Here is a 65,993-nt window from a genome sequence, read left to right on the forward strand (position 1 = left end):
TCTATTCCTAAATAGCAACATGTAAATTAGGAAATCCTTAATACAAAATATATTCTACAACAATCCCCCTCAAGCTAGAGCATATCTATCTATAATGTCTAGCTTGATACAAAGTTTTGAGAAGCATTCCCAAAATCTCACTCAACGGTTAGTTGTCTTATGAAACACTAGGTTATTTGCAATATAGGTTGCAGCTTGATTATCACAACACATAGGTAAAGGTTCATTAAAAGTGAGCCTTAGTTCCTTAACCATATTCTTTACCCCAATCATCTCAATAGTAGTATGAGGCAAATCTTTATACCTGGCCTTGGGAATAGATCTAGCAATTGTGTTGTTTCTTGCTCCACCAAGTCACTAGTTTCCTCCCAAATAAGGACTATTAGAAATGAGACACCCACTCTCTTAAATATAATATTAGAGTTGTGCAATTACTAGTTTCATTATCCTAGTGAACATATAAGTGTTGATGATTTCATTCTCTATCCTCCGGTAAAAAAATCAACAGCTTGTGAGCTCGTATTAGCCTAGTCTAGATAAGGAACCTCACCACTTCCCCGCATTTTCTTCTTCTACAAGCCTTGTAGATAATACCCAGGACACGCAAGATAGAAGGTCCAGAAGAAAATAAGTTTTGATACAATTGATTTATGATCGTAAATCATTTGGTAAAAGCTATGCGTTCAAGACACATTGAACTTAAAGATAATGTCAACGAAGATTTATGCATGACCAATGATGTCCAACAAGAAGAGGTGCTATGCATTTTCCCAAAGAACCAAATTCCAATGGTGCGAACAATGATGACTATATTGCAAATACTAGTATAACATACACTAATATCTTGTATCACTAGCTATCGGGGTCGATGAACCAAACGTTTTCCAACTCTTTATCCAAACTCGACTCCGTACCCTGATTGGTTTGCAAGTTATTATCATTCTGACCTTCGTCCATTTCACACCAATCAATTTCTTTGTAATTCCACTTTCTTCAACACGGAATTTCGAGAAATTGATTGGTGCAAAATGGACAGAGAGCAAATTGATAATTCACTGCAAACCAATTAGGTAGGGAGTTGAGTTTAGAGAACGAGTTTAAAAAGTGTGGTTAATCGACTCTATAGCTGTTGGTGCAAGATATTGGAGTATGTTATTATACCACTATTTGCAACAGACGTATTTTGTTTCTTTAGGGGATTGCATGATACCCTCTTCTTGTTGGACATTATTGTCCATGCGTTATTCTTTTTCAACACTATCTAGAAGTTCATTGTGCCTTACCCCCTAGCTTTATTAAATGATTTACGATCATAAGATAATTGTGCTATGGCATGACAAATCTTATTTTCTACCCGACCATATATCTTGAGTGCTTTGGGTATTATCTACAAGATTTGTTGAATAAGAAAATAAGGAGAAGTGGTGACCTTCTGGACTAGGCTGATACGGGCTACCAGGCTGGTTGATTTTTCCCGTAGGGCGGAGAATGAAATCAATCATCAATTATATATTCACTAGGTAGTGATACTAGTAATCGCTCAGCTTTGATACCATATTAGAAATGAGACATTTTAAGGGGGTGAGTGACCCATTTCTTCATGGTATTAGAGCGGGCCTAAGTCGCTTTTGATTTCTTTGTCTGCACGTGTGGAAGTCAGATGTGCATTCCGGCCCTACACGTGCGGGGGACTTGTTTAAAACCGTCATTCTTGTCCCACATCAACTTGTTAATGTTCACGTCTTATCTATATATGCTTGGATAATCCTACTGAGTTATAAAGCCTTTTAAGTGGATGAGTGACCCATTTCTACAAGGGCAATATCAAAAAGTAGACTTCCTGCCATTTTTTGATTTAGCAGAATCAACGTCAAATATCCTTCAATCTCTAGATGATCAATTTTTTTCAATGCAACCTTTTTTCCATGTAACTCAACACTTGGAGTTGGGACTGAGACCATATTAGAGGAAGAACCTGGTTACAGTGCCAATCAGGTCCACAACCTCAGGTACGAACTACCACCACCATAAGAATTTTTGTCCTCGAGCAGAGTTTGTGCACTTGGCAATACTATTCTAGCTCATGAAGTTGTATACTTATATTTCCTTTTCTTAAGATTACTTTACATGTATCATAACTTAGCTTCATTCAGCCTTATCTAGGTTTCTTCTGTTAGCACATTGTGAAATATTAAAAAAAAGGTTTTGATTTTTCTCTCGGGTATGCCGATGTTCTGAAAGCATGTCAAAATGCAGACTGTGTTAGCTTGGAATTAGAAATCACCTGAAGGACTACAGTAATCATATTTCTAGCTCAATGATGTACTTGACTGGTTGGCACAAATTTCTAGCTAAAGTTATAAATCGCGTGACTGGCATTCCGTCTGGCCGCTGGTGATCATCCGTTATTCATATTGGAGCTTCAGATGGATGGCATTGAGTGATGATGAGAAGCTCCAATTTGAATATGAATCTGGGAACACAAATAATTTTTTTTGTCAATTCAATTTATAACTTTAGTAGATGGCTGATGGAGGTTGTGATGCCACATTAATAAATACTATTAAAACTAGTTTAGCAAAAAGATTTATAATGGGCTTCCCTAGCAACCGCTTGATGTTCAGAACTTATTGCATATATGTTTTTCTCAACTCGTAAAAGTAGCCCAATATTTCCACATATAGATAGAACTCTCAAGTTGTTGCTCCAATACCAATTCTAACTCTCTAGGTTTATGAGGGTAGGGAGTGCCTGGGAGTTCCACTAGCAAACTACTTTAAACTTATCCTCATTTCTCCAGTATGGTCAATGTATGTTGCTAGATGAATTGATTCTTCGAGTATGTTAGTTCCAAAATTACTGATACAGTTTGCAGTCGTTTCAAACTGAAGCATGGTAGAGCAATTATCAGATTTTATGATTGTTCAAAACAAATGCTGGGTGACCATTATTGTTTTGACACATCTTTAGTTATAGGTCATCCATCTGAAGAGATTTTCATCTTTGCCATTTTATCTTTCATGATTATACGACAAAACTGATCTTTGGACTGAAGTGCTTCCTGAATCGAACGAATCAATTCAAATTTCTTTTGGTCCTGTGACTTTTGTTTGACTCTCCAATGAACAATTTTTCTTAAATGATGTGTTTTATAGGTTGATATATTTAATCGGAAGATGAATTCAGTTTCTGCCTTCACAGCGTATCTGACTGTGGAATCTTTCAATAAGCGTACACTGTCATGAAATGCTTTTCACTTCTCTTCGTCTGTGATTATTTTCTACACGGTCAATATTTGGCTCGTGCTGGGATAAATTACGCTGCGCAATTTTCTTTTACTTCTCTTCAATGGAATGTGGTGTCAAATATTTTGTTCTCTTATGACATTTTCATTTGATCATCCACTTGATATAAGATGAGTTCTAGGTATAGGTTAGAACTCAAACTGAACCTCTCATTCTACTCAATTACGTCTTATATTTTCTCAAAAGAAGGAACTCAAACTGAACATCTTATTCCACTCACTTATTTCCTGTAGCTGAAAATGCTTTATGTTAAAAGTAAGATAAACTCCTTTATTTCAGTTCTTATTAGGTTAGAGTAGGTGTGAATAGCCTGATCCAAATTTTTATAGTGACATAGTAGTGATAGGGGTAGAGTGAAATGGAATAAAGGAAATGCTCAGGTGAAGGTGGAAAGGGTGATAAAAGCAGAAGTGGAATCTGTGTGCTTACAGCTTTAGTTTCAAAGCTTGAGTTGATTCTGAGATAATTGTGTTTTAACTGAAAATGAGAGTATGACTTTGACAATAATTTATTCATAAATTATAGTCCAAATTTATCTTTGAAGTATGAGTTTAGAAACACTACAAACATAGCTTGTGATATATGTTTGTTTTTCTTTAATTGCTATAGTTACAAATTTTTTGGACTTAAAGAGGGATTTTGTTGATCAAGTTTGTAGCTAAAGTTGGTTGAAATTTTGAAATATAAGTATTGACAAAATGTAGATGAAGGCACTAGTATTGAGAGAGATGGTTCAACTCTAAGCATGTTAGCAAATGGGCATGAAATTCAAGCCACAAATTGTAATGGAAGAGAGAGAGGTATGAGCGTTGGTTGAATTTTAGACCCAACTTTGTAAAGCATGAAGCAGTGGAAACATAAAGCCATTAGAGAAGGTCCTATGTTTGCGCGCACTTGGAATAACATTGGGTTCCTTGATAGTATATGATAATCTATCCCATTTCAGTTTGAAATTAAGGCTATTATTAACTTACCAATTGTGGGTTGAATTAGTTTAGGCTCCGTTTGTTATCATGGAAATGGGTTTGCGGAATCGGAATTGGAGTCTTCAATTCCAAATCCGAGGTTCGGTACTAGGTCTGCTTATTCGGCCGGTTCCGGTTCTAACCAGACCGGTTAACCGGTTTTAAATTTTCATAAATCCCAGAATCGGAACCGGAACCTATCGGTTCTGGTTTGGAACCGGCCGGTTAAGAACCGGTCGATTCCGATTCTTTACCGGAACCGATGTGTAATTTTAATCCAATTTATTTATAATTTTAAATAGTTCAATACTAAAAAAATAATAATCCAACATCTAGAAATATAACAAGTAATATCTAAAAATTCTATTAAATACACAAAAAAATACAAACCAACAATACAATAATATTCATATATGGATAAGTGTAATGCCAAGTGTAGTAGGTTGGACTAGTTTATGTTAGCAATTTTTTAATACAAAAATAGGACTTCTAAATTTTAGCAATTTTTTTTAAATGAGTTTTAAAATTGAATTTCATTTTCCCTTTTTTGGCTAAACAAATATTAATTGGAATTTTCAATACTAATTGATTTTGTTGTGACTTTTTGGTTTATAACGGAACAGTAAATAAATTATTCACAATTAGTTAATAAATTATTCACGAATAGGTTAAAATCGTTTGTTAAATTAATTGTTACATAAATTTGTTATAAAGTTAAATTTCTATCATATGAAATGATATTGTATTTGTATAAGTTGTTTTGGAAATTAAAAACAAACTTATAATGTCCTACACATTGTAGTTAGTTCATAAAAAATAGATTAGGGAAATAATTGTAGATTCAAAGTATCATGGTTTAATCATTTAGGGAAATAATTGTAGATTCAAAGTATCATGTTTTAATCATTTAAAATAACTTCAGAAAACAGAGCTCTCAAATATAACATTGTTTAAATCTAAAAATCACTCAATGTTTCAAATTATTTTACTTTAAATCAAAATTAATTCAATTATATTAGATTTATTAGTATATTGAATTATAAAAAAATAAAATTGAATTATAATCCGGTTCCCGATTAGGAACCACTCGGTTCTGGTTCGGAACTAGAATCGTTTTTTTTTTTAAAGATGGACTGGTACCGGAACTGGAATCGGATTTTTCCAGTTCCTCAATTAAACGTTCGGTTCTGGTTCCGGTTAACCGAGAACCGGAGAACCGTTTAAACACCCCTATTCGGTACCACAAAATATTTGGATTTAGAATTGAATTCCAATTCCTCTTAATTCCACAATTTGAATTCCATATCAAAAGTAAATAATTAAAATTCAAAATAGTTACTCCCTAGTCCCTCCGTCTCGCTTAAGATGACACGCTTTCCTTTTTAGTTTGTCCCAACTAAGATGACACATTTCCTTTTCTGGTAACTTTCTCTCTCCAATTAATACAATCAACCACTTTTTCTCACTCCTATTAAAATATTCATATTTCTTTATCTCTCTTCTTTAATACTTACACCCACATTCTCTCTCTCCAATTAAACACTTTAACCAATAACTCCTAAAATCCCGTGCCGACTAAGCAATGTGTCATCTTAGCCGGGACGGAGGGAGTATAAAATTAGGCATCTTAACCCACTACACATATATTGCATGCACAATTTTTACTGAACAAATGATTTGGGAGTTGAATATAGAATTATAATTCCAATTCCGTTGTACCAAACAGACCCTTGTCTTAATTGTGCAATTTGAAATTTAAACATCGCACATGTCAAGGTTTGACTTCTTGGAACAGATCTATCTTTTTTTCATACAAATGAATAGAAACTTTAAGATTTCATCACATTCGATTCGAACCAAAACTTATGACCTCAAGGCATTTATCACTCTATCACTAAGCTAATTCACACATTGAAATGAACCTTATCTTTGAGGAGTATAAGATAAAGATGGTTGGCGACGAAATATTGAGAGAAAGAGAGGAAGAGATTTGGTAGTAATACACATACACTGAACCTAGACGGCAGTGGTATGGCGAAAAACACTCTATTTGTGCTGGATTAAAATGGTCAAAGTATCCCACCTCACTTCTTCTAGTAACCATCTATGTTGATTTCTTATTTGGGTTACAAATAAAAAATCTAGTATACTATGACTTAATATCTTATTCACTTTAATCTAAACTTTTATATTAGTTTTAATTTCAAAGGATAACTTTTTTGTAAAAATACACTAATTTAGGGTCGTTTTTGTTAACATTCAAATCTTGCATAACAAAATGCGAGAATATGATTTAGTGAAATATTTGCAACTATCATTTCATTTTCAACCAATTGAATGGATACTCATTTTGATCAGTGGATGTGAGTGTCGTATCTAGTGTCCATATTAATGTACACGTATATTTAGTCTTGCATCACGTTGAATTACATTATAATTGTAATAAAAAATATTTGAAATGTCGTGTAATTTAAGGTAATTATGTATTTGTCGCCTCCTTTCATAATTGGCCTACTTGGACTATGGAGAAAGTTATACAATGTTCGTAATCTTGATAGTTATTCAAGCCATTAGTTATTTTTTAGTTAGCCTAGATTGAAGTACTATTATTTAATGATTAACTATTAGAATGAGTAATCCAAACTCAAATTTTTTTTTCTTTCTAATTCTTGCTATGGTTGTGAGTTGTTCAAAACCAACTATGAATCAAATTACCTAGCAAAATTAAAGCTATTTATATTTTAGAGAATTGAAGCTATAAAATGAAATTCGCTCAAATTTTGTTGTATGTAAACTATAATTTACCATTATATTATAATGTCCTCTAAATGAAGGGAGGTTAAGAGAACACGTCCTAAAAAAACAATATCCACACGTGAATGATGATTAGATACTTAGATATAATAAGTATGCTTGGACTTAGTGTGTTGGGCGATGCTCACTCACACAAGCACAATTTGTTTACTAGTTTTCATTAGAAAAGAGTAGAGCAAATTGGAGAGCCCTCCTTTTTTCACGGGAATTTCAAAAATGTTATGCGTCACTCCACTTATTTAAACAAGAAGCATTTCGTTTAGTTACACGAATACATTACAAGTAATGTCGCCTCCATAATCAAATTCCACATTTGTTGACAAATTTAACAACTTTGGTTGGTGGAAGAGATTAATAAGGACAAAACGCCAATAAATGATCAAAAGTCATACAATTTGATATTATGTAAAAAGAGAAATTGTTGAAATAACACTATAAATTCCTTAATGCCTTAAATAATACGAGCACTTTAAGGGGATGTTGAGTTATCACTTAATTCTCACACATGGGCTAGTCAAAATGGTGGATGAAAAAGTCATACTATTTGAATGAAGTTATAAGTACTTTTTCTTTCGACTTTGGATATAATATTCTTAATTGATTTCATCATCATGACTGATAATTAGTAACTAAATTAAATGCTGATTTCAATATAATTATATAGAGATCAGAGTTAGAGATTAAATAATATTATTATTATTATTTTTATTGTTGTTGTTTTACATTTATTCGATATTTTCCGTTGCCTAATGAACGCTTTCAAAAAGTTCTATATTATTCCAATAGCTATAACATATATAGTAATGGGAAAAAAGGCTAATACCTTTTGTAGTGCTTACTTACCTACTTATTCCTTTTTTGACAATATTACACATCAAATGTTGATTACATGTAAGAATTTGTGGTGGACCTCCAATACTAGAAGTTCCTTAAGAGAAGCATATCAAATGTTTGAGAGATTTGACCATCAAATCTTTAATGGATCTAAAGTCATTCAATTTCTCAAGCTATTGGCTTTCATCTTTCCAGAAATATGCATACTTGGTGCATGTGAGCGTCATAACGATGCAATATCCGTTATCTCCCCAAGATTATAAATGTATCATAAATTTTAAATGGAGTAATAATTTAAACGTATTAGTTCTATATTCATACTATGTGATGTTTTATATGTAGACATTATAGTATATGTTATTAACAAGTGTTAAGTCTCCCAATGTGTGATAGAAAAAATTAAATACGATATATACAATTTAATTCTTTTGTTTATCAAGTATTACCATTTCTTTTCTACATCCATTCCTTCCAATATTAGTCCATTTTCCATATAACATTTCATCATAGACCTTATTGATTATGTTTACCATTTTTATCCATCAACCAATAGAGTTATTCACAATTAAACTGAATTTGCTAGGAGTTGCCCCGGTATATAATTTGTTGGACCAATGATTTCCTTCTTGGTTTAGACTCTAGACACATTGTAATGAAGGATTTGGAATAAATAATTACACGTGCTATGTTTGAATATATATTACGATTGAAATGTGACTAATAATTCACATCAAATTTTAAAGAAAATAATACTCCCTCCGTCCCAGTGTAGGAGTACCAATTAGTTATGACACATGTTTTAAGAAATTGGTGGAGTGTGTAATAAATGAAGTGAGATGGTGAAATGTGTAATAAATAAAATGAGTTGGTGGAAAGTGAGATGGTTTGACTTTTTGGTTTTTCATTTTTTTTTATTTATTTTTATATAGATAATGACATTTGGGTGTAATTTTGATGAATAATGGGGTAAAATTTTATGTCCAAATATGGAAGATTCTAAATATGACTCCTAAACTGAAACGGACTTTTATGGTAAAATGTGACTCTTAAACTGGGACGGAGGGAGTACTAACTAAGCACTAATTAATCATATTCAAGAAAACCATCTTTTGACTTCAAAGATATCTTTTTCTTTGCGGTGTCTATCCTACTAGATTTTGTCAAGGATTAAATTATTCATAGAGAAGTAGAAATAAGATGATTAATCATGAGATACAATGACATCTTGGCATTGTGGAGACGAACCAAGATGTATTGTCCTGGGCCGAGTTTTTTGAGAAAAAAAGACAACTGAACAAGAGATAATATTGTACTACATGATATTTAGTCACAAGTAAACATGGCAATCGAATGACCGATTTCTGTTTATTTTTTCTAACTAAAAATTATGAATCCTGCGCCAAAATTATCCTAAAAATTGTTGCATCATAATAAAACGAAGGATAAGGAATGATCAAATCTATATACACATTATAGTGATATTTACTTCTTTTTTTTTTATCTCGTCTTACTCTAAGGTGAAAAAGGATGAAGAAATATTATAACGTAATTACATATGATGATATTATCATGATGAGCAAACAATGAGGAAATTTGGATTGCTCGAAAAAAATACATTATGCTAATAACAGATTATCCATCTAATAAACATATGAAAAGAAAAAAAACATAAATATACAGTATTTTTATTACATAAAATAAGATATACTATGCACGTACATATAACACCCCAGAAATAAAGAATGAATTTCATTGACAACAATGAATATCCAAAGGCATGTCTCCACTTTGTCCCCTCCACCAAACCTTCGCTCTAGTAAATGATGTGACACAGATTATGGGTGGTGTTTTTTTCTTCTCTCACTTTCACCCCCCTTTTTTCTTGTCTAAATATTCTAGGTTGTCATCCACTTCATCTTTCTACTTCTCACAAAGGCGACAATTGAGTTCTTTGCTGCCACGTGTCAACTCATTATCTAGGGCCTCGACTTTGGATAATGAAATAAATCTCGTCTCATCCCCCAATATTATTTCAGTTCCGAGGGAGAAGATTTAGTAACGTTATTTGTGGGGACTGGCGCGTTGTTAGTCATATCTCCAACTATTCATACTAAATTTAATTTTAAATATATAATACTATCTCCGTCTCTGATTAAAAGTCACATTTTTCCATTTTAGTCCGTCCCCAATTAAGAGTCATACTTTATTTTTACAATAACGCAATTCACTCACATTCCACTAACGCAATTCACTCACATTTTATTATAAAATCAATATAAAAAATGAGTTCTACGTTCCACTAACTTTTTCAACCAATTTTTCTTTACATTTTTTAAAACTCGTAACCGGTCAAAGTGTGACTCTTAATCGGAAACGGAGGAAGTATATTATTAAAAAATAATTTTATTCTACTGTTAGTTCATCTCAAATCAGGGGTATAGCTAGCTTATGCGGACATGGAGCAAATGCCTCATCCATTCACTTTATTATATATTTATACATGAACTTATGATTATATACTTCAACCACAGTGAATGCTTCTTCTCGAATATAGTAGTATATAAAATTTTCAAATGTATTTTTTTTTTTTTCACTCGTCCAATAAAACCCTGGTTTCGCTTATGTCTCTAACTATTTACACTAAATTCAAACTAATTTTTAAATATATAACATATATAAAATTAATTTTGTTCTAACTATTTTTATTAAATTCAAATTTTACACCACTTTTAGTACTTCATGTGTTATACTTCCTCCGTCCCACAAAGATAGTCCCACTTTGACCCGACACGGGTTTTAAGAAATGTAATGAAAAATGAGTTGAAAAAGTTGGTGGGATTGGGTCCTACTTTTAAAATATTAGTTTTATAATAAAATGTGAGTAGGAATGAGTTGGTGGAATATGGGGTCCACTATCAAAAATGGTAAAAGTGAAATGGGACAAACTTTGTGGGACGGACGGAAATGAAAAAATAAGACAATCTTTGTGGGACGGAGGGAGTATACAGTAGTAAATTTTTGCAGTAGCTACGTTACTTTATATTTGGTCTTTTTACATATAAAAATGTAAAATTAAGTTTAGATTTGCTATATAATTAGAGAAATTTTGTAAAAAGAAATGAGATTTGATATATAATCGTAATCTTGGAGGGAAATTTGCACGCACGTGGCACACGCAGAGAAAAACAATTGATCGAGTGGTTTTAACTTAATTGATACAGAAAATTAGTGGAATAAACTTTTCTGTAAATATATTTATTTATATATTTGTATTGGAATGGGAGAGGGGGAGGTGGGGTTATGGCCGTGGTGGTGGTGGTGTGAAATAGTGTTGTATGTTTTGGATATAAAAGAAGCATGTGATGCAGCACTGGATATGTCAAACAAATACACTCACCAATGACGATGAAACCAATTGCTTTTTATTGAGGTTGACCTTTGAATACAGATAATATTAAACGGCATACAATAATCTGCTTTTCAGATTTCTGAAGAAATATAATTAAATTTTAAAATAAAATGAAAATGGAAGTTGAAAGAAGTGGTCAAAAGGCAGCATCCCGGTCGTTTCCATGTCCATGTCTTGTCCAACTCTTTTAGTAGGGAGTATCATTTTCAGAATATATATTTTTGAGATATACGAAATTTAGTAGTGCCACTATTTATAGATCCTCAAAAAACCAAATGAGATTATACTAGCACAAAGACATTTTTTTTTAATGTAAAGAGAGTTTAAGTTAGAAGAAATAGAAGATGTAAAACTAAATAAACCCCCTCCGTTCTAAAAAGATGGGCAAATTTGTGAATGACGGAGTTTAATATGTACTATTGCTAAAGTAAGAGAAAAGTGGAAAAAGAAAGAAAGAGAGAGAGAAAAAATAGTGAAAATAGTGTTAGTGAATTATGGGTCAACATTATTAGTGGTGTAATTAGTTAAATTTTTTTATATTTAGACTGGGTCTAATTCTGAGGGACTATCTAAAATGATAAACTAGTACTCCCTCGTCCCACACAAGATGTCCATTTTATTGAGTGTCACGGGAGTGGAAAAGGTATAGAGAGAAAAAAAAATAGTTGAATATTTTAATGAGTAGAGACTAGAGAAGGATTTATTTCCAAATAAAGAAAGAGGACATTTTAAGTAGTACAAACTCATAAGGTGAGGTGGAGATCTTGAACAAAATGGTGGGAGTATATTCTTTTAGGGAGGAAGGAGTGATTTGTATAAAAAATGTTAGGGAGATTCAATCTATAGAACAGAAAAACGGATATCTGAAAGTCGTGATAATCACTTTCAGATCAAATCAATTTCGGTGTTCTACCAAACTTGTTTGATCAGATAAAATTCAGAGAATTCAGAAAATTCATATGTGTATTCGAGATCTTTGAACCAGAAGAATTGATCAGATTTTGAAGAAGACGAACCGGTGCAGCTGCTGATGAAACAGTGCATCCGTTGGGAATATTAACCGAAAATAACTAATTTTCAAAAAGTTTCCGAAATTGCAAATTAGTCCTTTGACTTTCAGAAATTATATTTTCAGATGAATTTCTAATACAGCAACTTCGTTGGAAATAAAAAATTTCCAAGCTGACCTGGGCTCGACCCCAGCCAGGGGCTCCGCCCCTTGGACCCCGCTACTCGGGGGCGCTGCCCCCGGACCCTTGTTCATCTATTAAGGAGCTTCGCCCATAACATCATAATGAATTCAAATAAGCGTGCACTCCGCACCTCCATACTTAAATGATGTATCATTATAAGAGCATCTCCAATGCAAATAGGCCACCGCCCCACTCTACTCCTCACACGAGCCACCGCTCCACTCTACTTCTTACTAATTTATTAAAAAAAAACATTAAAAATATTAGTATTCCTTGAATGTGTGTGCCTATTTAAAAATTACATAATTAAAAAAAATCATAAAAAAAAACATTAAAAAAATACATTATATAATTTTTCAAAAATTAAAAAAAAAATTTAAATAGCGTTGGCCGATCGTTGGCCGATCGACACGCCACAATGGCGGTCAGCGCATCGGCCAGTGACACGCAATCGGCTAGCCTACGCCGAAAATTTGGCCGATTTCCCGCTAGCCTAATCCAATGGTTCGGCTAGCCGACCGGCTAGCGACACGAATCGGCTAGCCGGTTGGCTAGCCGACATTGAAGATGCTCTAACAATAACCGATCAATCAAGTTAATCCAATTACATTAAAATATTAAAAAAAATGAACATTTTCAGTTTCGTTATGGGTATACAACAAATATTTAACTGCATGTAACAAGTTTATGAGATGATTCTATATGAATTATACTATCGTTATATTGTTAGGAAAGTCAACAACACGTAGTTTAATGTTGTCTGATTTAATTAAAAAGGTAGTTTTTGTTAGGATAGTCAACTAACACATTTGTTTTACATTGTCTGATACAATTAAAATTTAAAAGATAGTTAATGGAAATTTAATGATTTACTAGGGGCAACCTTTATTTACATGACTTTGTAGGAGTAATTCTTAAAATATTAAAAAAGACTTAGTAATAAATAAAGGGTGCTCTCAAAATAGGCTAATGGGCTATGGGCCTAAAAATTTTACTATTTTGTAACTTTATCTGTTGAGCCCAATTGTCCAGATCTGCATCGTAGAGAGATGGAAATTACAATGGAAAGTACTCCCTTTGTTTTATTTTTTCTAATAAAGACTGCGTGAACTTTAAGAACAATGTATTAAGGAGCGAGAGAATAAAGAAAGAGAGATGAAGAGAAAATAAAATAAGAAAGATGTTATACTTTTAACGAGCACTAAAATAGAAATGATTCAATTATCTTGGAATTTATCGAAATAGAAAAATGACTAAATTATAGATGGAGTATTGTTTTTGAAGATAATACGTGAAGTAATAAATACAGATAAAATGGAATATTTACACATAAATTATAAATTATTTTTAATAAGTGAAAACATATCCTTAGAGCGTGTGAAGTTCACGCGACAAAGAAGTTTGTGTGAAGTGTATTAGAAAGTGGTGGCGGTGACTGTTGGCCATACACAACATATATGCCTTTTCAGGCGAAGCTCTTACTATATATATATTGCACTCCAACCATACTTGAATTCACTAAAAATCTACCGTCAACCAAACTTTTCTCTCTCTCCCTTTCCCTCTCACACACACAAACATATTTGGTGCTAACCAAATCAAGGCTGTACTAAACCTTTTGAAGGTGTAAACAGTATGGAGGCCGATTTAAAGCCAAGAGCATTAAAGGTTGGTGAAGAAAGCAGTCTTGATTGGAGAGGAAGGCCTTCCAACCCCCTCAAGCATGGAGGCATGAGAGCTGCTGCCTTTGTTCTAGGTACTATATTCATATACAAGAAAATTAAAGTATAGTATTTTGTTGTGATTTTGATATATGTTGTGACATGGAGTAAAAAATGTGCAGGGCTTCAAGGATTTGAGATAATGGCTATAGCTGCAGTTGGGAATAATCTTATAACCTATGTCATAAATGAGATGCACTTTTCCCTCTCCAAATCTGCAAACACAGTCACTAACTTTATTGGAACTATCTTCCTCCTCTCTCTCCTCGGTGGCTACCTTTCCGACTCTTTCCTCGGCTGCTTCTGGACCATCCTCATCTCTTCCTTCCTCGAACTTTCGGTATATATTTAGATTATTATTATTATTATGATATTATCCGCTTTGGTCAAAACCCTCGTGGTTTTATCTTTGAAATAATTTCATACAAATAAAGTATATAAATTGATGCAGGGTTTGATCTTGCTGTCGGTGCAAGCCCATCTGCCCCAACTGAAGCCACCGCGGTGCGACATGCTAAACGACAGTGCACAGTGTGAGGAAGCCAAGGGGTTCCAAGCCCTAATATTCTTCGTGGCCCTTTATTTGGTGGCGTTAGGGAGTGGATGCCTTAAGCCGAACATGATAACTCATGGGGCTGACCAGTTCAACCAAAGGGATGAAAAGCAATCCAAGAAACTATCATCCTACTTCAATGCTGCCTACTTTGCCTTCTCAGTGGGCGAACTCGTAGCCTTGACCCTCCTTGTCTATGTCCAAACCCACTCGGGCATGGACGTAGGGTTTGGGGTCTCGGCAGCCGTCATGGCCATGGGGATCATCACTATGATCTCCGGCACGTTTTTCTACCGGAACAAGCCTCCTCAGGGAAGCGTTTTTACCCCTATTGTACAGGTTCGTTTTTTTTTTAGTTATTTTGCATAATTATTTATGTCACAATTTGCATATAAAGATCAAGAGAAAAAAGAAAAGTAAGAATTCATGCGATTAAGTGATGCACAAAGAAGCATTCATAGTGGCACCAATCTCCCCAGCCATAGGCCATAATAAAGATGCCCTTTAATTAGAAAATGTCCATAGCACCCAATTTTGTCAACTTATTTTATGCATCTAAATGGTTAAATAAACAAACAATTTAAAGACTCGAATTTGAGAGATTTGGCTCGATCATAAATTACTCTTCCACTAGGCCAACGTACGCGCTTATATATTTTTCATGAATTAATTACTTATAAATATCTATGGATCTAGATGTGAGTTAAATAAAAATCGAATTGTTTTACTAATATGAGAACACTTTTATTGAACGTATAGTATAATGTACTCGAGTGAAAATTAAATGCATCATAAGAAAATAACACTCCCTCCAATATTTGAACTTAAAATCTACATTCTTGTAGAAGGAAGATGCATCGAACGTAAGTTTAGATTAATTATATCTAGATATAAGTGTATTGCTTAATAGTGGCGGGAACTGTTTGTCTCTGCTAATTACGAATGCATTTTTGTTGTGTTTAGGCTGATGAAAGATTACATTATCCTCCAACTCAAATAAGGAAAACATAAATATTTTATTAAGTAATCAACCGGTAGTTGAATAACATAATAAGTTCTACTTTATGCAAGTGCTGATTAGTCATTAACGTGTCTAATTATAATACATTAATTCGGATATGTCGGAAGATTTGGCATCTAGCTTCCACCTAGCTAATTAAAATATGGAACAAGTATATAAAACTTTAATACTATATTTTATAATTTCCTTTAAAAATCAATCCAATGTTTTTTCTAGAAAAATAATTTACAATTCGAGCTTTGTTTTTGTTTTAGGTGATTGTGGCTGCAACTTTGAAGAGAAAGCAAGTGTGCCAATCTGATCAGGGCAGCCACTCCATGGAGCCTAGTACTGACAAGCCCATTTCCGACAATGTTCCCAATAGTCAACTGAGCCAAAGATTCAGGTAATTTGATTTATGTATATTTCCCTTTTAAAATCAATTTCAACACGTCACGAATTCGCCACCTTTTTGTTATATATATTGGGATCAATTAAATTATAATTTTAAATGGTACTGTATCATTGCATAGCCGACTATAGGTTATGGTTACCTCAGTGCTGATCAAACTAGATCATATTCTTTATTCCACCAACCAAAATTAAAATAAAGAGCTCCTTTGTCTTTAATTCTTTAAACACTTAATTTTTTATCTACTCCAAAAACCAAAAATAAATGAAGAGTTTATTATGCATTGTTTTCATCAATTTCTGATTTCTAATAAGCTTTGATAGTATTTAAAAAAAAAAAAAAACTCAATATGGTTGTCGTAGTAGTCTAAGACCTCTTTCCTTAAACATGAGGTCAGGGTTTCAATCCCCGCACTCATTTCATAGAAAGAAAAAATTAATTTGTGTGGATGATCCAAAATGAAAAAAACATAACAATTTTTTGTGGACCAGCATCGAAAACTAATTCTTCATGCTTTAGTTTTTTAAAATAATTAGCTAGTGTTGATTCCACCCAATTTATGAATACATAATTATTTATATTTTTTGCAGATTCTTGAATAAGGCCTGCATCAAGAATGAGGAAGAAAGCGGATGGAGAGTGTGCAGGTGGGAGAAAGTGGAACAAGTAAAAATCCTAATCTCAATAACACCAATCTTCCTGTGCACAATCATGTTCAACACCATCCTCGCCCAGCTCCAGACCTTCTCCGTCCAGCAAGCCTCCTCCATGAACACCCGCCTCATTCAATCCTTGGACTTCCACATCCCGCCCGCCTCCCTCCAATCCATCCCGTACCTCCTCCTCCTCCTCCTCGTCCCCCTCTACGACTCCCTCTCCCTCTCCTCCCCCCTCCCCCGCATCGCCGCCGGCCTCCTCCTCTCCACCTTCTCCATGATCTCCGCCGCCCTCGTCGAGCACAAGCGACGCAACACCACTTCCCTCCTCTCTGTGTGGTGGCTGGCGCCGCAGTTTGTGATATTCGGGGTGTCGGAGATGCTGACGGCGGTGGGGCTGCTGGAGTTCTTCTACAAGCAGCCGCTGCCGGCGGGGGGGATGCGGGCCTCGTTGACGGCGATTACTTACTGTTCTTACTCGTTCGGGTTTTTTCTGAGCTCGGTGCTGGTGTCGCTTGTGGATAGAGTGACGGCGTCAGCGTCGGCGGTGGGAGTGGGGTGGCTCACGGATAATAATCTTGATAATGATCGCTTGGATCTGTTTTATTGGCTGCTTGCGCTGCTTAGTTTTCTTAATTTTCTTAATTATTTGTTTTGGTCGAATTGGTATTCCGTTGGCTTCAAACGTGGAGGGAGTGGCGATATTAACGTTGTATGAATTTCAGTTTATCGGAATAAATATTGTAGATATATGTCATATATTGGTTTTTATTTAATACTACTATGTTTTGTTGCATGGAACAAAATGTGTCATCTTAGGAAATCGATCAACCACAATTATAATCGAATCTTTCTGTCTTTGTGTGGGCGGCAATCCCAAAACGAAATCAAAACTAACATCCTCTCGTCACACTATAGGAACTGAAAGTGTGCCTACAAACCCACATTTCTCTGATACCAATTGATGCGAAAACGTATAAAGAATTACTGAACTTAGTGAGTAATTAGAGAAACTTCAGTTTCTTGAAATCGTAAATAATCGAAACAAAGACACCCACTATTTATAAGCGGTTGGAAAATCCTAAGGGCCTAAAAGAAAATAAAACGAAAGCTAAGAAATTAAAAATAAACTCCGAAAAACAGTAATTTATCGATGTTTGACACAGAAAATGTTTCCGGCGTTGTCTACGTCTACTATTTTAGCAGTCGTATTTGTGGGTTCCTTGCTCTAGTGCAACCACTGTTAATTGTTCTGTTAATGCATGCTCAATGAACATAGTGCCGCTACACAATAGCAAAAAGAGTAAACAGAAGAACCATTAATTTCTGGTCACTAGTATTTTTTTTTTCTATGAGAAAGAGATGGCAAAGAAGGCAACTACAAAATCTATGAATAATGATGAGACAAAATGAAAGATGACACACATCGTTCTCATTTTCTTAATATGAATGATTTACCTTTTTTCACAGAAAAAAAAAAACATGTCTCAACCATGTGCCCCACTTTGTATATCCTCCAACCACCAATTTTTTTGATGCTACTGTGTTGCCTAAAAGATGAGCATGAATGGCCCTTCCATTGCAAAATCAATATAACCTTTTTTCTTGCTTTTAGAATTAGCTTTCTCGATCCATCTTGCATTGTTGGGTTATATTGATGATAACTTACCCTACTTTACCATGTATGGGAGGTTCTGTAAGGGTAAAATGCTACATGCTGCTTCTTATCTCATTAATACACATGTATTGCGAGAAATTTTACTATCAACTACTTTCGAAAACACATCATTTGTGACAACGGATAAGGTTATCCACAGCACACATCTATTATAAGTTCCTTAGTTCGGCCTCATAGCTAAGGATGGGTCGGTACGGCCAAAATTCAATATAAATAAAAACCATATCTTTAGCTTATTGAAATTTCCAATATATTGAAATTCAATGTATTGCATTTGGTATGGCCAAATTCAATACTGATATCGTATTGCTTTTATTATTTTCCATTTACTATGTCTGCATCCACGATCTACCCATCCCAATTCAATATATAAATCTGTTGAACACACCAAAATGTGCCCTCTTAATAAATATGCATACCAACTTACTCCTATTTTGTTTCTTTCTTAATTCTTTCATAGTTGGTGGTTGTCATGAACAAAATTTCGTTAGTAAGCATTGAAAGATGCACACAAACAAAAAAAGTGGATTATCGGTGAATATCCATTTGTCATTGCTAATAGTTTGGAGAATGGTATTAATGCATAAGTACACTGTACACGTTTCTTTCATTTGAGTCATTGGTCGTAACTGGAAAACAGAAAGAGCAAAATTTAATTGAACGTACTTGCAATGAAATGAGGGCAGTGAGAATTTTCGAGATAAATTTCTTGGTTTTGTAGTCAATGGATAATAAAGTACTTGTATCATTTACTAATGGACAGAAAATGAAAATAGAATAATTCATGATCTTTTAATCTTTCCTCTTCTAATGCAAAATAATTGAAAACTATCACTAATTTACATAGCACCAGCCAAAATAACAGAGAGAAGATTTAATGGTGAAAAATCGAGGATATGTCATTCTGGGTCAATGATCCTAATACCAGATAAATACCCAGACATCACGATGAGATCACTTCTTTACATAATTTAGCCTCACATGTTGGCATTTGCATAAACAGTGTGTAGTACAACCCTCTGATCAGTATCACAGGCTCATCGATGTCTGCAAGGCTCATCGGATGTAGCAATGTCATTCATTCCGGATGGATGAGTATTTCTCAGATAATGTCTTGGACTTGCCAATTTCATTCATAAGATTCTTAAACTTGTGACTACAATCTCCTCCACTGCAAATGAACAAAAAACCAGGGCGTAAAAGAGTTAAAATATCAAGCTTTTATCAACACATTATCTTCTAGATATTTTCACTAATATAGGAAATTGTGAATCTGAAACATTATTTACAGACAAAGCAAGATGAATCATCAGAAGATGCTTCATAAGATCAGATACATTGGGAAATGTAAATTAGTGGGTATCTTTTTGTGGATGGAATGTCGTATATTGTGAAACTAATAAATACTTCACATGTATAACAAGAAGCATATGGATCCCATCTCCCGAATCAACCACTTAGTGAATTACAAATCATGGGCATCTTGTTATCCAGAGTTTTAAATCAAGTAAATATTAGACATCCATAGTTTTAAATCAAGTAAACAGTAGACATTGATAATCTCTCACTTAGCAATCCAAACAAAGCCTCAAAGTGCATCACAATTAGTATAGAAGGTATGGGGCCCGAAAGAAAAAAAAAATCTCATAAACAGGATAGATTTTCTCTCCCTTAGACTTCTACTGGAGAAGAGATGGCATAAAAAATACACCTAACATGAAAAATTGCAGTGACAGAGCAGAGCAGAATGCATAGGATTTTGTGGAGAGTTCAAAGAAAAAGCAAAAGCATGCCATCACCTCATCTAGAAAGATCAAGAATTTGTAACTTATGTTGGATTTCTTATCATCTTGGACAATGAGTATGACCAGAGTTCAGGGGAATGTAAAAAAAGAATATTCCTTTTGAGATATAAATATACCTTATTCGGTTTAAAGATGCGATCGCTCGAAGGGCACTTCGGATCATGTCTTCATTACGATCTACTTCTTGTTTGACCGCATCTTGCTTGGGCCTAAAATTGATGGTCTTCTGGAGAGGATCCACCAATGAATCCAATACTGGAAGTCCATGTAAATTACATTATAATGTATAAAACGTACTCGTATAAGAGCAGGAAGTAAATATTAGAATATTCTGAAAATATATAGTAATAAATGGGCATACCTGCCAAAACAGCAGATGGGCACTTATCAGCCAACTTTGAAAGGATAAGATGGCAAGGCATTTTAACATCATAATGATCTACAAACAATGAAAAGGTATGAGATTTGAAACTCAATTGTCACTTGTTTGGCACATATAACAACCAACGGAAGTGCAGAGACCAAGGAGAAGATGATTGGTGCTTCAAATGTTTGCTTACCATCTAAACCAGATAAGAGGTATGGTACTAAAAACGAAGATGGGTTGACTTGATCAAGGCAACTTTCTAACAAAGTGTCCACACATTCAAAAGCAGCTTTCCTCAATTCAAGCCCATCATCTACTGTGTGCTTGAAAGGGCCAAGATCTACTGTCCGGATCAATTCTTTCTGCAAAGAGAAATTTCAGAATAATACTTTATAAGTTCCTATTTCCAAATATTATGCTGCTGCTATAGGCAAATAAAGTGATAACAAAATGTGGGGTGTTACATTTAAGCAAGCCAAAAAAGAGAGAAAATGTTTTGCTTGAGAAGAATCGACAACATCATGAATAGTTATAAGGCAGAAAACCATATAGCATGCATGAATTCAGGAGAAAAACTCCAATTGTAGAAGAAAATTCCAAATGCTTTGACAAAAAGAAAACTTACAGTTCATGGTAGAATTAGATTTAGAACATATTTTCAACTCAAGTCAGAATGTTTGAATGTGAAGCAAGAGATCACATTATTAGCAATTTCTCAAGCCGGTCTTTATTTAAGACCCTTACAACAGAATGTTTAAACATGACATAATAGAATCCATTCTGAGTAATTCCTAAAAAGCCATCCAAGAATTACTTGGTTTCTTTAGTCAAGAAGCTTACAGATAGACAGCTTACATCTAACATCCATAAGATTTGGAGGGGCCTGTATGCCATTAAATTCAAGGATTAATCGTAGTTTATGGCCTGACCTTTGGGTCAAGTTGCAAAAATGGCCCAATCCTCACAAATCTCAGAAGGGAAACCTGACCTTATTCAAAATGTTGCAATTATGGCCCAGGCCTGCATTTCCTGGCTTAATATTCTGATGTGGAAGCCCCAAACTCGATGCCGTGTTAAATTTAAAACAGATTCGGGCCTCCCATAATTTTGAGCCTAAAATTTAGGCATGGGTCATATTGCAACTTCTCCTAAAGTCACGATTTGTTTTGATAATTATGAAGGTCGGGTCGTTTGGTTATTTGGCCCAAGGTCAGGCCATGAAGTAACCCTTAATTCAATGAATGCAATATACTTCAACCAGAAGAGTGTAGTCGGAACAATTGAAAGGAACTTGCTTCATAATAGTATTACATAAGTAAAAGGAGGCAATTTAAAATCGCATCCATTATAAAGAATAGTTTCCATTTTAAGGCTGACATGATAAAAGGTAACAATATACAGCCATGCCAAATAGAATCATTTGCTTATTTAAGAAAAGTGTTGATTGGTTTAAGACAAGCATCTTAGAATATGAACACACTCCTGGTCAACGGGAATGCATCTGATAGCATTTGGAAGGTACATTATCTATGATTGTGAGTTATACTGAAGCACTTACCTTTATTACTGTTTGATCATAGAGGAGTGGCAATAGCTCTGGTAACAGCGACTTTATCAGGTTTGGTTTATTATGAGCAGCAGTACTCAGGGCCAAAACAGCAGCACGTCTCACATGCTGCATATAGACCAATAAACCGTGAAAATTTGCATTTATGGTCAAGGATCTTCAAATGAGGTATTTAAAATGCAATTCCTTCTCCTAACCAAAACATTGGGAAAACTGATGACTCTTAAAATTTATTCAAAGTGGGTTTCTGACAATTACCCGGTCTTGATCCTTGATAAGCATCAAGAAAGTAGAAATCTCTGGGTACAGAATCTCGTCAATTTTCTCCTGCCGCTCAACTATAGAATATTTCACTGCTATAACAACAGTTGCCCGGGTGAATGCAGCAGGACTGGATGTCCTCTCCTGCAAGAATATTTCAAGTATATTACTCAATGCAAGAAATATCAGGTGTATTATGCTTATAGAAAAGCTCAAAAGCACATTACTTCTTTTTAGTAGATACCTTAAGAGCAGGAACAAGTTTACCAGGCTCAATAAGAGCAATTTTCCCCAGGCACTCAGCCACCACATTGCGAACACCCTCTTCGTCACTTTCACAGTGGTTAAATAGCAATTTAGTGATCTTGTCAACACTGGAATCATCAAATTCAGCTTTATCTACAGATTGTCTCACGATGACCTATAAGAAGGTGAGTGTTTATCAAGTTCAAGTATGACTAAATAATCAGAAGACACTAGTATCTCTTAAATGCATGGATCTAAGAGGAACACACCTCCTTCAGAGAATGGAGCAACAGATACTGCTTCTTTTGCTGATTATCAATTTTGTCCAAGATGAAAGGCAAATATTTAGGCAGATTCCCGACTGCAATGTTTCCCAGGGCATAAGATGCAGCGGATTTTATTTCTTCAAATGGCGACTGGAAAGACTCAATAACAATGTTCTCTATGTGGTCATGAGAACTTAAATCTTTTCTCCTGCCAATTTCTCCCAAGCACAGCAAGGAGAGATGTTGCTTGGCCTATGAGAAATAACGGCAAAACCATAAGAGCACTGGATATATGCCATATAACCAAAACTTTATTGTGCAATAAGGATTGAACAAATGAACTTCATGAGCTTACAGAACCATAAGATATGGCGGAAAAAACAATACAACATATAGAATGCAAAGAAAAAGGAAAAATAATTTCTAAATCACAAAGGAAGATTGTGCCCTTTGTGTATTTACCTTCAACATGTAAGTGCCATACAAGAAATAGTACAGAATTATTGAAAGCATGTAAGGCTTTTTGTATTTACTTTCAACATGTTCACAACATCTGTGATCTGTCCCACAGTCAACAGGCACAAGCTGCCAAGTATTATATCCATTATCCAACAATCCAGTCTTACATATAATATGTAATTGTTTCTTTTACATTGGCCATAATAATATATCTTAGAACCTGCCTTATTAACTATTCTAATAGCAAATAAAAATATTTTAGGACCAGACTCAGTTATAGTTCAATAAAGTTCTCGTGACATCAAAGATCTGAAGAAGGTTCCAGACTCAAGCAAATACTTACAGCATGGGTGAGCCAGTTTGTTTAGTTAGGGTTTGTAATAAATGTACAAGTTTATGCCATGGGCATAAGTTTGAGCACAACATTCATCAAGATAATGCCTACTTCAGAACTAATAGTAACTTATAAATAGAGCTTCAGAGAAAATTAAGGTGTAGACAAAACCAGATTTGCATACAGAGTTGGTACTGCTATCAGCTTTTAAGATGTCTGTAAGCATGTTAACTGTAGAGGAACACTTTTTGTCGCCAGCAGATAGACAGAGAACAGCCACACATTGAGCAATTGAGAATAAAGCCTGTTTCGCAACAGCACCAGCCTGGGCAGATGGTTTGGCAGCAGAAAGAAGAGAATCAAGCAGTACATCAAAGCTTGTGTTGGCCGAGTAAACCAGCGCAGTGAAGAAATTTCGTAGTGCCTGTGATTTTCCAAAAGACAGAGTAAAAGAGAATCAAACTTTTTATAAGGCTATAACATGTATTAATCAATGAAATATAAAATTACTAATTAGTACCAGAAGGGCCTGGCCCTGGAGCAGAGAGCTTCTAATTAAAGTCAGAGCTTGTGGCAGAACTTTATTTCGGACAGTCAGACCGACAGTCGGACCAGATCTTTTGTCAGCCATTAATGTGCAACACAATTCCAATGCAAGAGCAGCCATATGCAAGTCTGAGTCACTGAAAAGAAAAAAAAGGTAGAATCAAGATTTACAAATGGAAACTTATCTCGTTAACAAAAAAAAAAAAAGCCAGCAATAGTTTGGTGCATTGACAATAGATCAAATATTGTTAAACCTGATCAGAGTTGAAAGCTCAGCAACAATGACTTCATAAGCAGCTGAACCAATTTTGTCGCCATATCCTACAATAAGTGTGTTCAGTGTCCCAAGTGTAGCCTGTCTTAGCGCTCGATTGGCCTATTCAAGTAGAACAATCAAAACAGCTCGGTTTACACCATATGGAAAAATTCACTTGAAAGGGAAGAGTAGTAGGTTATACCTTTCTTAGAAATGCAGTCAACTCAGAAATTACATGCTCTAAAACACACGATAGGTCAATGTGCAGAGGAGAAGCAGCAATGACAGCAAATGCCTGGAAAAAAAATAGAATAAGGGTATGGCGATTTACAAATGAAACAGTAAACCAAATGTAACGTGTCATTCAAAATGATTCATATATGTTTAGTTGATAATACTCCACTGCTTAAACAAACAGAAGAAGTCCTTACAGCTAGGTGATGCAACATAAATAATGTTCATGCAGTTTATGGGTTCACCATTCACCCATTGGACTAAGTGGCAGATGAGATGATAGAGTAACCAAAGTCATGTTACAATTTGATGCATATCAATCTCCAGTCACTAAATAGCTATCAGCACTATTCCTCATTTCTTCTTAGGTTCATTTGTGCGCAGTTTGTTACCAAAGGCATCATGCATCCATGTGCATTTCTCATAGAGAAGCTGGTGGACACACACACATTATATTCATACATTTAAGTAAACAAAACACCATCCCAGTCATGGACCACATGCAGGCAGCTTCTTGTGTACCCAATAACCAATAACGCCACCCATTTCCTCAGTCACCATACTCCATCTCTGGGGCGTTAATTAACATTTTGGGCATAGAAGGTATGTTTGCTAGATGGCTAGACCCATGTAACATAAAGAAACATCCAGCTAAGAATACAAAGTTTGTCCAATAATGAAAAGTTGTGCATAGTTGTATATAAAAGAAAAAAAAAATCATAAAATGTTATATAAATCAAAATCCATTAAATGTACCCAATAACCAATAACACCACCCATTTCTCAGTCATCATACTCCATCTTTGGGAAGTTGATTAAAATTTTGGAGATAGAAGGATTAGTTTGCTAGACCCACATAACATAAAGGAACATCCAACTCAGAATACAAAGTTTGTCCAATAATGAAAACTTGCACATAGTTGTATATAAAAGAAAAAAAAAATTAGTGTTATATAAATCAAAATCCATTAAATGACTAACCTTGACAGCTGTAAGACGAGTAATCTCATTTCCCATTCGATCAACAAGCACAGGGAGGCATGAAGGTAGCTCTGCCCCGAGATGATCACCAAATGTAGAAACCACAAGTCCCATGCAAGAAATTGCACATTCTTTCACTTCCTGCAAAGGATAGGAGTAAGACATGATAATAGAAAGAGCACAGGATATAGCTGCAAGACTGTTGCTAACCTGATCCTGATCTTGATTGGTCAAACGTGACATGATAGCAGCATATATAGGATGGACATAGGGTTTAAAATCAAAATCAAATACCTGGACAAAAAGATAAAAATTACATTTTCAGAGGTAAATACTCCTAACAAGTAAGCTATAGGTTCAAATGTTCAAATGATAAGAAGAAAACCTCAATATCTGGTCGCACGACACGAACAAGTTCTCCACATACTCTTAATGCCTCTGCTGTAACTTTATAATACCGTTCACCAACAGAAGATATGATTGGAGCAGATATTGCCTAAGAAAACAGGCACAGATACTCAGTACAGAACTATGACAATATTTCATAGAATTAGAACATTTTCAAATTCATGAACATCAACCATACAATTATTTTAAAGGAATAATACAAAATGAATGATAAAATCATTACAGCCAAAGTATTTATCTAATTAGGCAGAAAATAGGAGAACTTTTTTCAGCCTGATATTAAAGCTCACCAAACTTTATATCAGCACAGAACTAAATGAAAGAATCAAAGCCTCGAGACCCAAGATTCAGGCAAGAAAGCTAAACAGGTCCTGTTACCCCCTGATATATCGTTAAACATTCAGTATAGAGGTCTGTGCTCTTAATATTAACTAGTAAGTACTACAGGAGTGATTTTCCATTGTATGGCATCTCTCTCATCAAGTGAAGTTCCAGCACAATCCTCGCCAAACATCCATAAACATTGAGAAATGCAACATGTATATAAACCAGAATAAAAATATAAATACAGAAAACCAGACCTCCTGGAAACAATAAAAGGATTAAAAAAACAAACGTTATTGTGCCATGACAAGCATTAAGTGTTAAATATCATTTATAGCATCCTTTGTTTGTATGCATAAAAAGCTATAACTCGAAATTGACTAACAAGTCCATTACCCTTAAGGGATTAAAAATGTAAGTTCCCCAAAGTATTAATAATAAAAATAGACGTACTAATCTGATTCTGAAGAAAACAAAAAACTAAACAAAAAATAATTGTGTTGTGACATTCATGTAACAAATAGTTGAGGAACTATATAAATCAGTGACCAACTTGATTAGACAGTACCTTGATGTACGGATGAAAAACAGGAGCATGTGAGGCCAACACTAATCTAGTAAAAACAAGAGCTTCAATCTTTAAATTTGAGGTAGAAGATTTGTCCTGTCGAAGAGGTAAATGCATAATATATAATCAAAGTTCTAGGAAAACATGAAATAATGAAACTCAAAACATGAAAGGGAAAAACAGAAAAAATCTTACACAAAGTGCTTTCTCAATTCCAGGCGTCAGAGATCCAATATGGTCTGCAAGGCAATCAGGCAAAACTATCACCAGTTCTTTCAAAACAGAGAAAGCTCCAACCTGCAGAACAACCTAAGTTATGAACTCCCAGTGCTCAAGATTCTGCATACCACACAGTATCTTGTAATTTATTCTACCTTTGTCTTGATAGATTTCTCACGTAACTGTTTATTTACAGATCGAACAATCTTTGCCACCTCTTGCTTCAATAGATATCTAGGACTGCATAATGTTGCAATAATAGAAAGAATAAACAAATTCCGATCAGCAAATGCGGACAACGGCAGTGTATTTTGCTCCATGGATGGAGCATCATTATATTACTATACAGAAAAGAAGAAACACATTGAGAATATTGGCAATTTTGGTTAGTAATTGCCACAAGTGGATGATGAGCATCTAATAGATACTAGAAAAGTTTATGCTAAGTCCTACCCCAGCTATGATCTTTTTTGTTTGTTTTTTTTTTCCAGATATATAATCAACATGCAGGAGACCAGTGGTTTGACAAACATGAAATCAAAATATTCAACATACTACTAACAATATGAAGTCAGTATGTATAAGAGAAAATAAAAGCACTATGCAACATAATTCGTTTAATCGCCTTATGTACAAACAGAAGCTCATCAAATTCTATGAGCAATAAACTAATAAATGGGATTTAATACACAACAGAAGAAAATCCAAGCAACCAAGAAGGAAATATACACTTGCCTTGATTCATCAAAATCTGTCTGGCCTTTTGTAACATTTCCTGTTTGTCTTAGTAATTCAATGAACGTATTGAAGATATCCATCTACAGCATAATCCATTAGATAAAAGAAGAAGAAGAAGAAGAAGAAGAAGAAGAAGAAGAAGAAGAAGAAGAAGAAGCAGCCTCACTGTCGCACATACACAATATAATTAATACCTTGACATTCTCTTCCCTTTCTTTAAACCTATCAATCAACTTTGGACAAGCCTGAAATGAGTAGGGTTACAAACTCAGTTCTTCATACAGCTTATCCGTGAGTGAAAGAAACAATAGATGCAGAGAACAAAAGAAAGGACTTATCTTGCATATCGAAAAAACATCGATTGACCATCATGTCTAGTTGTCTACATTTCTCACATTCCATATTAACAGAAAAGGAAAATCTCTCATCCATGAATACCAAGAAATAGATGCTTAACCTTAAGGTAGTTATATCATATGCTTGATTTTAGAAAGAATTCAGTTACAGTGTATATAGTAGTACCACAAGCTTTGACCAGTTATTAGATCAAAAAGGGCTAACTGAGGGCACGATCAAATATTGTATACATAATAAACATGGCTCTGGCACATGAGTCTTCCTTAACATGAATGCCTTGGTTTGTTATATCTTCAGCTATTAAAATTTGTGTCATGTGATAAAAACCAATAAGAAGCTCAACTCTTTCTTAATGATCAACCAAAAGGGTTTTAAATCCATGATTCCATGCCCTCCCCCAAATAAACTTTTGTAGAAAATATCCGCTGCAGTTACTACGTTGGCATTCTACTTGCATGCATTTCATCAGAAAGTAGAACAAGAACTTATAGAAAGAACACTCTCTCGTGACATTCATCTTTTAGAGTAGAGTAGAACCAAAGAGTTGTATATTGTGTGTATCTCGTTAGTTTTTCGAATTTTGCCAGCTGGCCCAGCTCACACAAAGCTTCATATCTTTTTGTGCCATTTATTTTGGAAAAAAGTTCTAAGATCTCATGACATATATCAATTGGTCTCTCTTGAATGATAATACTCCCTCCGTCCCGTAAAAATATGGACACTTACCTTTTCCGTCCTTCCATAAAAATAGCTATTTCCATTTATGGAAAGTTCTCCCCAACTCCACTAGGGGCCACCATTAAACACTAATAATAATGTGGGTAATGTGGGTCCTACCATCCACTAACACTATTTTAACTACCCTTCTCCTCTTCTCTCTTACTTTACGAATTATGCATTAATTCTCATGCCGTCCCAAATGTCCTTATTTTTATGGGATGGAGGGAGTATATAATAGCCAAAGTGGGGACAAAAGTAAGCAATATAAAACCTCCAGGGACAAGTTACAGTTCTAGTGGGGACAAAAATATAGGTACAGGTACTGACAATCATGCATAACGATTTCCATGTGAATGCTGTCATGAGTATGATATTCAAAACCAATTTATGTAGCCAAAGCATACAGGTCTTTCAGTTCTGAGAATCTCAATGCGAGCCACTTAACTGTAAAACCCTCCATGTTACAGCAAGTGGCAGGGATGAAAAACTGATAGACTGTATACCTCTTCATATAGTCTTGAAAGCATCTCAGGCCGAGAAACAATTAAAGCAGCTAAACATTTGGCAGCAGCTCTCCGCACTTTCCAGCTTACATCTTCATCATCAGTGTACTCATTAGCACTATCACTACAAGCATAAAATAACCATGAGAACATATTTTCTCGAGCATAATTTCACAGACAATAAATATTAAAACATACTCATCTTCCTCCTCCACATAACTCTCGTCATCTGTGTCTTCTTCCATGTTATCAGTAAAATTTGGATCATGACTCAGAAATTCCAAAGTAAGATGTAAGATTTGGTCACAGTAGGAAGAGATATCCCTGGGACACCTAAGTAGAAAACTCTCTAATGCCTACATCAGAACATATACGATGCCTTAAAGGAAAAATGCAACAAAGAAGTGGGAGAATAAATTAATAAAATAGTAATAAAAAAATAAAAATAAAACAAGAATAAACAAAGTACCTGCAAGCTATACTCACGAAGCTCTTCGTCATTCTCTGATGCATTATTACAGTAGTTAATTAGAATAGGAACAGCGTCTCCGAGGTGTGGACCAAAACGATAGCCAACAGCACGGCTTCATAACAAAAAAATCCAAAGATCATTCACTATGAGACACCTCATAAATCAGTAGCATGTTTACAAAAGTCACATATTGAAATACAATGATACTACATTTTAGGAAATATCTATGGAATTTCTAATTAAGAACAGAAAATTTCCTCTAAAAATCAGTCTGCTTTTCAGTTTAACTTCATTACCAAGTAGACTTGTTCCAAATAAAATAGTCCAACATAAGGATTCAACAACTGCCACTTTACTATACCATCCTAGAATGAACATGTGCACAATTAAATTTTTTCCAATCCCAGTAAACCAAAGCATCTATATCCAACCTAGCTAATAGTAATGGATCAGACTAACAGTCCAACGCTGTATGAGTATTAAACTGTCAATTAATTCATTCACTTCTACAATGTAGCATGTAGTAAAGGAACAACCCTGAAGAATTAGTTTATTAATCCACTAGAACTGAGCAGATTTTCACCTAGAGATGAGCTATTGCAACTAGAACTTTGCTCCTAAACTGCACTTGAAACAGTAATGTAACTTGATGAACATAGTATAGTAGATATGTTGTGCCAGCAAAGTTATATAACATAGTATAGTAGATATGTTGTGCCAGCAAAGTTATATAGACGCATGTAACAATAAAAAGAGAGAGAGAGAGAGAACTGCTCAACAACTTACCTCAACGCCCCAATCATTTGAATATCTGTACGAGTAAGTTCTGATTTTGTTGTTTGGTTTTTCAAAAGCAGGATGATTTCAACTGTAGCCTTTGCCAGCAAATCATCCGACAAGCTTGAAGCCAGTGATGCTGCAACAGAAGTTTTACATTACACCATCTCAAGGAATTATGAGGTCATTTGAGAATACGAAACAAAATGGTACATTGTTCTAGAGTACACTAGGATCAGTAACCTTACCAATGCATGAAACAGCCTTCTTTCTCACACTGGCCTGATTGGTGTTCAACTGGGGCAAAAGTGCACTCAGCAGCACCTCATGATCGGATGCCATTAGATTGCCATATTTGTGTAAAACATCACACAAAATATCAAGGCATTCACATTTGATTTCTGTGCCCATCGCCTAGAGAAAGAAATAAAATAAGTTTAATTGGAAAGAGAAAATAAAAGGCACGTCTCGTGTTGCTGTAAATTTGTAATAAGACATAAAAAATACAACACAATTAAACCGTTGATTTGATTGTTCGAACACTTCAAAGCTTTATAACTAGTTTTTTAATTCAAGAACTTCATTTAATTTTCTCAGAATTCTAGTGCATTTTATAAAGGAGAGTAGCTACTCTACTTTGCAATAGTCAGATGGTAAACCTAATAAAACTTAATTCGTCTAGATGAATCCAAAACATATTAGAAAAATCAGGTTAATAGCATCCACATAGTCTATAGAGAAAAAACCAGAAAGACATGAATCTGCTTTAAAGTGCTGCAAGAATTGCACAACCTCATAGTCTAGATAATTTTCATCTACTTTTTAAGTTTTAACTCATATAGACAAATATGATATTTTTAGTGATGAGATTCTTACTAGTGGAGCATGACCAATCATGCTACTTATACCCATACTGAACCTTTGAAGCTCCTCTGGACTCCTGAACAACTACCTCATCATAAGCTTAGCCTAATTGAAAGGAGTACCATTTAATGTTTAATATCTTCAGCAGTTTCCCCCTGGTGTGAACATCGTCATTTAACACGTACTCCCTCCGTCCCATTAGAAGTGAAACATTTGTTTTTCAGCACGAGATTTTATGTCGTGTTGTTTTGTGAGTTAATGAGGAGAGAATAAAGTAAGAGATATGAAAAAGTTCAGATGATGTTGTTTCCATTTTTAGGAAACGTTTTATTTTTAATGGGACAACCCAAAAAGGAAAACGTTTCATTTTTAATGGGCCAGAGGGAGTAATATTTTAAACATATCCTAATGTTTAACATGAGCAGAAACTTCGATATCTAAACCTTTTTTTACTTCAAGAAGCTTCACCACACAAAAGGTGATCTTTTATAGGTCACTTACCCTTTGGTCAGGGTCAGTTTCATTGAAAATTTGGAATATAAAACCAACCATTAAAGGAAGTCATGAACAAAAACCTCTGTTATCATCTGAAGCAAAATCAATTAAGTTTCAAGAGTAATGATGCCATATCGCTCCGGCAGAGATAGTTTCTACATATTCTACTAACTCACAAAATTGAAATGACAGGACAAGCTTAGTATAGGTACTAGTTTAGTTTGCTTTAGAAGGTATTTGGCTAGTCAAGTAGAAGGAAAAACTGAAAGAAATATATATCACACTGACCTGTGTGACTATTCCTCGTATCAACTTGGGAGAAATGGATACAAGAACAGATTGTGCAACAGTTGCATTAGGAACTTCAGCAACAATTGTCTTAACAGCAATGCTGGCAATGTCACGATTTTGCTCTTTCCCATTGAGCAATTTATCACAAAGCTTATTAGTCATCTCAAGAACCTGCTGCTCGTGGATTTTTTTCACCAAGGGAACAAGGCTAGGAATTTACAGAAACATAACAATATATAATTAGATTATAGTTCACCAGCATAGCATACAACTATAACTTCTGGATCTACTTTTCCATCTCCATGCAGATAAGTCAGTTCATATAATAGTTTGGCAACCTTTTGAAAGAACTCCTCTATATCATGGAAGTAGTCCTGAAAGCTCATTCTTCACAAACAGATGTATCACTCACATGGTTGTGTTGCCAAGTAAACACATTTAACTATGCGTAGCTAACGATACAGCATCTACTTTACCTATCCAGTACAATTCAACCATTCTAATTCATGCAATATAAAAGTAGAACTAAAACTTAGAAGCTACTGTATACATGGAAATTTTATCATCTGCAAGAGTGTAAATGGGTACTGAAGAAAATCATTTGAAGTAATATAAAATTCACAACAATTTAAGCAGAGAAAAAATCAATAAAAAAAATTAAGAAGCAAATACAAAACACAGTGAATTAAGCAAGCAGTGGGATCAGACCACTTGACAGCTAATCCGGAAACATCGCCTGCTGCATCATCGAGTTGCTGAATGACAATGTTAGAAAGCTTCGCTTCGAGATCAACATCGAGTTTAAACCCTTCTTTGTTCAACTCGTTAAGCAAATCAGAAGTTGCCATGTATCTGTAGTCCTTATCCTTACCAGTCATCTGCATTGCGTTGCACCCCCAAAATCATTCAAAATATCAATCAATCACATCCTGCCTGCCATACACGGCAGAGGGGGAAAAAAAAGTGGACGAAATCAGCAATGAGGTGTGTTTACCTTTTCCAATATTCCAGTTAGGGCTAAGTTCGCCATGTTTGCAGGGCGATTGTAATCAATTTAGAGCGGCCGCGCACTTGAAATAGAGGGGATCCCCCGGCGAAGAAGCTAGCAGATGGCTAGGGTTCCGGAATGATAAGCGTTTTAACGCGGCGGTGATTTTGAGAGAGAAACATGCACCGAGATGGAGTGTAGAGTGTAGAGTGTGGACGGCGAGGGCTTCGGAATTCAATGGAGTGAAGAAAGCAGAGGATGAAAAGACTTTCCGTTCCTTCACCTGAGTCTGAGTTGCAATGTAATTTCTGTTTTCTTAATCATCTAATTGCAATTTTGGAAAAAGGTTTCATATGCATATCAGATAGTGCCTAGCAGGAGTACATCATATCAGAGCATTTTAATATAGACGAATATTATAGTATGTAGATTGTTAAGAATCAATTATCTCGATGAGAGATGTCATGAAAACATACTCCATTTATATAAGACAATTATATTAACTTACTATTTATTTTATATATTGAATTTGGATTATTATAACATTGCAATGAATATTAGTATTATATTGCAAATCGGCAAAGATAGTACTTGAATTACCTTTTTTTATTTGTATTTTTTGTGTTAACATGTACCATTAGAATTTTGTTAAAATCACAATAAAACAAAAAAAAAATTAATAATTTAAATGAAGAGAATCATATAAATTTAAAGTTGTTTAAATAAACTAGGAAATATAAAAATGATGTGTCACAACATTTAATATAGCAATGAGATTTTATTTGTTGAGTGTGCTTTAATAAGCGAGAGGTGAGTGTTCGGTCATTTGTTGAGCGCTTTGATGAGCGACAGCTGAGCACCGTCATCTCGTTTTTATTTGTATGCTACTCCCTTTATCCATCAAAAACGTCGTTTTTATGAGCGATAGGTAAGCGTTCAGCCATTTGTTGAGCGCGCTTTAATGAGCGATAGGTGAGCGCCGCCACTTTTTTTTATTATTATTCTACTCCTTTTGTCCATCAATAAACATCTCATTATGTCATTTCGTTCACCAATAAATGTCACATTGTTTTTTAGTACTTTTAGTAGTGAACCTATATTCTACTAACCTTATTTCACTCACATTTCATTATAAAACTAATATGAATACATAAAAGTAGGATCCACCTTTCATTAATTCTTTTCCTCACTCTTTCTTCTACATTTTTCAAACCAGTGTAATGTCAAATATGGACTTGCAATCATTAATGGAGGGAGTATGTATCCTCTTGCACATATTGGCTCTTACATTAATTTCCTCAGCCCACTTCTACTAGTTAGTATAGTGGAGGTAAGGGTCGAATCCCACAAGGATGGACACGTTCGGATAACTGTGGTGATATTCCTGGGTGGTTTTGGTTAGCTACCACGCTTTTGGGGTTGAGATTCTACCTAGGCGGGAAATAAAGATGGTACTTTACTGACTAATAAGCGTGAAAATGACAGACATGTGGTTGTGTTCGAGGAAATAGGGAGCAAAGTATCTCAGAGGCATGTGGAAAGTAAACAGTTACTAAATGAGGAAACTTAGACAACAGGGCTTCTCTGGTGGCTGGGTGGCTTTCTGACAGATCTGGATGGTACAGCTGAAAAGTTAAAGACAAAAGTAAAAAGTAACCCAAAAGTAAAAGTGGTCAAAGCAAAAGTAGATTGCGATGTTTTATTCTTCAACAAATATTAACAGAAAACAATATGAACACAAACTCCATAACTAAACTCAGATTCATAAATTCAAACTTAAGATCCATTAATTAAAATGCTCAACCTAAGATGAACAACTGAAACTGCAGATTACTTCTACTAACTGACATGCAAGGTGGTAATATCTACGCGGAACAGGAAACTTATGCACGAAACTTAAACTGAAACAAAACTACAAATTTCGATCAACAACTTCAGATCTAGCCCACTCAATTGAAAACACATGCAGACACTCAGAAATTAAAGGCGATAACTAAATCTAACTTTTCTAGGCAGAATAAAGCGATTTCAAACCAAAGAGACATACGAAATAGAAACTTCATAACTTAAATGGAAGACGGTGGACCATGAAACTTTTTCTAGTTCTTGGAATGCGGCGAAACGTTGGAGCTTGCTTAATGGGTGGACTATTTTACTATTTCCTATCGTTTCCCCTGAACGATATAGAGAAAGAGAATGCGAGGAAGATTTCAAGAAGATGAGGATAGAGAAGACAAATGAAGCTTCAAACATGAAAGAGGGTGCGAGACAAGCAGAGCTGATGCTAAGCGACGTAACTATGCAACGACGAGGGATCGTACTTGTGATTTAAATTAGTATAGTATAATCTTGTGTAACCTAGAAAGTGGCGACAAGACAAGGAAGCTGCTTCGAAATTGGAAGATAAGATGATGTAGAAATTTTTTTAGTTGAAGGACGTAAGCAAATTTCGGGACGAAATTTTTGTTAAGATGGGTAGATTGTAACACCCCGACTTTTTCTACCTTTCTACCTTTTTATTTGTTTTCGAAAGGACGTCGTTTGCGGACCTGAAAATTTTAGCCTTTGTTTCTTTTGTCGACAGAAGAATTTTACATAAGGACCTATTACAATTATTCTTTTACAAAGCCCAATTATTTTTTCCTTGAGGAAGTCCACTTAGTGTTGGCCCAAGTCAATTTCAGTGTTTCAGCCGAACTAATTCCCTATTTTCTGTTCCACATTTCGTGCATCACAATTTTCGCCAAATCCTAAAACCGCCAGCATCACGTTCCTCACTCATCGAAATCTGTTACCACTAATCCCTTCAAAATACCCAACAAAACACTACGGAAAGAGGATCAATGATTTACATGCTCACAAAAATCTGTTCCCCACATTCGTTCAAAATCTAAAAGAGAAACGAGAGTGCAGCGAAGAGTTGTAGCTCTTCACATCAGCGAGCAGCCAAGTAGTCACCGCAAGGACGACGGCGGTGGTTGAACGTTGACGAATCCAGCGGCGTGACTAGACACTGGAGGCAGCGCAGCGGTGTCACGACTGACAATACATAAATCGCGAGAGGGAAGGAGGAGAACAGTAGAACTACGAAAGAGAAGAAGATTTCGGCGATGGCGGCGTGGCTCCGAGTGGGCCAGAGCAGCGGCGTGAGTGGATACCGGCAACGGCGCTGAAGCCACTGTGATTTCGACGGAGACCGAAGGAGGAGATGAAGAGGACGATGGTGCAGGCATCGGGTGTGAATAGCAGCAGCGCTGCATCGTGACAGCAGCAGCGCTGCGTTGTCAGCGAGGGAAAAGAGAGAGGATGCGAGGTGACAGAAGTGCAGCAGCGGCGGAGGAGGTGACGATGGGTGTGCTGCGATGGCGGCGACGGACAGCACGGGGCTGTACTCAGCCGCAGCAATCACGGCTGCTCATCTGGGACAGCAGCGGTGCCACGGAGGAGGTGTGCGATGGTGACGGCGGCGTTGCAGCTCGCGCGCCGGTGAATTTCAGAAGCGGCAGTGAGCTTGAACATGGAAGAGAGAGAGAGATCACCGAGGGAGCTGGTGTCGGGATTGGGTTTATCTGATTGGAGAATAGAAGGGAGTGAGAGCTTGAGAAAGAGATAAAGTCAGTGACTTGAATTTTCAAATTTATGAAGAGCCTAGATTTGAGAGAGGAAGAAGACGACAGAGGGGAGAAGGAGGACATTTGGGGGTTTCAAATCCCATTATCTTCAACTTCACGTGGGAGAGAAAAGGGAAAAGGGCCTTCCCTTTTCAAACTAGTAATTTATAGATTTAGAGTGATAAAGTATTAAGCTGGTGATTTAATTCAAGGATGTCATGGAATGAGCAGATGGAAATAAAGGAGCTAGACTGGACAGACTAATCAAACAAATTATTGGGCTGATTAAAGATGCTTCACCAGATGAGATTTTACATATACACGTTTCATGGAACGAAAAGAGGAGTTAAGGCTTTAAACAATTGAGGTGGGCTTTCCAACTAAACTTTTACTGTGGGCTTTTGACCTAAAGTTTTCAAGAACTTTTGATTTAATATATATCGGTTTGAGCATCATTTTATGTGACTGCAATTATTTAAATTCCAAGCATGATGTGAAATTTGTGATTAAAGTGAGAGTATTGAGAGTGATGTTACGTGATAATATGTGTTGATTATTGAGTGGTTTGTGATTTGCTCGATTTGTTGATGTGATGTGAGATGATGCCCGACCTTGACAGAAAAATGATTTATGTTTCAAATACGTTTTATGAGAAAAATAAAGTTGAGAAGAGTATGTCATGCCATGTTTTTATTTTGAGAAATGTCTATTTGTTTGTGTAGCAAGGGAGTTGTCCCTACTAGACCTATTGAAATCGAATTTGGGTCTAACTAGGGAGTGAGTCCCTACTCAGGCGGCTAGTGTACACCATTGGGGATCGTGAGCCGTCTTTTAGGTCGGCCGGTCCGGTGATCGAGTTGTGGCCATACTCTCATTCACATGTTGTTGAGGTTGTTGATGTTGAGGTTGATGATATTGAGGTTGTTGAGATGATGAGTTGATGATTGCTTAGTGGGTAGTGAGTCCCTACTATGAGTTTAATCGAATTCGGGTCCTAGTAAGGGTGTGTCCCTACTTGGACTAGTGTACACGATGAGGACTGTGAGTCATCGAATGGGTTGGCCGGTTTTCGTGCTCGTGGAAAGTGGCCACCTTACACGACACTCTAGAGAACAAATATGGCAGTTTCTTAAATAACTCAAGGAGAAATGATTGTGTTTTTGAAATGATGAGGAAAAGGATTTGAGGATGAGTTGAAAGTTTGTGCTTGTGAAATATTTTTAGTGTCTCGGGCCTTTTCGAATTAAAATCCCGAGGTCACTCAATGGCGGCATGACATAACTGTTTTATAAAATTGTTTTGGCATTTGTTCACTGAGTACATCAAGTACTCAGTCCTGCATTTGTTTTCCCTATGTGCAGGTTGAGCGGTGACGAGTGCGGCGGGTGTTGAGCATAAAAGTGAAGAATGCTTATCAAATCTCCAGAATATGTTGTGTCTTCATACATAGCAGTATTCTACTCTCGAAATGCTTCCGCTGAGTTGTTGTCTTTCTTTTGAGTTATTGTCTTGTTGAGATAATATTCTTTTGAGTTGTTGATTGTCGAAATGGTACTTTGATTTTATTCGAGCTATTTCAATTATTTCGAGCTATGATTGAGTTTCGTTGTTTTCCCCTTTCTTTCCCGTTTCTTTATCCCTCCCCTAGTCGCGATCCACCGTGTTTTCTATCCTTAGAAAATGCGGGCGTGACAAGATGCCACATAAGAGTGTACAGGTGTCAATTATTTATTGGTGTAGGAGCAAATGTCTTAGCAAACGCCTTATCCCTTCCGGAATAAACTATATCATCTAGCTTTCGCAACATATCCAAAGTTAGAATATTGAAAATTGCATAATGGAACTAAACAAATGATGATATTAGATTTTGAATTCAAATCATAAATTGATGCGGAGGAGATGGTGATATGATGTGGAGTTTTAATTTAGAGGATGGAGAGGGAATTGGGCAAATGAATTTGTATGTTATGAAAATGTGCATATGTATTTTGATTGGGTAAGAGTATCCCCATCCGTGCTCTTAGCTGAGAGCACGGAAGTGGGCCCGAACCCACTTTTACTCCTTGTCCTTAGCTAAGAGTATAACACCCACATCCGTGCTCTTAGCTAAGGACAAGTTTAAGGGTCCCACCATTCTATTATTCAATTTAAATACTTCAATTACTAAAAATATTTCTACGTTATAAAAATACATTAAAAATAAATATTACATAATTAAAATCCTAAAAAATAAAAATTACATAATTAAAATACTAAAAAATAAAAATACATAATTAAAATCCTAGAAAATAAAAAAATACATAATTAAAATATGATTTTTTGGGGAAATCCTAGAATGTGATTTTTTTTGTGTTGAATTGGGGATATTTATAAATGAAAATGTTAATTTTGGGGGAAAAATTTGAAAAATAAATTAAAAGTGGGTAGAAAACGGATACTCCCTCCGTCCCAGATAATTTGGGACACTTTGACTTGGCACGGGTTTTAAGAAATCTAATGGAAAGTGAGTTGAAAAAGTTGATGGGATGTGGATCCTACTTTTAAAATATTAGTTTTATAATAAAATGTGAGTAGGAATGAGTTAGTAGAATATGAGGTCCACTACCAAAAATGGTAAAAATGAAGTGGGACAAATTATGTGGGACGGCTTGAAATGGAATACTGGGTCGAATTATCTGGGACGGAGGGAGTATATTTTTTTGGGAAGTAGGAAAATATTTTTTTTATTTAAAACCATTTTTTTAATTAATTTCGCATTTAAAATAAAAATAAAAATAAAATTTGAATAAGCCAACGGCTATGCCGTTGGCGAATAAGAAGCCGCCACGTGTGCTGCTCAGCGGCACGGACGTGCTCTTAGCTAAGAGCAGCGCCGTGCCACTGGCAAGGACGGACGTGCTCCAGCAGCGGACGGACGACGCCTGCTCAGCGGCACGGACGGACGGACGGATTTTTTTCCACCGCTGCGGATGCTCTAAGAATTAAGAAATAAGAGAGTTATTGAATGCGACAAATTTCCCCTATAAATTGCACATCTCAATTGGCAGCGGTAGCAATTGGAATTGAAGTTCTTTTCATCTTTCTACTGCACATATAAAACATGCATGAATATGTTGGATTTAATAAAAAAGAATGAGTTGCAATAAGCGTGTCAATCAATTTCGTGATGAAATCCAAAGCAATATTGCATTACAAATGTCTTAGCTTATGTTTTGATTCCATGGTAGAACCGAAAGTTGAATCAATTATTATAAAAGAAATAAAGATAGACGAAGATGAAAATCAAAGAATAACAAAAATTTCGATCTTTGATTTAGATCTCGAATGATCCAAAAATGTAAAGTGAAAATACGAAGAGATCAATGGAGAAATTTTATATAAGATGATTCGAAGGGAATGCATCACATATAGGTTATAACTTATAAGGTTACTGGAGGTGTTGGTTCTAGGTTATAAATTTGTTTTTTAGTATAATTATTAATTAATGACAATTTTAGTTAGAGAGACAAAAAATTATCAGTCTTCGTTTCACATCTTAAGAGAATTCTAGGTACTATAAATCAAAGATCGATATTTTCATCATCGTCCCTCTTTGCCTCTTTTGTAATGATCGATTCACCTTTCGATAGTAAGAGAATATTTAGAACTTTAAATAATTTTCTCTAAATGTGATGTTTATTGTGGACATTTATTTTTGATAAAAACGATACTCCATCTTTATCATGGACGGAGGGAGGGACCATACAATTTTATTCAACAACTATGCTAATGATCAATTTAATTTTAATTAGAAAATATAATGGACTACAAATTTAGATAGGATATGCCGTGTAAACCTCGTAAGTCAATTTCTTGTCACACTGTTATACTTCAAAATTATTGAATTAGGCAAACTACTAGGTTTTAAATTTTTAATGTATTCTACACGACTCGATTACCCTTCGGCCCTTCCCTTGCCAAATTATTGACATATGCCGATATTAATTAAAAAAAAGCAGTGGCCTTCTTCCCTTACGTATAGGTTATAAACAAATTAAATCTAGAAATTACATGCACATATCGTAGTAGCCAATTAAACTGACAATGCGGTGATCTTGGTACTATTAATTTGGGTCGCTAACGGAAATTTGCGGCGCATTTGATTCCTAGAGTTAGATGACCAACTTTTTGAGCTTAGTTTCAAAATTAGTTCAATTGATACTAAGAGCATGCTACATAAAGTATGAAAGTCTGGTCCAAAATTGCACGAACACATGTTATTTGTTTTTGTTTATTTATTTTGTACCTAGTATGTTGAGTTAAAATGTTTTGTCATATGATTATTCAATACTATATTGCGCATTTTTATATATGCAGAAATTGCATAAGAATAATTTTTTGCGCACACTTTTTTTATTGGACGGTTATGTTATAATCACAGCGTCAAAAAAAGCGAAAGTAGAGCGCGTAGTGAGCCGGTGTACACGAGCATCTGCCACGTCTTGGTTTCAGGCTTTGTTCCGTGCCTCCACTCGTCACCCCATCAAAATCCTCTCCGTCCTCCCTACACCACCTGTGCATCAGGAAAGAGAAGAACAGTACAAAATCAAAATCACAACAATAAAATCTCTCTTATTCTCCGCTCCTAAACATAGTTTCCGAATTTGCTATATTTAGCCTCATTCTCTCCCATCTCTCCTCTCCAATACAAACACGAACACGAACACACATTTGTGTCGCGCAATTTGATCTCGACGCAATGAAGCTGAAGAACCCCTCCAATTCCCCCTCGCAAACCCTCACCTCCTCCGACACGCGCCTGCTCGTGCGCGAGACGCTCCGCATCAGCGCCAACCTCGCCTCGGCGCCTCCGCCCTCGCCCTCACCGGCCGCCGTGGCGCCCCACGACCGCCCGCTGCTCCAGGATTCCAGCTTCGGTGGCCTAGTCGACGATCAGTTTCTCAATTCCAGCCTGAGGTTGATCTGCTGCGAGGAGATTGATGGCAGACGCTGGCAATACTTCGCAGATGACAACACCGGCCCTAGGAATGTTGCTCCCAAAAAATTGAAGAAGAATTCCATTCGTGCTGTCTGCTTGCAGACTCCGTTATCCCCTGCTGATGTCAGTATTGTCTATTTGTTTCCGTTTCGTTTTCTTCTTTCATCTCCATATTGGCTGCATTCCTTGCATTAGTTTAACCAACTTATTTTTTCTGAAGTTAGCATTGAGATCTCCAAGGGTTTCAATCCATATTAGTTTAAATACCCTGTTTTTTACACTGATGTAATTATCATTTTTCCACCATAGAAAGAAATTGTAGCGGTACTAGCTTATTTCAGTGTTATACAAGCTATATATGCATGATTATTAACATTCAATAACTGTGGGGATTGCTGTGTAGTAGATGTGAAACGGAAGGTCATCTATAATATTTGTCAACTGGCAACTTATGAAGAAAACATAGTGGGGAATGGAGACTGCATCCTTGAAACCATATCTTTCATCACGGATCAAGTTGTCTCTTTACTTAAGTTCTGTTGTTTTCCTTGCAGGAGTTGTTAACATTCATAAGATCTTACGTTGTTCCTGAAGGTTTTCCAGACAGTGTCATGCCTTCCTATGTGCCTTACATGACTTGGAGAGCGATAAAGGTACTTTTCCTGATAGAAATTAGCCAAATCTAGCCACTCCAGATGGTGATAGTGATGTTTTTTTTTTCGTTGTAGCACATCTTTGGTGGTGCCATGGGTGTTTTCACCACACAAACCCTCCTAAGTTCACTTGGAGTCTCCAGGAATCGATCTGCACCAGGTGCTGTAGCTATCAATTGGATTCTCAAGGTACATATACCAAGTCAGATGAACAATTTATATGTTGAACAAATTTTTTTTTCATTAACACCAACGTTACACAGAATCTAAAAGGTATTAGTGAGTTTTTAAAAGCTCTCTTAATGGCATTGTCTGTATCTACTAATGTCTAAAGCTTCAATAGTTCTATTACACTGATGCCAGTTATGTAGCTTAAGTTGAGTTTCACCTGTATTTCGTATGAATGCCATTATATACGTTTAACTATAGCTCTTCAAATAAAAGGACTAAGTGAAATTTCAGGAGCAGGGTACTTCTGTTGAAGAAGCATCAGTGTACTAACATTTAAAATGCATTTTCTAAGCGAGATTTCAATTTCTGGGACGGTAATAATAACTGTTAATTCCACTTTATTAGTAGCTAACTTCAGAATCTGTGGTATACATAGGATGGTGCTGGGCGGGTCGGGAAGATGCTCTTTGCTCGACAAGGGAAGAAGTTTGACTATGACTTAAAGCAGGTAACAAATAGATCAAAATTGGTGGTGAATGAATAGAATTTATCATTAAAATTTCTGTTAGTTCAACTGTTTGACTCTTCAGTATCTTATGTTTTGAGTTTCATACAGCTTAGGTATGCTGGTGATCTCCTTATGGAGTTGGGAGCTGGAGTAGAGTTGGCAACTGCAGCTGTCCCCCACTTGTTTCTTCCATTAGCATGTGCTGCCAATGTGGCTAAGGTTTAATCAATATTTGTATAGTTAATCCATCAATATCTAGCAGCACTTGAAAAACTTAATTGCTTAATCTCACACACGTTCCTTGTTTTCTTATAGAATGTCGCTGCTGTGACATCAACTTCGACCCGAACGCCAATATACAAAGCCTTTGCCAAAGGAGAAAATATAGGAGATGTCACTGCGAAGGGAGAATGTGTTGGAAATATAGCCGATCTGGTATGCTTGTTCATGTTGCATTGCATGAATCATTATCTTAAGCAACATCATAACCTCACATCACATGTCAACTGATAGGATGCATTTGTTGCATGAATTTGTAACAAGGTAGTTAACATATTCTGTGTAAACTGCTTTTTCTGAAAAATTCATCATACATCTATCTTGTTTTTTTGCACAATATATCACTCAATTGTTGTGGTAATTCCATTTTGACTATATATGCATCAACATTTACCTCAGGCATCAGGCAGGGCTAGCTAGAAACCGGTATATATTTTACATTTATTCAGATCTGGTTCTTTTTCACGAAAAATAGACAAATTTTGCCATTTTGGTCCGTCCAAAAAAAATAGACTAAGTTCAAAAAGGAAAGTTTTCAACCAATACTAACCCTACACATCATTCTAAATGTGGACCCCACAATCCACTAACACATTTCACTACCTTTTTCCCTCCTCTCTCTTACTTTTTCTATCTCTCTCTTACTTTACCAATTATACATTAAAACCCAGTGCCATTCACAATCTTGTCTATTTTTCGTGGACGGAGGGAGTATATAAATTGGAATAAGTGAGAGCTATTATTTACTCTGTCCTCGAATGTATTTGAGCAATGTGATCTCATCTCAATCAATTGTCAATATCACGCTTCACTAAAATTTTGTTTTGATGAGATTATGGAGTGGAGAATCTGCAATATCACTCATGATTGGATTTTGGTACCTTTTGCTCTTAATAACATTCATTTGTTTGGGGGTGGGGTGTGTGCTTGGGGGGAGGTGGTAAGGGAATTGTACATATTTACTTTATATCACCCCACATTATGCTTCTTTGTTATGTTCGCTGTAGCAGTTCTTTTCTGACTTTGAGTTCTAACTAATTACAAGTTTCTCTGTTATGTAGCTTGGAACTGGACTCGGAATAATGATTTCTAAAAGAAACCCATCCTTGTTCATTTCATTTGGCTTACTCTCCTGCGGATATATCCTGAGCTCTTATAAAGAGGTTCCATGTTGTTAATATATCAAATCCTCTCCAGCCAAATCCTCTTCCATTCCTTAATTACTCTTATGTTCTCTATAATGGAGTATTGATTGTAGCTGTTTTACTTTTCCAGGTGAAATCTGTAGTGTTGCATACACTAAATCGTGCACGATTCACTGTGGCAGCAGAATCCTTTCTTAAGACAGGTTTGATGATTACTTTGTTTCTCCTATTCTTCTTTGCTCACCGCACAACTTTCTCATTCAAAATGATCTATCTTCTAGTTAAATGGGAATAATTAATGTTTCTTAAAATTGGACGATGACTAAGTAGGGTAGAAGGAAATGATGACAAAAACAAGGCCTTACTATTAGGGGTGAGCATATGGCTGGCACAGAATCGAACCAGTAAAACCAAAAAACGAAACTAATAATGTATGGACTGAATTAGACGATATATATAAAAACAACCACAACCGATCAAGAACATTCAGTTGATTTTGGTTCGGTTCTTAGGTTTATGGACTCAAGAAGAAATGATATTGCAGGAGTATATTTACCAAAATAATCAAATAAATATGTACTCCCTCCGTTTCGCCATAGTTGAGGCGGAACTTTTGGGCACGGAGTTTTAGAAATGAATGTTGGGTGTGTTAAATAAATAGATAAAAAAAGTAAGAGAGAGGAAAAGGTAAGAGAACAAAGTATAAAGTGAATAAAGGTGAGAGAATAAAGTAAGAGAGACTAAACTAAGAAAGAGAAAAAAGTTACCATATATGGAAATGACTCAACTATGAAGAAACTTCCCGAAATGGAAAAATGACTCAACTATGACGAAACGGAGGGAGTACTCCATTAAAAACATGTAAGGGGTGTACTGTACACACAAAACATCCCAAGAAGGGTGCGTAGCTCTCTCGTGCATATTCAGCTTCATTGCACATAACAACTTCTTTCTCTTTTCGGCCCATCAGTTATCTTATATTTCCAGCATTGCAAATACCTTTCTTTTTATTTCTTCATGTTAGACAAAACAAGATTATTGAAGTCGGACCACCGATTGTGATTGAAAATTAAACTTGTACAATAACAAAGGTAAAGGTGTGATCAATTTCTAACTTTTCTTAAATTGTTAACTTGCTAACTCGTCAATACAGTATCTAAAAAATGTCAACACGATGACATTAGTATATCAAAACAAATTTAGTTGATGTACTTATATCTTTGGGTTGACATGTCAACACGATGACATTAATATGTCAACATAAATTTAGTTGACATACTTATGACTTTGTGTTGACTTTAAAAATAGATGTCAACACAAAGATATATGTATATCAACTAAATTTGTGTTGAGATACTAACGTCGTCGTGTTGACATTTTTAATATACTGCGTTGATGAGTTAGCAATTTAAGAAAAGTTAGCATTATTAATGCACCTCAACAATGACATTTGTAAATATAGTAAAACCTATGATTCCCTTTAACATTATTCTTCTTTTCTCATCGCACAACTCTCTCATTCAAAATGATCTGTCTTCTAGTTAAATGGGAATAATTAATGTTTCTTAAAAGTTAAAATAGGTATTGGACGATGACTAAGTAGGATAGAAGGAAATGATGAAAAAAACAAGGCCTTACTGTTAGGGGTGAGCATATGGGTGCACAGCATCGAACCAGTAAAACCAAAAAAACGAAACTAACAAGGGGTGTACATTCAGTTGTAAGGGGTGTACTCATTCATATGCACATAAAACATCCACAACCGATGAATACATTCAGTTGATTTTGGTTCGGTTCTTAGGTTTATGGGCTCAAGAAGAAATGATATTGCAGGAGTATGTTTGCCAAAATGATCAAATAAATATGTACTCCATTAAAAACATGTAAGGGGTGTACTCATTCATATGCACATAAAACATCCCAAGAAAGGGTACATAACTCTCCCGTGCCTATTCAGCTTCATTGCACATAATAACTTCTTTCTCTTTTTGGCCCATCAGTTATCTTATATTTCCAGCGTTGCAACCTTTTTTTTTTTTTTTTAAATTTCATCATGTTAGACAAAACAAGATTATTGAAGTTGGACCATTGATTGTGACTGAAACTTAAACTTGTACAATAGTAACAAAGATAGATGTGTGATCAATTGCTAACTTTTCTTATATTGCTAACTCGTCAATACATTATCTAAAAAATGTCAAAACGATGAAATTAATATGTGAACATAAATTTGGTTTGACATACTTATGACTTTGTGTTGACTTTATAAATAGATGTCAACACAAAGATATAAGTATATCAACTAAATTTGTGTTGATATACTAATGTCACCATGTTGACAATTTTAATATACCGCATTGATGAATTAGCAAGTTAGCAATTTAAGAAAAGTTAGCATTATAATGCACCTCAACAAAGATATTTGTAAATATGGTAAAACCTGTGATTCCCTTTAACATTGTTTGTATTTATGTTTCAATCTCAGGGCGCGTTCCAAGTTTGCAAGAGGGAAATTTGATGGAGAACATTTTCATTCCCCCATGGAAACAACATAGACCTATTGTTCTTGGTATCCCTTCTTCCACTCCCATTCTCTGTTCACAAAACTCTCACAGACAGATGCCCACACATATGATCTTTGCATCCCCATGCATTCACAGCTAAATGTGGTTTTCCTGCTTAATACTGCAAGGAATGTTTAGATGGAGAATAAATTCTATTTTTCTTGCAGGACCGAGGTTTAAAGATGCATTCCAAGACCCTGTTTCATATATTGCGTTGGAGCCCATTTTTGAGGTATAGTACCTGTCACGGGAAAATGATTTCCACCAGCCAAGTTTCATTTTCATTGGGGATGCCTTCTAATAGTCAACTTGCCTGTGCATGCATCGTTATTTGTGTTCATGCTTTGGGTTGGTTCTTACTTACAAGCTCTCATTCAACTTTACTTGTATTGCAGAAAGAACGGTACATAGTGACTTATAATCCTTCAAAGGGCAATATCTATGCCTTGTTCAAGGATCAAGCAAAATCTGATGATATTCTGAAAGCAGCTTTTCATGTAAGATTTTCAATCTGTTGATCTTGCAATCAAAATAAATGTAGAATACTTGTCTGAATCGTCATTCTACTACAGGCTCATGTGCTGCTTCACATAGTTCAATCGTCCAATCAGAGCCAGCAATCCTTGAGAAAACAAGATGATGATCTTTCACCTGTATCACCTTCAATCGGTGATCTACAATCTCATATTGCAGAATCATACAAGCTGGTGTCAGCTCTATATGGGCCTTTTAAAACCAAAGTCAAAGAACAGGTAAGGCACACCTAAATTATAGAGCAGGACCAAAATGGATTTTCTGACATACTTAAAAGAAGTTAGTGAAATTCATTTCTTTCTAAACTTGTGTGTGATGATATGATGCCCTGAAGTATAGCCAGATTAACAAATTAGAGATTTAAGTTGGATCTCACCAAGAGGCTCCACAGATATTAGGTACTTGGATCTGAATTATTGACCATTGCAGACTGAAAATTCTTTGGGTTTGACTGATGACCCTACAGGGTGCCTGATAAATACATCAATGAGTGTTAGCTGAATGCAACTATTTATCAATTCTTGGTTACTTGTAAAATTTATTTTTAATTGATAGGATATAAATTGTACTGTTTTGATGCCCTCTTTTCCGTTCTTGCCTTAAGGTTCTTAGAGATGTACCATGTTACTATAATATGAAGTTGTTAAGAAGTGATCCGTTGATTCTTTTGAATTTGAATATTGAGATGAGAGATCCTATTTCTTGGAGATGATTGTAAGGATGTGTTTTAATTTATTTTGAAGCATGGCTGCTAATATCTTCATGTTCTCTCAGGGATGGGTCATGTCTGAATCACTACTACATCCTGGCAGAGCACGGCTGTGTGAATTGGCAATTTAAGGATAATGTGGGAACCTGTAAAATCTCTAAGAAGGATCCACAAAGGGATCCAGTCAATTTCTTGCTTAAATTGCGCTGAATATGCTCGGATCTTTTTGGTATGAGCAAGGTAGAGGTAGTGAGTGCTGTTGCCGAATCAGTGATACTCAATTTGATGTAAACACAATCAGTTCTATGCAATATTCTTGAAAAAAAGTTACTAGTGGTGGCGGATGTGTAAATTTGTCTAGAGCCATGAAGCTATTGTGATATGCTGAAGCTGGAGGAGAGTGGGTTGAGCTAATTATATAGGTGCGCATTTTGTATTTGTCAATATATTTTGCTTTATCACATGACTTCTCGTATGATTCATGCAATTACTCCTATAGTAATATGTATATTTGGTTTTGTGGATTTGTCAGTTGCCTCGTTAGCATTATATTCTGTTTGTTATATGTTGTCAAATTAAATTGGCTCATTCATGTGTTGATCGGTGATAATGCGGTACAATCTGATTGTTTGAATTATGAAGGGTAACAGGATGTTGAAAAAATTGCAAGCAAGTATTCATGAAGAGAATAGTTATGCAATAAGGCAAAGGTGACTATTACACTATGCTGTATGTTATAAATGAAGTCTCATTGATCCATAATGTGCACAGCAGTAGGCTATGAGTTATGGTGATTCTATTATAAACAAGCAGGACGCTCAGTTCAGAATGAACATGCTCGCATCCACTAATCATCTACACGACTGCTCCGTAACACTAACATCTTTAATCTTGCTATCGAACGACATTATGTTTGAGTTGGACAAATCCATACCTGACCTTATCTTATGGAATGGACGATGATGCTCTTGTGAATTGTTTTACTTGAATGACATAGTTTTAAATTCAAAATTTGAAGTACACGTCTTGAGTTTGGTGTTCTCTTAAATTGATGATGTGGAGCAATATAGAATTTCGGGAAAATTTCTACATAATGCACGAGTCAACTTTGAGTCTTTAACGTTATCATTCGAGCTCGAATGGTAGGCTAGACTATATTTTTGCAATTCCTATGAGAATTGAGAAGGGAGGAATTTTTTTTTTCTTTTTAAAATTTGTGTAAATTTTCAAAATCCATGAAACTCGAGATAGGACATAATATATTAACAGAGGTATGCATGATTTTATTTGGTGAATTGATAATAACTGCCAATAAATGATCACAGAAGTTCCACGGGATGTACGTATAATTGGTACTCTTTCTGTGGGTAGCTTTGCATTAATTGTAGTTGTGACTATATCATGACCCCCTTAATGGCACACACAAAATTGCATGTCCAAGAGTAAATATCACACCATTATGCTTCAATTACAGGTCATTTTAAGGATTTGTATCTCAGTGAACAATTTACCTGTAAAAATATTGTACTACGGTCTATACGTAACATAGCACATGCAAGTAATAACTTTTACTACATAATAGTACTAGTAGATATAGTAGGTAAATATTGAACACATGTAGTATGTATTTTATGTACTGTAGAAGTACATGTATTTGTTTTAGTCAAATTTGTATCAAAACATACATGAGTTTGTTAAATGGATGCAATACTCGGTTTAAGAATAATCTCGAATAATCTCCCTATAGAAATAATTTCACCAGTCTAATTAGTTGCATCTGTCCACCTTCTAAACAGTCTTCCCACAAAAAATATAAGCCTTAAGACTCCTCTCTAATCCCTCTCTAAGTATGCGAAAATACAACCAACCCTTACCATTCAACCATGAGTATTTAGTTGCTCAGTACGTATATATGAACAAAATAAACTCTCTCCATATGCAATAAAAAGGCATATAAATGTTATGAACCATAAAACTCGTCAGGTATTCACCATCATGAATTTTGTCTGGCTTGATTAGCGAGCATAATGAGAATAGTGATCCACTAAGTTGGTTTTATCGGCATGAGAGGTCCTCATCGCAACATGTATTTGGTGTTTGTAAAGACAATGTGAAGTAAGATATTTCACATTTCATGACGTCTATGTGCCTTTTAAACTAATTGTGAATTCCCAAAAATCTCAAAAATTGCAATGACGCCGACGACCAGAGAAATTCACGACCAATGAATTGGGATACATGACCAAATTGGTCCTCTTTGCCAATCTCCCAAATCCCACATTAAATAGATCGAAATTTGGTCTAAAAATAAGCATACCAAGCATAAGCTTGAGCGAATTTTGAAATTTCATGACTTTGATTTCGCTTTTTAAATTTTTTTTTTTGGAATTAACTAGAATTTAGAATTAAACATTTTAATATGTTCAGCATTTTTCTTTATTGCAAATTTTGAAATTTCATGATTTTAATTTCGCTTTTTAATTTTGGAAATGACTACTCCCTCCGTCCCGGATAATTCATCTCACTTTGACAGGACACGAGTTTTAAGAAATGTAATGGAAAGTGAGTTGAAAAAGTTAGTGGAATGTGAGTTCTACTTTTATATTCTAGTTTTATAGTAAACTGTGAGTAGGAATGAGTTAGTGGAATATGAGGGTCCACTACCTAAAATAGTAAAAAAGTGAAATGAGACAAATTATGTGAGACAGACTGAAATGGAAAAATAGGACAAGTTATCTGGGACGGAGGGAGTATAGTTTTAGTACTATTAAATATCCTAACATATTCAACATTTTTCTTTATTGCAAATTTTGAAATTTCATGATTTTAATTTCGTTTTTTAAAATTTTGGAAACGACTATAATTTTAGTACTATTAAACGTCCTAACATATTCAGCATTTTTCTTTATTGTGTCTGATGTAAATGCTCTAATTAATAGTACTACCATAATGTATGGCGTTGAAATCATGAGAAATAATTTAGTTTTAACCTAACAAAAAATGCAAGTGTAAGGAGAAAGGCAAAATTAGCAACAGCTTTTGCCTGGTCCAAACCTGGTATGTAGTTCATCTCAAGTTTATTAGCATCCATGATTAACAACTAAAGTTAACTTCTTCAATTCCTCCACTTTTGCTTTTATCGTGCTAAGATCAATTTCAAAGTCGTTTCTTTACATGAGAATTCCATCTTGGGATTCCCTCTCACTCTCTCACACACACAAGCAAATAAATACACACACTGAACACACACACACCTTTCTTTGTCCTTCTCCACTCTCTGACACACACACACACTGCTCTCTATGAGGCGTAAACTTGATGCCTGGTAGTAGTGCAAGCAAAGCAACCAACCCCACTTTATTTTTACTTCCTCACTGTTAAAATAATAAAGCACAAAATAAATTTTGCTTTTGTTTTTCCTTTTTCCATTACACGGCTCTCTCTGTCCCTCCTCCTATAAGCTCATGTTTAGTGCTTCATTCCATTCTCAAACCATCCTGAAAATGCAAAGTGCAATCTCCCTCTCTCTTTCTCTCACTACATGAAAGCCTCCTAGGCCTCTTCATCAGCCTACAAGCTAAACTCCAATTTGCTTTGCCCTAACAAAACAAACAAACCCTTCTCTCATTTCCATTATTGCATTCAATTGAAGGTATGTGAGTTATACTTGTTGAGCCTCATATAGTATGCAACTTTACATATTTATTTTCCCATTCACTAAACATTTCAACTCTATTCTTTCAGTTATATAAAACTACTACTATTTCAGCCTTTTTCAAGAAACATGTTTACACATGTGTAGAAAGAGAAAGGCAGGTTATTTAATTTTGCTTATTCTTCTCCATCATAGCCCTTTATCCATCCCTAATATAATACTACTACATCTTGTTTTTGGTTTCTCCTCTATCACCCAAATCAATTTGAATCAAGAATTTGTTATTGTGATCAGGGAAGAAAGAGAAAAAGAAAAAAAAACAGCACATAGGAAAAATTGGAAGTCAGCCCACATCACTTTAGAAGGTACAATCATTGTTGTTAGGCCTCTAATTTGTTTGTCCTTTTGGTCTCCAAACAAGTGACACACGCACAAAAAAGGAGTAGAGCAAGTGAGAGAGTGTGTTGAATCATGGAAGTTCCAAGTGAAGAAGGGGAAGAGATGCCTCTCCCACTCAACAGCACATATGGTGGCCAGATGATCCATCACCATCACCACCTTCCTTCCCACAACCACATTATCATCCCTTCCTCCGCAGCCGGAGCCGGTCCCCCCCTCTCCGACGACCTCCCCTTCAAGAAGCCCATCAGGTACTGTTACACCGATGTGAGATATTGTTATATTAGTAGTACTAATTATTATTTTTTATTTATACAGTGGTTTCAGTTCTCTCTTTACACTGATATACTGATTATTTTTTTTTATTTTTTTCAGATATCGCGAGTGTCTGAAGAACCACGCGGCCTCCATGGGCGGCAACGCGACAGACGGATGCGGCGAGTTCATGCCAAGCGGCGACGACGGCTCACTGGAGGCCCTCACCTGCTCCGCCTGCGGCTGCCACCGCAACTTCCACCGCAAGGAATCCGAAGGCGACTCGTGCGACTCGTGCTACCCGAGAATCGGGCGGAAGCTCTTCGTTGCCGACCACCACAAGGGCTACATCGGGTACCACCACCACCACCACGCAGCCGCCGCCGCTGCCAGGCCGCACCAGATGATAATGTCGTACAACATGGCATCAGAGTCGGACGAGCAGGAGGGGATGATGATGGGGAGAGCGCCGCAGATGGTGAAGAAGAGGTTCAGGACGAAATTCAGCCAGGAGCAGAAGGAGAAGATGCTGAATTTCGCAGAGAAAGTTGGGTGGAAGATACAGAAGCAAGAGGAGGGAGTGGTGCAGCAGTTTTGCCAAGAGGTTGGTGTGAAGAGGAGGGTTTTGAAGGTGTGGATGCATAACAACAAGCACACTCTTGCAAAGAAGGCTCTGCAACAATCTGACAATCAAGATCATCAAAGTTTAGGGACTAATTAATTGCTTACTTAATTGATTCACACTCAGAGAGATACTGTTTTTAATTCCTTGCAGAAAGTTATTACTCCACCTTTTGGCTTTTATTTATTTCATCAGTTTTCTTGTTTTGGTATTTGGGAATATATTGGGATCTGTTAGATTTCGACTTTTATGCGTTTTAGGACTAGCTTTTCACAATAATGGCGATCTAATGCAGTTCAATTTTCTTAATCTTTTTGTTTGTAATAATTTTGCTTTTTTTAGCAAAATGTCATACTTAAAGTGCGTTATGGGTGATTTTGAGAAGCATCATTAGGGTGACATTTTGGTCTTGGAATTAATTATGTAAAGAGAATTTGAGATGTGGAACCTACCATTTTAGTTTATGTCAAATCGACCATGTTTTAGGAAATTGTCATCGAATCGCAAATAAGGAATGAGTTGTAATGATTGAGGTTGAGAAGGGTAAATTGGGTATATGGGGGTTGAATATGGTAAATTCATATGGAACATTGTTATTGAACTCTTTAGATCGTACTACTATATTATTAGGAATTAAACACCAATGGCTCATTAAAAGTTAATATGTAAATTCATATGGAACATCGTTATTGAACTCTTTAGATCATACTATATTATTAGGAATTAAACACCAATGGCTCATTTGGGATTTTATTAGATCAAGGATTTTGAGATCATATAACATTGTTATTGAACTCTTTATAGATCTCAACAATATTCAATATAATGTAAAATATTGAAATTCCGGACGTTCATAATAGGTTTTGAGTTCACTAGCAACCGTATACATAACTGACTGCTACTCTATTTCAATCGGAAATATAGTTGTATGAAAATAACAATAGTAAAACCTTTTAGTATATTTGAACTATAAATGTTAGTTTAAATTGATTTTGGGATAACTAAGCTCAGAAAACGAGGCTAAAAAGCACATGAAGTCCGGGGCAAATAATACGATGTCGAGATTGAAGTTTGAGATGTCTGGAAAAAGCTACTCGTTTGGTCCTCATTTATTCAATTCATACATATGTTAACCATGAATTAATTTTCATGTCTTTCTCATGGACCAGTTTTGTCAGAAAAACAATAAATATGCAGCCATGAGATGGAGATGAGAATTTATTGGAATGTGGAAAAAATTACAAAAAATATTCATAGCATATCCAGGTGTGGTATATTCTTGATTTTATTGTGTAGCATCTTTATACTATAAAGTAAATAATTTCGTAGATTGTGGATTAACTTATCACAACTCTCACTTTATTCCGCATTTATCCCTTCCTTTATTCCTCAATCCACCACATAATTTATCCATCTATATTCAAAAAAGGCTCTTTAGGTTTTTTGTCTTGGAACTTAATTCTTGTTGTCTATTTCACTTGCATGTAATTCCATAGCCTTTAAGATTGAATTCAAATGTGTAATGTACAATTTATATCCACTCTCCTACTCCGAGAAAGGAAAAGAAAATAAAGCAAGAAGAAAAGGAGGACGAAGTAAAATTAAAGACTAAGAAATGTTTGGATGCCTTTTTCCCTCTTATTATATCATTAGGGACAATATATTCTCTCTAAAATATTCTACTTCATATTATCATTAAAGATTGAACAATATTTGATCCTTAATTCTCTCATTCACAAAATAAGAAGTCACATTTAAATTTACGTCTGATTTCATAAACATTCGGTATCTTGTTTAGTTATATTTTTGGATATAAAAACCCGAAAACAAAAATCGAACCAAATTATTAAAATAAGTAACATCCCAGCGTTCAGTAGGGAGTATTTGTTTTTGATATTGTACATAAAGATTAGAAGAAAAAACAGATGATCGAGTGGCTTTTTTCAAATATTCATATCTTAAAATCAATTTTTTACGAGGATAATTTACTGAAAGTATAATATTTTGGTTTGTATTGCATAGTTACCATTACTGATCCGTATCAAATTGAAGCGTACATCATTATTAAATATATGAACCAATTTGCAGCATGCAGACTGGATAAATGAAAAGATTTAAAGATTCAAAATTGAATTAAGTCTAGTATTTGTTTCCATTTTAGACGTTTCTTCTTGTTCCCCAAAGAAAGCGTTGGTTTACTATTCCCCTGCAGAGAGATGGATGGTACACATCATGTAGAGGGCCCCAAAATTAAATGGTCACAGAAATTATATTATATGGTCACAAATTTCAAGAATAGAGAAACTGAAGAATTCTTATTAATTATTTCACTTTGAATCTATATAGTACTATTCGGAGAAGAAACACATATATCCACCGATCTCGATAATTGCCCAAAGTTTTATCAGATTAAAGGTTCGAACTACAAGAATTTTGTAGGAAAGGAAAAAGTTTGACTACTTAACCAAAGTAAGGGTGTCCTAATTACATATTTTCAAAAGCTTTGATATGATAGCGTCACACAAATTGACAATAAGAAATGTATAGTACTATTATTTAAGAAGGATTTAGTTTGGATGAAAAAAATGTTAGTAGTATTTAATTTGGATGAGAAATTATAAATCACCTCTTTGAGGATATTATTAAGTTTGACCGTTGACGTTGTGTTAGAAAACTTTTTCTGCATTTAAGGAAGGAAAAAGTTAAAATTTCCTGTTAAATGTTGCATAAAATGAGTACTTCTAATATTGAAGATAAATTAAAATAGAACTTACTATTTAGAAGCATGCTTATTGACCATTGGTTGGACCATAGATATATCTTGTTGGGATTTGACTTTTAGAGGTAGCCCAATGCGAATTGCAGAGCAGCAGTTATTTCTATTCTACACACAATTGCAAGTCTGCAACTTTATTTCCAATCGATATTTTTAAAAATACCCATCAATATTAATAATTTTTTTAATAAAATGCAAAAATTCAAGGCAGAACCTATACTTATTATCCATGCAACAAACCTCAAATAATAGCTAGAATATAGCGTTTGGCACATTGATAAAGTGATTATTAATGTTCAAGTTCTCTAATTTCTATTGCATGATTTGTAAGTACCGTGCATGGCTGTTTACGTTAGTTTTCAATAAATAGCTTTGTTTAGTCGCATCAAGAAATAAATAATTGGCATCTAAATCACAAACTTTGACTCAATTTGCAATTTGAATCTGATTTTAAAATGCAGCAAACTTTGGTGAATTCTTCTCCTGAGAACACACAAAAGAACTATAACTATAATTGTGTAAAAACAAACATATAAGTACATAGGTATCAAATTGAGCTATATCTAGGTGAAAAATAATGTGACTAGAAGCATATTGATATTTTTTATGGAGAGGTAATATTCTTAATTAGGTTTGAAAGCCTAGAAAAAAAAATCCAGGGAAGTATTGTAATTAACAAATAGCTTTTGAAACATGTTTGGTATTCCATATTGAACAATGAGTAGTGCTATGCGAAAGATCCAAGTCTGTCTTTCATGAAAAAAGCATTTGTATCCCGCAAGATAACTTGTAACAGAAAAACATATGTCAATTTCATAATGCTTCACAAATTAAGTATGGTTCATTGATTTTGACAATACATGAGCTATGTTGTGTGCAAATGCCTCCACTCCAACAAACAAAGGGGGAAAAGAACAGAGTTTTTATAGTTTTCAACTTTCTTGCACTATTCTGGCCTGTTTAGTGGCCTAACTTATTTTACAAGCCTTATAGTTATAATAAAGTCTTTACTATATTAAGGAGGTGTTTATAAAATATAGATATTTCAAGAGTTTATAAGATGCACTAGAGTTTATAAATTGTGAAAGTGGACTATTTTTATGGGACTAGCAAAAATGAAAAATAATGTCTATTTTTATGGGACAGAGAGAGTATATTTCAAGAGTTTAAAAGTTGTGAAAGTGGACTGTTTTTATGGGATTAACCAAAATGAAAAATAATGTCTATTTTTATAGGATGGAGATTAGAGAATATAACTCAAGAGTTTATAAGTTGTGAAAATGTTTGGATAATTGAACTTATGAGAGAGAATTATAAGCAAGGAGAGAAAATTATAGTTCGGGAGAGATAATATAGAAAAGAGATGAAAAAAATGTGTATATATTGAAAATAACAAACTATAATAAAGTTATTTTTGTAAATGAATTGTTTTTAAAAGATTATGAAGAAAAAAGTGGAGTTGAAGACCTATTTTTTCGTGAGCTTATAAGATGTTGAACTTATTTTTACAACTTATAAATAATTTACTAGCTTATTTTGCCAAACATCTACTTATAAGCTCCTACAAAATTTGGTCTAGCAAGAATTTAATTAAAGAACGAATAAACGGAAAAGGGGTTAACTAAAAATAAGACATTAGAAAAAAGGAATAATAGGATGAAAAAGAAAAGAAATGAAAAAGCAAGGAGTAGCCGTTGGGAACATTCTTTGTGCTTTTAAGTGTGGTACCAATCCAAAAATTGGTCGGATGCAAAGGCATTAGATTCAAAGCAACTTAGAGAGACAAATACAATAAAGAAGTATCTTTCCTTTTACACAACATATACATCATGTATAATACATGTCATCCTTATATATTAGTATCACTCAATTTTCTATACCCCACCACAAAACCTTGGTTAAATTTTGTATTCTATTCAATTTGATGTATAATGTAGTCTTCCCCAATTGGAGAGAGAGAAAAAATATTCTTTTTTAGGAAAGGTCTCGTGAATATTTCAAATGGTTATGCATATAAAGGATGCCACATGAGTTCATCTCTTCTATAATTCTTTTGTGTTCATACTAATATTTTGTTCAATCCCAATTAATAATGTAACATCTTGTTGTGATAAGGAGTTTAGTGAAAAAAATACTACTATGTTTTGTGAGTGAAGAAATAATTTTACTTTGTTAATTTATCATAGTATAGATAATAATGGATCATGTTTTTTTTAATTAAATTAGTGTGTAAAATTTGAGTATAATGAAAATGTGTCTAAAATGAAAGTTAAAAGTGTGCACTATTGTTTGAGACAAAGTGAGCCAATAAAACAAACATTTATCATTATAAATAAATTATCACAAACAATTAGAATAAAAAAAATTGGAATGTATAGTCAACCAAGATAACAATTTTAACTAAAAAAATATAAAAATAATTATAAATCCTAACATGGATTGGTGAATGTCTAGTATACATATATGCAGTAATATGATTTATATACAATGTATAGGTCCAATTAACCATGCTTTCGTAACACATCAAGATCATATCTCTTATCTTGTTTGAGGTTGGACAATACTAAGATCATGAAATGACAAGTAGAGGTGCGCATAAGTTGATCTTTTTTGTTAATTTTTTTAAATTCCAGTGGGCCAAGTGCCAATACATCGTCTAGGCATTGTTGGGCCAGTCCAATCAAATTCGATGTGTAGCCCAACTTCTCCTTGAATTCCATGAGTTTTTGTTACTATCAAAATATTCTTCTTAGAAAAAAAATTCAGATCTACAGTTAATTCCAAACATGAATGTAGAATGTAAAAGGTTCATGAATTATCCCTATAAGTCCAATAAGTGTAGTTTGATATGCAACAAGCAAGAGGAGGGCTAGCAGTTATGCATGAATGAGTCCTATAAACTAATAAATATACACAAATAGGAGTAATTCTGGATGGATCATTATACATATAATTAATTGTGAGTGTGAGCACGCAATTCAGAATGCTTTCTCTTCCACATGGTTCTTGGCTCATCCTCTTCCTTCATGTCTACAAAGGACAAGAAGCTCTGAATACTTCGGGAGCATGAGGTTGAGGATGAGGAGGAAGTGGGGATGGGATGGTGCTTATACTTGAAGGCAATAGAGCAACAGTAGAGTAGCAGCGCAAGAAAGCATGCAACGCCCGCGATGAGGAAAAGTGCCCAGAAGCTCTTGAGTTGAAGTTGGTCAGAATTAAGGCTGTGTGAAAGAGTGCATGCTCCTTTGTTCAGCCACTTGTTATGTATGTTTTCGAGCTCTCCATTCTCCGACAGCGTTAGAATCGCCGTCGACAAGTCCATTGCTAGCTGTGAGTCTCTTGGGAATGCCTGCTTAAAAATTACTGTTTACAATGCTGGACATGAAGCACATAGTTCTCAGAATACAAATTTTTTGTCAATTTCTTTCAAAGGAATTTTAAAAATAGAGTTAGACTAGTGGTGTGAACTGTGAAGTATACAAACTGGATCCAAGAAATTAAATATTAGTAAAATACATAAAAATATTGTTAAGTATAGTCATAATTTCGTTAGAGTTTTTCTTATATCATTTTACTCTCTAACTTTCAATTTTTTTCTAATCAAGTGTACAAATTTTACACTTGTTACAGTATCATAAATTAAATATGAGTATATTTAGTGGTATATCGACAAAATATTTATTCAGAGACATTTTATTTTATTCAATTTGATACTATATTATAGGGAAAATTGTCAGAAAAATCTTTAAATTTGATCAAATTCTGGTTAAATGCGCAACTATGTAAATCAGAAGGAAAAACCTATGAAGTTTGAATTTATTTGCAATTATATTATAGCAAAAAAAAAATAGGTAATGTGTGTAAATTTCTTTTTGATTTTTGTTAACCCACTCACATTGTTTTCCTTATACATAGATGACATTGTTTAACTCACCGGTAGGGCCGTTCATGTATGATTTTCCGACCACCATATCAGATACAATTTTGCCAATTTTTTATGTCATGGGACGATAACGAATAAATTCGAACTTCATATATTTTATGAAACTAGTTTTAAAATTAGAATAAGAATTTGATCAAACTTAAAATTTTTTGGCAATTTATTAGGTATGCGATTATGGATGGAAGAATATAGGAGAGTAATTGAGAGAAACTTACAAACCCCCAGCCGCTTCTAGTGAACTCCCGCCCAACAACCTGAAACATGCAGTATTTGGAGAGGAACAAATCAACGTAGGGACGCTCATCCACCACCGCAGCCACCCTTCCTCTGTTTAGCGCCTCCGCTGACTCTTCCGGCGTCCTCAGACTCACCAGCCTCCACTTTGGTATGTTGAGTTCCTCCATTAAATAGTTCTCTGTGAATGAGCCTTGTTGGAACCCAATGCGGTCGTTGCTCGTCAACAACGACTCTATTCCTTTGATCGATGGCGCCAGTTGCTGGACTGTCAGCATCGATGTCAGACTCGCTGTGTAGCTCGAGCTTATTATCAACACTGCGAACAGCCATATTATGATCACCATCCTCCCTAATGTGCTCACTGTGTTTTCTCCTAAAAAAAATTACATATATATGCACTAAAATCAGATAACTCATCTATCTTGAAGTTATATATAGTAATAAAAAATGACTTAGAATGCACGTTTTTATTATGTTTTGTTTATTTATTTTTCCTACCAACTTACTGTGTGCAAAGAACATTGTTGAGAATCCAAACCTGTTTAAAATTGAAACAAAGCAACACAAAATGGAATAAGCTTTTTGCATAATTAAGATCATTTAATGTGTATGGAATGGAAATTAAGGAATGGAGGAGGCACCAAAGAACAGTAATGAGTTGTTTCCTGGGCGGACCGCGGAATTCATCGTTGATCTTGTGCTCGAGAATCCATACAACGAAGCCTATGATCAAGAAAAACAACCCCGTCACAAGCCACATGGAGAGGGTGAAAGGCCGCATGAAGGCCCATGGGCTCGAGTTCAGCTTCCGTAGCGGAGCCACCACCACCAGCCCGGACTCGGTGTAAGGCTGCGTGAAGTCTACTGTTTTCGTACGGTTCGTCACGATTGCTATGTCTCCAACAACTGCATCAAACCTCTGCACACACACACAGTCACAAATACTATCAAATAACTCACAAAAATCAAATATCATCACATATCACAAAACTCACATTTGATACAATCATGTGTGTAAGCTCATTATAGCTAGGATTGGCCTGCCCATCACCAACCGATATCAACTCATACGGCACAGCATAGGGCAGCAACCCGACCGCAGCAACAAACACGTCGATGCAGTATCCACGAACCTCATTCGTGTTCTCATCCCTCGACACAAAATCCTTGTAACTAACTCTATCCGGGATCCCAACTCTCAGCTGCCTCGCCTTGTCAGGGAACACCCACCCCCGTGGCTTCACCGTGGTTTGCCCTGGCCAGACCACGGCCCTCAGCTTCTGGCTCGAACTCGAACGATTTGGGGCTTTGCTATACAAACTCTCCGGAGGCAAAACAGAGAGGCCAGAGTAGTTAGACCAATACCCTATCACCTTGTAACCTCTCCCAACCACATTTAAAATGTCGAAAGCCGGCCTCATCACGGATTTCTCAGCATCGAACGCAATCTGCCCTGTTAGCCCCGTGATATTAGTCTTCAACAAGCATCTAAGCAGCAATTCCCCTCCCTCGAATCTGCTCAACGACCCGAGATTCAAGGCCTCTCCATCCACACCCTTCCAAATTCCGTCGTTGGAGAAGGAGATCACGCCTCCTTCGTTTTTAAACGCCTTGATCGCGTGAGCGACGATCCAAACCGTGTCGTACGCATACAAACCATACGGATTCAAATCAACCGAGCCGTTGCTAAGCTTCTCCCACCTCGCCACAAAATCCCTCTTCCTCTCGGAATCCGGGGTGTGAGGCCTAACCGCGAGCACGCCCTGCAGAGACTTCGCAGTCTCTGCAGAAACAACGACAGAGTCAAGAACAGTCGACAGCCAGGCGGTCGCGAACCAAACATACCCCTTCTCCATCATCCCCAGCTTGTGAGCCACGTCGAAAACCTTGAGGCCGACGTCAGCATAAGCGTGAACGATGATTACGCGCGACTCGAGAAACGAGACCTTGACGAGCTCCTTCATGATGTCGTCGGTCGTGGCGAGGGATCCAGGGGAGAGCAGAGCTTTGTAGAAGATCCGGCAGCGCCTCTCGGCCAGCTTCTCGGATAGGGCTATGATGGTTCCCCTGCTCTGCTCGTCGTCGGGGAAAATGGCGACAACCTCTCTGTAGCTGTAGAAGCTGATGGCGTCGGCAATGGCGGCCATTTGGAAGAGGTCGTTGGGGGCTGTTTGGATGAAGTAAGGGTATTGGAGGGAGGCGAGGATGGGATCCAATGCGGTGAAGGAGAGCATCGGGACGTGAAGCTCGTTGGCCAGGTGTGAGAGGGTGCGAGCCATGCCAGAGGCTTGTGGCCCGATGATGGCGACCGTGTCGGCCTCGAGATACCGTAATCCTGTTTCGAGTTTCTAAACATAAGCGCATGAATGAATTCGTCTTCAATCAAATGCAAACTCTATATATTGTACAAACTGTCCGACTTCAGAAAATGTTGGAATATATAATATATATGTACCTCCGATTATGCCGAGGAAGCCGCTGAAGTTGGAGTCGTAGACGGAGAGGAGGAGTTTGGAGGGGCCGAGAATGGTGGGATCGGAATTGACGTCGGCGGCAGCGGCGGCCATGGCGATCTTTGCGACCTTGCCGTTGATGGTGCCAAGGGAGAAAATGGCCCCAATGTTGATGGCGTCTTCGGCTGAGAATGCAGTGATGAAGAGGGAGGATAAATGGATGGCCCACAGCAAGATTTTCGTGGCTTTGTGAAGCATGGTTGCAGAGAGAAGCTAATTAAAGTAGAGAGAGTAGAGAGAAGGGGAAAAAACAAGATGAAATCATGTGGATGGGCAAATAGAGTGAAGGCACGAGGGAATATGCCAAGTTGTCAGCAAGGAAAAGGGAGACACATTCAGGAACATAATGAGCTTCAAGTAGAATACAATAGTAAGTAAAGAGATATGTTTAATTACTCAAAATGGAGTGCTGAAGTTTATTTTTTATGTTTTCTTTTTTATTTGGAAGACACAATTTAACTGCCTTTTTGTTTGTTCTTTTTATTTTTTGCTGAATATAACATCATTTATTCACTATCTTCAAAATCCTAAACCTCATCCAATGCGTTTAGTTTAGTACTGGTCTTCAAAATATGAAAAGTAGTGGAGTAGTTTACTACTCCATATTGAATGTTTAAGTAAATAATTAACATGTTAAAACATCAAACAAATTAAATAAAATTACTTTGCACAAAAAAGCATCGAATTTCAACCACAAGAAATGCTTGAAGAAATCTCAAGGGAAACTCACTAAAAATTGGATATTCTAAAGAACCAAAGTCATAGTAAGCAAATTTTTAAAATTAATGTATATTCTTACAATCTTACTACACAATAGATGTTCTTAACCACACATTTTAATTTTTTAAATCCAAACATGTTATATGTGATTCATAGTTTCTTGAATAATATAATTACGTTTAGCATCACATGTATTTGATTAATACCTAAACAAACAGTAATAAATTCACTTGGGAATCTATGGTCTCTTTCATCAAACAAACACAAGATTTTGAAATTATTATTACCAAATATAGGATCTTAATTGATGTTACGGAAACATGTTATTTTCAAGGTCAAAATCTATACCAAATAAATGGAATGGACCCAAGTCCGATACATTTAGATTATTTCATAATAAAGGTTTTCAAATGCAATATTTAAAAGCTGTTACAAGTCATGGTTGAGTCACATATCGAATGAGAGACTAATAACTTCCAAAATCATGCTTTTCAACCTCCATTATTTGGAACCATAAAGCTCTACTCTATTATATTTGCACTTTAGTATAGTTTCGTCCTAACATTTACTTAAGACCATCTCTAATATAACTATACACCAAACACAAACCCATTTTTGAAGTTTTCAATGAAATAACACTAAATATGGTATTTATCGCAAAATTTTTGTTAGACAAATACTAAAAAATGGTGTAAAATTTAAATATGGTGTAAATAATTAGAGTAAAACTACCTTTTGGTGTGTCATATAATAAAAAATGGGTTTGAATCCATCTCCAACCATTTACACCAAACTTAAATCTATTTTTGAGTTTGGGTCACACCAAAAAGTAATTATACTCCAATCATTTACACCAAACTCAAACCCAAAAAAATTCCATATCTATACTTTTTAATTATGCCTCCATACTTATTTAATTTACATATTAATCCCACAATATTTTATTAATAATTCTATAAATTAAATAATTAAACAAAATTTTCTTGTTAATATATTTTGCATTAAATATACTTATATTCAAAAGAATTACACTACTTTTAAATTTATTAATTACTACTTGCAAAAAAAAAAACATAATTTATCAAAAAAAAACATAATTTATTAATTACTACTTGCAAAAAAAAACATAATTTAATTTATTTTTTGATAAAAAAGTGTTTGCAAATTCCAAAAAAAAGTTATGTGTAAAATATGGCAGGCTAATTTACATTAATACTACATGATCAAAATACGGCCGGCTGTTTAAACATCTCAAAATAATGATAAGGACTGATATGCAATATCTCAAAATTTTTTGCAATAGCTACTAATTTTTAGTGTATACTCTAAATTTGGTGTTGTTTCATTAAAAAAAAAAACCAAAAATGAGTTCGGATATGGTGTATGGTTGGAGAACTTTTTTACGCCAAAAATGGAATTTGGTGTACGGTAGGAGGTGGTAAGATCAATTATAATGTTACAAGTTCAAACTCGATCTCCTTTTAAATGAAGTGTATAGTATTCTGAAAAATAAAGATTTATAAAAAGAAAAACAAAAATTAAATTGAACTTTGAACCCCAACAACAATAGCTTTCAATGATTTTTACTTGCCTAATACTCATAAAAACTTGGGTGTCATTTTACTCAATTATAGAGTGTACATGCTTCAAAAAATTGTGATCCGAACTTCACTAGAACATAATTAAACTTCCACGACTTAAGTTTGCAGTTTAAATAATAATAATAATAATCCCATTCCCAAGCCATTAAATTTTAAAAAGGTTCATAGTTAAGAACTTAAGATAGATTCGAGAGGAAAAAACTCATATTTTCCAAAAGATACTACTCCGTTTAGAACAAGGTATATATCAAATAGAGGAAACGTTGGTGTATATACTATATAGATATACCAAAAATAACTACTTTCAGTTTCAGTGTTTTAATAATAAGTACGTATACTTGAAAAGTACTTAATTTGGACGTATAGTATACTAAGTTTAGGCCATAGATATATTGGTGTCTAATGGATAATAGTATGTTTTTTTCACGTGCTTTTAGAGATGTGGATGGTATTGTTTTTGTTGTAATTTTGTTTTTGTTTTTAAGTAAATGTACGTGGACGCTTCTGATGTATCTCTATTATTCAGAGACTACT

General features: G+C 35.4%; 5 protein-coding genes across 13 annotated transcripts; 3 read left to right on the forward strand and 2 right to left on the reverse strand.

Moving 5' to 3' along the window:
- Window positions 1-14,049: 14,049 nt before the first annotated feature.
- Window positions 14,050-17,619, forward strand: LOC125224408 (protein NRT1/ PTR FAMILY 4.3-like). The gene is made up of 5 exons (XM_048127804.2): window positions 14,050-14,276; window positions 14,364-14,581; window positions 14,693-15,133; window positions 16,070-16,200; window positions 16,797-17,619. The coding sequence occupies exons 1-5, from the start codon at window positions 14,156-14,158 to the stop codon at window positions 17,578-17,580; spliced, it is 1,695 nt and encodes a 564-aa protein (XP_047983761.2). The 5' UTR covers window positions 14,050-14,155; the 3' UTR covers window positions 17,581-17,619.
- Window positions 17,620-19,269: 1,650 nt separating this feature from the next.
- Window positions 19,270-33,949, reverse strand: LOC125221883 (cullin-associated NEDD8-dissociated protein 1-like). Its single transcript, XM_048124195.2, has 28 exons — window positions 33,593-33,949; window positions 33,307-33,476; window positions 32,596-32,806; window positions 31,197-31,362; window positions 30,958-31,087; window positions 30,169-30,283; window positions 29,898-30,055; window positions 29,700-29,823; window positions 28,314-28,364; window positions 28,117-28,199; window positions 27,537-27,621; window positions 27,358-27,459; window positions 27,163-27,258; window positions 26,248-26,358; window positions 26,073-26,156; window positions 25,863-26,003; window positions 24,850-24,942; window positions 24,646-24,767; window positions 24,366-24,528; window positions 24,030-24,269; window positions 23,056-23,304; window positions 22,785-22,961; window positions 22,538-22,684; window positions 22,271-22,387; window positions 20,906-21,074; window positions 20,707-20,784; window positions 20,462-20,600; window positions 19,270-19,711 (listed from the first exon to the last, which is right to left on the reverse strand). The coding sequence occupies exons 1-28, from the start codon at window positions 33,626-33,628 to the stop codon at window positions 19,615-19,617; spliced, it is 3,654 nt and encodes a 1,217-aa protein (XP_047980152.2). The 5' UTR covers window positions 33,629-33,949; the 3' UTR covers window positions 19,270-19,614.
- Window positions 33,950-41,670: 7,721 nt separating this feature from the next.
- Window positions 41,671-49,264, forward strand: LOC125218071 (protein root UVB sensitive 6-like). The gene is made up of 13 exons (XM_048119668.2): window positions 41,671-42,298; window positions 42,730-42,828; window positions 42,904-43,017; window positions 43,436-43,507; window positions 43,616-43,726; window positions 43,823-43,942; window positions 44,848-44,949; window positions 45,062-45,134; window positions 47,417-47,500; window positions 47,663-47,727; window positions 47,891-47,992; window positions 48,068-48,247; window positions 48,804-49,264. The coding sequence occupies exons 1-13, from the start codon at window positions 41,936-41,938 to the stop codon at window positions 48,867-48,869; spliced, it is 1,551 nt and encodes a 516-aa protein (XP_047975625.2). The 5' UTR covers window positions 41,671-41,935; the 3' UTR covers window positions 48,870-49,264.
- A 2,750-nt stretch (window positions 49,265-52,014) lies between these two features.
- Window positions 52,015-53,978, forward strand: LOC125218664 (zinc-finger homeodomain protein 3-like). Of its 6 annotated transcripts, none has more exons than XM_089062888.1 (4): window positions 52,015-52,390; window positions 52,483-52,550; window positions 52,815-53,043; window positions 53,168-53,978. In XM_089062888.1, the coding sequence occupies exons 3-4, from the start codon at window positions 52,865-52,867 to the stop codon at window positions 53,766-53,768; spliced, it is 780 nt and encodes a 259-aa protein (XP_088919014.1). In that variant the 5' UTR covers window positions 52,015-52,390; window positions 52,483-52,550; window positions 52,815-52,864; the 3' UTR covers window positions 53,769-53,978. The 6 variants fall into 6 exon arrangements, with proteins under 6 accessions (XP_088919014.1, XP_047976338.1, XP_047976336.1 ...); XM_048120379.2 differs by having other exon boundaries at window positions 52,016-52,390; window positions 52,483-52,554; window positions 52,688-53,043; XM_089062874.1 differs by having other exon boundaries at window positions 52,016-52,390; window positions 52,688-53,043.
- A 5,260-nt stretch (window positions 53,979-59,238) lies between these two features.
- On the reverse strand, window positions 59,239-63,455 carry LOC125218069 (glutamate receptor 3.2-like). 4 transcript variants are annotated; one of them, XM_048119665.2, is made up of 6 exons: window positions 63,081-63,453; window positions 61,621-62,960; window positions 61,267-61,544; window positions 61,132-61,163; window positions 60,604-60,998; window positions 59,239-59,794 (listed from the first exon to the last, which is right to left on the reverse strand). In XM_048119665.2, the coding sequence occupies exons 1-6, from the start codon at window positions 63,334-63,336 to the stop codon at window positions 59,399-59,401; spliced, it is 2,697 nt and encodes an 898-aa protein (XP_047975622.2). In that variant the 5' UTR covers window positions 63,337-63,453; the 3' UTR covers window positions 59,239-59,398. The 4 variants fall into 4 exon arrangements, 3 of the variants coding, with proteins under 3 accessions (XP_047975622.2, XP_047975624.2, XP_088923439.1); XM_048119667.2 differs by having other exon boundaries at window positions 61,621-62,973; window positions 63,081-63,209; XR_016136523.1 differs by lacking the exon at window positions 61,132-61,163 and having other exon boundaries at window positions 59,665-59,794; window positions 63,081-63,455.
- Window positions 63,456-65,993: the final 2,538 nt, after the last annotated feature.

Source organism: Salvia hispanica, chromosome 1, assembly GCF_029641045.1.
Source record: "Salvia hispanica isolate PSC_SH4W2 chromosome 1, Shi_PSC_v1, whole genome shotgun sequence".
Lineage (NCBI taxonomy): Eukaryota > Viridiplantae > Streptophyta > Magnoliopsida > Lamiales > Lamiaceae > Salvia > Salvia hispanica.

What these genes read in the sequence shown, in the direction of transcription:
- LOC125224408 (XM_048127804.2), top strand. Translation starts at nt 14,156, where the DNA reads ATGGAGGCCGATTTAAAGCCAAGAGCATTAAAGGTTGGTGAAGAAAGC. An exon ending in AGCTGCTGCCTTTGTTCTAG is followed by an intron (nt 14,277 to 14,363) that starts GTACTATATTCA and finishes AAAAATGTGCAG; the next exon opens with GGCTTCAAGGATTTGAGATA. An exon ending in TTTTTACCCCTATTGTACAG is followed by an intron (nt 15,134 to 16,069) that starts GTTCGTTTTTTT and finishes TTTTTGTTTTAG; the next exon opens with GTGATTGTGGCTGCAACTTT.
- LOC125221883 (XM_048124195.2), bottom strand. Translation starts at nt 33,628, where the DNA reads ATGGCGAACTTAGCCCTAACTGGAATATTGGAAAAG. An exon ending in GAAGGCTGTTTCATGCATTG is followed by an intron (nt 31,088 to 31,196) that starts GTAAGGTTACTG and finishes CTTCTGTTGCAG; the next exon opens with CATCACTGGCTTCAAGCTTG. An exon ending in CCCATCTGCTGTTTTGGCAG is followed by an intron (nt 20,601 to 20,706) that starts GTATGCCCATTT and finishes ATGGACTTCCAG; the next exon opens with TATTGGATTCATTGGTGGAT.
- LOC125218071 (XM_048119668.2), top strand. Translation starts at nt 41,936, where the DNA reads ATGAAGCTGAAGAACCCCTCCAATTCCCCCTCGCAAACCCTCACCTCC. An exon ending in GTGCTGCCAATGTGGCTAAG is followed by an intron (nt 43,727 to 43,822) that starts GTTTAATCAATA and finishes GTTTTCTTATAG; the next exon opens with AATGTCGCTGCTGTGACATC. An exon ending in TTGGAAATATAGCCGATCTG is followed by an intron (nt 43,943 to 44,847) that starts GTATGCTTGTTC and finishes TCTGTTATGTAG; the next exon opens with CTTGGAACTGGACTCGGAAT.
- LOC125218664 (XM_089062888.1), top strand. Translation starts at nt 52,865, where the DNA reads ATGGAAGTTCCAAGTGAAGAAGGGGAAGAGATGCCTCTCCCACTCAAC. An exon ending in CCCTTCAAGAAGCCCATCAG is followed by an intron (nt 53,044 to 53,167) that starts GTACTGTTACAC and finishes TATTTTTTTCAG; the next exon opens with ATATCGCGAGTGTCTGAAGA.
- LOC125218069 (XM_048119665.2), bottom strand. Translation starts at nt 63,336, where the DNA reads ATGCTTCACAAAGCCACGAAAATCTTGCTGTGGGCCATCCATTTATCC. An exon ending in AACAATGTTCTTTGCACACA is followed by an intron (nt 60,999 to 61,131) that starts GTAAGTTGGTAG and finishes AATTTTTTTTAG; the next exon opens with GAGAAAACACAGTGAGCACA. An exon ending in CTAGAAGCGGCTGGGGGTTT is followed by an intron (nt 59,795 to 60,603) that starts GTAAGTTTCTCT and finishes ATTTTTAAGCAG; the next exon opens with GCATTCCCAAGAGACTCACA.